Source organism: Amblyomma maculatum, chromosome 1 (genome assembly GCF_055883805.1).
Source record: "Amblyomma maculatum isolate TAMU_Amacu chromosome 1, ASM5588380v1, whole genome shotgun sequence".
NCBI classification, from domain to species: domain Eukaryota; kingdom Metazoa; phylum Arthropoda; class Arachnida; order Ixodida; family Ixodidae; genus Amblyomma; species Amblyomma maculatum.
In genome coordinates, this window is record NC_139344.1 from 154013746 (window position 1) to 154074693 (window position 60948).

Genomic DNA, 60948 nt, shown 5'->3' on the forward strand with positions numbered 1-60948 from the left:
GTTGAGGAGATTGCCAATGCTAGTGCGGCTTCCTCTGTTTCTAAGGAAGTATGGGCTTTAATCACACCATAAACTATGGGGTAAAAGTGTATTGGAAACCACACTCAAAGCATAGGCTTTATGAGTAGCATATTCTGTGGCATCCACATATACCAGTACACTGGTATCTACGTGATAGTGTTTGTGCAGCACCGCGGCACTAGCTTTTCGACCAGCTAGGTGATGCACCATTGTACGCTTTTAGGGTGTGGATGAATTTTTAAATGGGATTTAATTGCTCCCAGGGTGGAGTGCATGGTTATGAGGGAGTTTGTAGGGCTGAGGCCTAGGACGGAGAGGATATGCCTTCCCGTAGTGGTGGATGATAGGCGTTCAAGTAGTACTGTATGTGGCTTCGACAAGCTCATCAAGAGTGTTGTGAACCCCCCACAAGGAGCAGACGCGCATGCGATGTGTGCCTAGAGAGACTGAGGGCGTTTTATAGGCTTGCCTGATTAATGAATTTACTTTTTGTTTCTCCACTTTGGAAAGAAACAAGTATGGAAGGGAGTACACTACTCGACTTATTACGAACGCTTGTATAAGGCGCGCAGGTCGTGCTCCCGTATCCCCCTGTGGAGGTTAGTCTTGGTGGACTATATTGGCGAGTTTAGTAATGGTCGATATTCTTTCCGTTGTTCTAAATCGGGCACCTCATCAACCTCGAAAACTTGATTATCGAAGATGACTCGAATGTTGGGTAGTGAACCAGTGTCTGTGCGGTGGCACCTTAATAGGTGTAAGAGTAGCAGCTCTGGTTTAGTCGGTAAGCAGGAGAGGCCCACCGCCACGGTGTGCGTCGTGATGTTGTCAGCCCCAGCCTGAAGGGTTTCCTTCATTTGGCTGACATTACCAGTGGATGACCAAATTGTATTCATCCGCAGTGGGAGAGGTGGGGGATGATTGTGAGGGCTTTCCAAATGGGAATGAGTAATACTGAAACGCTATAGGGAGAGGACCGAGCCCTGAGGTGCACCTCTGTTGCCTAGTTGTAATGTTGGGGAAGAGAGTGAACCGAAAGTAAATTCGGCCGTTCGATTGCGGAGGGAGGCCGCTATGTATGAGTGTGTGCGTTCTCCTACAGAGAGATCCGACAGAACGTCCATAATGGCAGAATGATGAACGTTGTCTAAGGCATTGGTAAGATCCAAGGCCAAGATGGCCCTGGTGCGTTTAGCGTTCCTGTGGTGTAGTATCTCGTCCGATCGCTATGACTTGGGTAAAAAGATTTCTGCGGAATCCAATCATAGAGTGGGGAATAGGTTTTGTTCTTGCATGTGTTTCTGCAAGCTGGCCAGATCCACATTTTGAGAAGTTTACCGACAGGCTCAGAAAGATGGCAGCTGTCTGGCTTTTCTTCGACGTGACATCACATCTCAAGTAAGCAGTGAATCTATTTAACGAAGTTGAGGGGAGCCATGAATTATTTCGTTAAATCGAGTGAGGCCTTTCTCGATCCTATAATTTGGCACATTCAATTATAAGGTGTGGTGGCACCTAAAATGCTACCACGGCATCATACTTGCGAAGCCTTAGTGCAAAGCCAGCAAAAATGACCAGCGCTGCTAGTGCACAAGAAACAAAAATTGTTACTCATCAAGAAGAGTCCGAGAAGACTACAGATTTATTTTCCAGCAATCGACTCGGTGATCTTTGCCTGTGCGTGCTTTGTGAGCAATGACCGCACCAGTTTCGCTTAGGTCTGAAGTGCTACGTATAGCACTGTAGGCCTAACAAGCCGAACTTGAGAGAAGCATGCACTCAAAGGCACGGGGAATTATCCACAGAAGCATAATGACGAACAAACTACACGAAGCACGCCACAAAAAAAGCACCGAACAGCATCGCCGCCCCTTGGAATGCAACCCATGACTTTTTTTACCGCTGTCACCATCTGGTGAATTCAACTGAATACTACAACTCTTGCTTTGCGCCACGCAGTTTTAAAAAAAAAAAGCGGGACGAAGGTGCCCCATGCTGTTACTGTGGGCTCGCAATCAATAAATTTTGGGGGGTGCTCTCTACAAAATAGACCAAACATAGTCCTTTTCCACCTTCATTTTTTGAAAAAAGGTTTTACTTAAATCGGGACAGATCATGGGATTGATTTCATTATTTTGAGTTCAAAGCATTGAATTCTATGGGCATCTGAGGGGGAATTACAATATCTTCATTAAATCGAATTTTGACTAAATATGTAGCTCCTCTCAACCCTCCCCCGTTACCAAACCAGATGGTTGGTTCAGAAGAATCAACTGTTGACCTAGATGATACATGATAAGAGTAGATACACGGGACAAAATGAACAGGACAAAACACAAAAGCACGCGGACAAGTGCCTTGACCGTGTTCTGTGTTTCGTCCTGTTCATTTCGCGCCATATATCTACTCCAGATAGTTGGGTCCTTTTTTGCATTGCATTACATGTTTAGCTTAAGTTCATTTATTCCTCTTCAAGTAGATGAACTGAAATGGTCTTTTGAACAGAAAGAAATGGGAATAAATTGCTTGAACCAGACAATTGTGCAATGTTTTGCTACGAAGAGGATGTTAGTCTATCCTGTGATAAGATTCAATTGACTACTGAGAACTTTTGATATTTTTTAGATTTTGCAGACTGTTTATTGAATCAAATGTCAAAATCAATGTCATTATTAAGGCAAACACAAATTAATCAGACTAAAAATAAAACCATTGGCAATATGAAACATTGCAGGAAGCGGTGAGGACTAATGCAAGCAAAATCCAGGCCTTAGGCATGCAGTTGTAAGCAGATCGAATGTGACCTATGTCACCTACACCATACAGCTGTCTTAAATTCTACCACTTCTGTCATATGTGAAGTCATATTTTGCTACATTGGTGGTTTATATTTTAGCAATATGTAAGTTACAACCTGCACTGTTGCTAACAAATGTTTAATTTGACAGCAACATATCTCACATATAAAATGGGAGCGCTAGTTTGCTGGTCATTGAGTAGGCTTCCTGGTATTTCTCTTTAAGGAACAGGATTAGGAACCTTAGAAAGAGAATGCCCCTGGCTGCAGAGAAATTGATGTACAGAAGGAAAAGGATAAATAGGGATGCTGATGATAGCATGAAAACTCAATCTACCATAAGGTAGTCTTAATGTGCAAACCTTTTGGATGATTCAATGGCTTCTGTTATTCCATTCCCTCACAGCTAAAATTTCCCGTCTGATTTTCAACCTGCTTTAGTCAATAACATGTTCAGTGCATGCGACTTGTTGCATGAAGCATCGACTTCCATGCTGACACTGGCATCCTGCAGCTCTTGTTGCATCCTTGAAGACTATTCCGAGGTACATGAAAACTATTTTCACTCTGGACAACTGTAGTCTTGGCCTCAATATGCACATATTCGTTGACGTACTGCTTAATTATTATGTGTTTCTAACATTGGACAGAACATAAAACGTATGTACTGTGTTGCGCCGTGGTGTCTTTACTTTCAGGCAAAGGTTGCAAGCACATTTGACATTGATTCTATTTCTTTTTACTGACATTATAAACTTTGCAAGAAGGAACTCAAGGAAGCAACCCTTCATAGAGATCATTAAGGACCCCGCAGGTAAAAACCTCGACACCATGGACAGGAGAGCACCAGCAAACAAAAAGCCCTCAAAATTGAGAACAATTTGAATGATTTTTCTGAACTGCATCCCACTTTGAAAGTTTTCTCAAGGAGGTGAGCCTTCAAAACCTTAAGTTCTACAAGTTTTCTGTTCAAGGAAAATAAACAGTATTGTAGCTGCTTGGTTAATTTTATGGTTTAGAGCTCATTGTGTTATTCAGCTTATGTAGCCTGAGTAATCTACTGTGCACTGCAAATAATGTTTAAAAAGTCAGGATACTTGTGGATTGCTTTGCTGCTTCCCTGCACTTTTTATATTTTTATTTGTTGGACTTTGGAGAAATATTCAATTGTCACACTGTTTAATAAAGTTGCCACCTTTTCAGAACCCAGTCTTTTCAAAAGGATGTTTATGCTCAGGCTGCATGACACAGACACTCGTGGCACTCTGATACAGCTCAAAACATTCGCCCAATGTGAGTGGACAGTATGACCATTCCCTCAAGGCACTTCCTAGAGGATTAGCAGGGCGCCCCAAATAGGAATCACCCAACACTTTCACGGAAGTCGTCCGGCACACAACAAACACTAAGTGACTCAGAAATAAAAGTCATTTCGCTGTAACAATGTGCGTCCTGCTGAAACCCTGAAGGGCTGCCATCTGACCAACCTGAAGGAGGCAACGCGGCAATTTTCTACGGAGTCGCATTGACACTTTTCCAGCCAGTGTATCGTAGTTATGGTTTTTGCTTGAAAAGAGTCACTGGATACCCCTGAAAGCAGTCGCATATGTGGCAAATTTTTACCTCCCCAAAAGGCGTTCTCTGGTACCCTGTCTTTCTTAGAATGTGAGAAAAATTAGTGACCTTACTTATTGGATTGCGTGCCTCACCAAAAGTGGGTGGTGTTTGGCATGTGCTGAGGTTACCCATGTCACCAGACTGAAACCTTACCATCATCTTAACAACCGACTCGCCCGGGAGGGCTTCGTCTGCGACGGGGGAAGTGTTACGTAGATGAAGAAGAGTCAAGGAGAGACAGGAAAGAAAAGAAAGAAGAGGAAATCGAAGTGTGAGCGTTTTGTTGGTCCTGGTCTAGTGGTGACTGCGTCGCTGTCCGCTGCCTGTGTGAACCTGCCTGAATGTCTCCGTGGTCACATTACAGGTGTGACAATATCTATACACTATAGTTCTAAGCCGCAACGTGAACTGCTGTGGGTTAGCGGCTGCCTCGTTTCGTTGCCTGTCCTCTCCAGCGTACGCACATGTGCGCGAACTGGTTTATTGTAGCGTCGTGTTGTAGTGTAATGGCATCAAGAAAGTGTAAAGCCCTTTCATTGGAGAAGCTGAACATGGTTCACACTGTGGATGCAAACCCGATGCAGAGGTGGGTATGTATCGCAAAAGAACTTGGACTCGCGCCATCCACCCTGAACTTTTGTTTCAACAAGGAACGACATCAAGCAAACGCTCAATCCTTTTGCAACAAAAGCAAGCAAGCCCACGGTGCGAGGCACGCACAGCTCGATGAGGCTGTCGACAAACGATTTAAGCAAAGCAGAGCTGCAGATGTGAATTTTGACGGCACCATTTTATGCGAAAAAGTGCTGGAGATAGCCGACAAACTTGGGATTGCAGATTTCAGTGCGTCGAACGAATGGATATAGACCGTTTTGAGAGAAGACATGACATAACCTGCCGAAGCATTAATGGGGAGGCCTCAAGTGTGGACACGGCTACTGTAGGCAACTGGAAAGAGTCTATGGCGTGCATTATAAATGGCATGAGCCTAGGGGCATTTCTAGTGCCAATGAAGCAGGCCTCTTTTTTGAAGCACAGCTATCAAAGATGCTGAGCCTTAAAGGCGAGGCTTGCCACAGCGGGAAATGCAGCAAGGAACATCTCACAATGCTACTGTGCTGCAAATCGGATAGCTCCGAGATGATGAAGCCATGGGTATTTAGAAAGTTTCACAACTGAAAATATTCGGTACCACTACAAAAATAACACTAAGATGTGGATGTGCACAATTTTTGGCGAGTTTCTGTCGTACATGACCTCAAAGATGGGCTGCGAGAGGAGAAAAGTCATTTTCAGATGCACATCCTATGGATATCACATTGCTGCGGAACATCAAAGTGATGTACCTTCCAGCTGATACAACAAGCTACCTTCAACCGTTGGATGCTGACATTATCAAGAATGTGAAGCACTTCTACAGAAAATGCATTGTGAAGTGGTCCCTGGCCACTGTGAACTGCGTGCAGCAGACAACTGGAGTTACCATCCTAGATGCCATGCACTATTTGGCCACAGCACGGAGGGCTGTCACTGCCACAACAGTTAAAAACTTGCAACATAATACGGCGACACAGACTGCACAGCAGAATCTGAAACCGTAGAGGAATGATCCATGGAGGACGATGAAGACCTCAACATGGCCATGGAAGCGGCTGGCGCGAACGGGACCTGTACACCGATTACGTTTCTGTGGAAAAAGTCATTGCCACCTCCGAGGTTCATGTGATCACAGGCGAATGGTTAATGAGTGAAATTGTGGAAATAAATTCTGCTGGCTGAAAGACATTTTTGACCAGATCGTGGCCAGGGTTGCTAATGCGGACACAGATGATGAAAGAGAAATGGATGAGCCACAGTCGGAACCAACCTTTACGTTAGCTGTAGCAGCCTTAGATCTTCTCAGTTGATATGTCTGCGACGATCGCGAGAGCCATACGGCACTGCAAGCCCTGGAGAAGTGAGTTGTGCATACCGGGTGTAAGAAAATGCAGCAGACAACGCTTTACAATTTTTTTGAAGCGCTAGGACTTTAATAAACTTATGATCAGTTGCCCACTACTGTCCTTTTCCAATTTTGTTTTTTTATGGTATCGTGAAAAATGTATAAGTGAGGTTCTACACAGACAGAGTAAGGTTACACTAAAGACCTGAACAGGCGTTGATGAGGATGGTACCCACTACAACATAGCTAGCTGCTTCAGGCAATTAGCTACCCTGGCATCAGCTCTTGAGAGTGTATTGTATACAACAGCAGTGAACGGTTAATAAGCGAAACTGTGGAAACTAATTTTGCTGGCTGAAAAACACTGTTGCTCTGCCAAAAAAAATGTTCAGGCTAGTGCAGATGCTTGCAATATATTCATTATCAGCATCACATTCAAAACAGAAATATCATAACCATTTTGATAGTAAAACTAATGTTTGCGATGTGGCAGTATTGGCAAGGACAAAAGTGTACTATGTACAATGAAAAAAGTGAATTCGAATGGAAAGTGCTGTCCTCTCGTTTAAGAAAACGTTGTTCCAAGTATTTTACAACACGACTGCAATTCATAGATACTATTTACTTAAAAGAACCGGCGTCTTGCATACCTTACAAAGCGATCATGACTTTGAAATTCGTGAATACCAAACTTATGCTAAGTCATCCTTTGTGCCAAACATAACACAGTGGTGCTGAGTGTCCAGCGGTCAAATGTGCTGTAGCAATGACTTTGTTCTTTCCAAAGCTGTCAATCCTTCTGCCAACGTGCCGTGGGCAAAGCGGCCAGGGTATTTTAAGTTAATATATAATTTGCTAATAGTTCAAGTGAGCACAAGGACTTCACATCAATGGACTACCAGCAGAGTACCAGCACAGATCACGCTTATTTTCGCAAGCAGTAACCACTTTTGCATGCTACCAATGCTCTTGTTGCATCATCTCTGCTTTTCTGTTCAGCTCACATTGCACCAGGGCACTAGTGCAAAACAATATGACACAGCAGAAAACAAACCACGAAATGAAGTACAGACACTGTGGTGTTTTCTCTGTGCCACAAGTGAAACGGTAGTGCTCCTCTGACTGCAAGCGCCCTCTGTGCTTTTCCTTGCTCCAGGAAAACACCTTGCCCCATTGCACCACGGCAAAGACTGCACATTTCCTAGTTCTAGTACACTATTGCTGTGCTTTACATGCAGTCATCTTTACCAACGTCCATCCATTCGGAAGTCGGTCAAAAATCAAAAGCACATGGGCTCTCGTATACACAAGCCCAAATTCAAATGCACAGCCAAATTAGTGGGAAAAAAAAAAGGCACATAGAAGTGCCATCTGATGAGCATGCAGCAAATTACATGCAACAGCAGGAGATTTGAACCAAGAACTTCAATTATTAGTATGAATGAATTCCGCTAAAAGATGTAATAAAATACTTTTAGCCAGTTGTTGGTTGTTCACCTGGAGTGTAAAAACTGTGCAAAACCACAGCAAACAAATAAGGGGAAGATGAGATGCAGCAACTGACTAACCGTTGTGATTTTGCACTGTTTTCCACTGCTAATGCTACCTCATTGGCAATGGATAACTGTGATTGGCAATGGATAACGATGTAGAGAGACATGAACAAATACAGACAGCTTGCGACAGTAAGGGAAAACTGAAGCGAAACGAAAGCCTATTAATTGATGCCATATTGGTATCTTTCTGCTTTCTTTCTAATTTCAGCTAATGTCCCGAGGTACCTGTTTGCTTTTTCTACAAGGATTCACACCACTTCCAAGAAAGCACTGAAGTCAGTCAATGCAACACATTAAAAATTGTATAACATTTATTGACCTTAACCTATAGAAAAACAACACAACAAGAAATGTAACCATAAAGCAGCAACACACTGTAGAGTCAATAAATTACATCAACTCCTACCGATGTCTGCACTGCAACAGACATGCCCTGTTAGACAAGAATGCTCTGATGGAAAGCAAGAAATAAGCATAAAACTTGTGTTTGCAGAAGAAAAAAAAATATTCTGCTGGATGGAAACTTCACAGGTACCTTCCAAGCACCATAGTTCTTAGTAGTGGTCCAACCTGCAATGAAGAAGGAAGGCTGCGGTCTAGTGCGAACACATCCCACAGATTTATAATGCAACTAAATTGTGCACCTGTCTGTGCTATATGCACACATAAAAGAAACTCCTACACATTTGCCTTTCTCTAGGGCAAGGCTATTTGTACTATGCCTGCCCTCTTCCCAATAACTGCATTAACTCCCACAGTCACCTGGATTGCATAAGCACATGCCACAGTTTGAAAAGCACTGAAAGCACATGTACCTTATGGCTCAAGACCATAACACCCTTTGGCCAGCAGGCGAATGCTTGCATTAATCTTGTTAAAACAGACAACAGCAACACAGTTTACCCTGAAAACGTCCATGATATTGGCTATTGCTATGAAAAAAGTATCTGGCTGCCCTTGAAGGATGTTGTAGTAAACTAGTAAGTATGAATAAATAACTAAGTGGAATGCAGTGACACAAGTAAGAATAATAACCTTCACAACTTGACTAGTAATAATTTCAAGAGACTAATGAGAAGCACTAAGTATAATTAGATAATCAGCTTTGTGTTCTGAGATAACAAACATGTTATTTTTATTGAGAACAAAGTTTAGGTAAGCCAGAAAGTTATACGAGTGGCGAAAGCCTAAAAGTGATACAGTAGTCGAACGCTAGTAAAAGCACTGGCTCATATCTGACTGTGAAGAATTGACACAGGTTTCTTAAAGGGCCCATGACTTCAAATTTGGTATATAAACTGCATTGAGTGTCATTTTTTTGTTGTCTTGTTTCTTTGTTTGCAAAAGTTATGATTATGCTTTGTATCTTTGTATGGCTTTTTCGTTACTTGTAATCTATTCCATTTATTACTGACTTTATCATTCCACTGATGTAACCTCTTCGCCTTTTCTTTTTCCCCTGTGAACCGTACTTATATTAAGTTATGTGTTTTGCTGCTGTTTTGTTTTTGACTTCCTTCGAATGTACCCCACTCCTCTCTGCAATGCCCTCTGGCCCCACAGGTAATGGAACAAATAAACTGCGCATTGCATCTTATTCCTGACGCGTCAAGCTACAAAGCCTTAAAAAGTTTCAAGCTTGGCCAGTGCAGCAGATGCCTTTAAAGTGAAAAGGTTAGTCTGTCACAAACAGCTTGCTTGCCTGGCAAATTGACGCAGTCGCTGATGCCATGAACTGACTCACCCACACACTGCATCGTCTGCTGCATATTTTGTGCACAGATAGCGTTAACTGCTCTTAGTGTAACTGCATGTGGCAGGTCAAAGTGCGCTCATCAGGAATCGAGTTTGGCAACCTTAGCTGTAGTCGCTGGAAAGTGCACACCTGCACCCGAGTACGAAAAGGGGACAAGCCGCTCTGCTCCAAAAACGCATACACTGCACACTGCCTTGCAGTGCAGCAAAAGCATACTGCAGCTTTGAACTCTCTTCACAGCATCATTTAGATGACATGTTGTTAAGCGAATGCCAAAAAGGTTTGGCCCTATCCATCTCATAGAAGTATGCAACCATGCAACGCTCACAGCATCAGACGCTGCGAGCTTACCATAGCGATGCCAGCTTGCGGGCAGCAGATGATGGCACTCAGGCCATGTGGTACTCACTGCTTGTCGTTATGCACAGACTGCTTTGCATTGAAGCCACAATGTACAGTGCTATGAAAGTGATCAACGCTACAGAACATGGTCAACTTATGAAACTGCCTTACTGTCAGTCCTACTGTCTCGTAGTAAAAGAAAGATATGGTTAATTTTGGTGACACCTAGAGCCGGAGCTCGCAAACAAGAACACCGGAGGGGCCAGTGCCGCACTGGCAGCAGCTTTGATGCGGCTGCGAGCAGAAACTTGCTTGTACCACTGTTATCACTTGGTACAGATCAGCAATCCATTCATTTTTGACATTCCTCTATCTCAGGGGCTATTACAGTTATTAAGGAAACAACAAATTTTAACACTCGTTTCTGAAGTTGGCACAAGGACTCTGCCGTATCGTAGGCATGGAAAGCTTGAGGAAGGTGTGTGTGGCAGTGCTGCTAACAAACAAAGCGACCAGTCGCGCCAAACATGGATGTGGGACAGAGCTAGAGATCTCTCTGGTTTGGCTGCACCAGTACAAGGGGTTCCTAGTTTTTGCTGTGCCCCAAGCACCCTTTGTCTTCCTATTCTTGTTTTGTCAAGATGCAGGGCTCGTTCTGCATGACTTCTCGTTCATCGAGCACTCACTCCAGAGGAAGGACAGATTTTTCAGACCTGCCTAATTATTCGAACTCTGCCAATGGCATCGTCCCACGCTCTATAAGGTCCATAACACTGACCCCGTTTTAAAATTTTCTCGTTCGATTTTCCGAACTTTTTCTCTCAAATTGCTGGTCAAAACACATTAAAAATTGCCACAACACAACTTCCATTTTGTTTTTCTGTAACCTCGAACCCGCGTTGCATGCATCCTGCATACCCATTATACTCTCAATAGCAGGCACTGACACCGTGACTCCTCTTGCAGGCGCGTGGCAATGCGTACAACTGGCTCTCTTGTTCACAGCACGGCTGGACTCAAGCAGCCGCGCACGTGCCACCACTGCTAGAGTCTGGCCATGCTAGCAGCTACATGCAAGCAGTGATATATAGACACGTGATACAACCAACGCTCGCACTGACTGGCTTGTCCTCCGTGGGGCGCAGCTCTGTCAGATGCCGGCGGACAGATGCTACAGTAATCGCGGCGGCACAGTCTGCTAGCAGACGGCGATGCACGAGCATGTAGGGAAAAAAGAAAATATGTGTCTGTCTAGTGCCAATAACAATATAAGCTGGTTTTACTTCATTTTGCAATGCACCAGGTGCCCCCCTTAACACAACTTCCATGAGAGTGTTGTATTCCAACTCCATATGGTTGCTGGAGCTTGTGCGACAGTGGCGGCTTATTTTTTTTTTTTTCTGGAATCGATGCGCACAGCAGACGACTTCCACCATTCTCGCGGAGACAGCCACCAAGGCCACTTTCTTTTTTCATGCAGAAGAAAAAAAAGCGCTGCTGTGGAGTCACGTGGAAGCAGTGAGGCTTCGGCCAAACTGGTTTGCCGGTCTCCGGTGTTTCTTTGAACATTGTGCCGCTCCGGCCATCGCGCGGATTTCCCGCAGTAACGAACTAACCAGTTTTTAAAACCACTTGGTAAATAAAGTGATGTCTTTTGAGTGAATTTGTTTTTTCAGACTACCTGGTTTTCCAGATGCTTTTTCGACTCCTAGACGGTCCAAAAAATCAGTCGGCATCTGACTTTGCCTCTGATTAAGTGAAGGAAGTGAATAACCCTAGCTACACAAGCATGCAGAGCTAGACAACTCTGTGGCATCAAACTTGCTTCCTACAGAATACACTGACGCTTGTGAGGCAATGTACACTCGTATAATCATTGTCGCAGTCAATATCCCCATCACTGCAGTCGTCACTGCTTTCCACGAACAGCAGGTCTACAGAAGTATCGAAATGGGCCATAGCGGTAGAGTTATATCAAACAATACACTGCCACGCACACTGCCGGCTGCTATGTTGTAGGCCTGCACTTTCATATTCATCTCGGCAGCCATCACAGGCCAGCGCCGTGGCTCTACCAGCACTAACTGAATCGGCACTGCATGCTAACAGCAGCATCACTTGGAACTACTGCACCACTTTTCACATGCCACAATGTTATCGGCATGCAGAATCTTGACACACTACCAACGTTAATGCTGCGAACTGCGACAAAAGCATTACAGTAAGGAACACTGAGAAATGCTGCCACTTTAAAAAGAAAAGTAAACTGTCACCGACAAAAGTGGAGGTGGGTTCATTATGCAAGTAAGTGTGCTATTATACCAGTCAAGCCAACTTATACCAATACCATTTAGAATAATATATCGAATATAAGAACGGAGCACATAGAAGCACATGTTAGGCCTGTTTGGTCTCAGTTGTCGCAAAGCGCGCTCAAAGGTGAACATGAGCGAAACGCTGCAGTATGCCGCACTGCCACAGAACATCTATAGACAACCTAGAACAGCGTCAGTTTGTTTACGTCTGAACACGGCAATTCTACAGAGCGATCATTTTGATTTCCAAAAAAACTAGCTGACAGTCTGGTTAACGTAGCATAAATAATTCAATCCAGAAAATATGTTGTTACTTTGAAGTTTCTTTCTTGTTTTTCACCTTATGGTGCGTGCAGGGCTGCTCTCAATGTTTCTTGGCATTCCAATGGCCATTCGCGTACCTCAATGAGTCATTGTCAGTAGAGTTAAATGGTCATTGAAAACCGCCGTGTGGCAGTGGCCGATTCCCATCGAGATCGATCTCTGTCGCCTCAATAGGCATCGAAACTGCACGTGTGACAGGGATATTACATGCCTCGGTGGCACAGGGGAGAAGAAAAAACAAGCTTTTCGATTTACCTTCTACCACCCTATGTAAAAGCAGAGGAGAAAGAGGTAGGAAGTCTCCTTTGGTGGAGCAGTTCATTATTAACATTCCCAATATAGTGCACTGCTCGCGGAGCATGCCAGTGCAAATGCGTCATTGCAAAAACCATTTGGGCCATATGTACTGCCCACCAGTTTGTTAGGCGCATGCCCTCTGCTAGCATGGTTTTCTCTTTTTTGCCTGCCATCACCGTTACCTTGGCCCTGCAAGCCTATCGGATCTCCCGTCAAGAACTGCGTCTGAAAAGCAGGCTTCATTTCGGGGTGCCAGTGACAGGAAGATTCATGAAGGTCTCACTAATGTAATGACCAAGTTCTTTTGTAAATGGGGGAATGGCTATGACATGTTGAGACTTACAGAATTTGTACATGGTCTTGCAAGTATCCTTTCAAGCCACTTTCCTGTCAGTAAATGCTCTGTAATTAGTCACTTTTTTTTTTGAACCCAGCTACGCATAGTAATTATTATAGATTACATTTCCTTGGCGCTTGAATATTGTTTAAAGTGAGTTTGCTTGTATCCTTACCTCAGCCTGCCCAGCAGCAGTGTCATATATAGTATATCGTGCCATAAATAGTTTCACGACTATATTAAGGAAATGTGTACCATTGGAATTACCAGACATTTCATGCACAGAATAATTCTAAGTCAATCAGGTACTAACCTCATTTACATCCTTTAGGGCTTCAACGAGCATTTTTTCAATATTCCGCATGATGGCCATCTTTTGGTGGCCAACCAGGGGATAAATGACCTTGTCCGCTGGTGCAGTCTATAAAAATGCATAAAATAATGAGGCAGATTTCAGGACAGGAACTTAGGTGATATTTAATTAGCTTCTGGCAAACTCAAGAATGACAATTTTTTTTTTTCTGCTGGTGTAGTTTTCAGACAGTTGCATAAAAACAAATGAAGTGGAAATGGAAGTAAAGAGAACAATGAAAAGGAAATCGGCATGAATTAGAAGCATTGGTAACATGAGCGACCTCCTAGCCTGTTTGTGTTAAGTTCACTCTTTTCAGGTTAACAGCAAAGCAGATACTCTGCTGCTGCTTGTACAAACATGAGTAACTCCATGAAGAAAAACTCCACTCATTCAATGATACTCAGTGGCAATGTTTACATAATTATAAATGTTTGAAGCTTAAGAAAATAAATATTCACTGCTTAGCAATCAATCTATAGCACAAAGGATGGGTATGCTGCAATATTAGCAGAAAAAAAAAAAAGCCTGGAGCAAACCAAAGCAGCCTATTTTCAGTCTCAGCAACTGCTCAGATAACTAACCACCTTAGCATATAAAACAAAAGGTTAATGGTACAAATAGCAATATGCATGCCATTAAAAGCAAGAAAAGGAACACTAAGACTGCAATTTATTAGAACAAAACTTTATGAATGGCTAGAAGTTCTGGCTCCCTTCAAGTTACTTTGGAAGCTAGAAACAGAATGAATAAAACAAAAAGTGGACCAATGTAGAAAAAAAAAGAAAGAGGATGATGAAAATATCCTGTTTACTGCAAAAGTTTACAGAATGTGAACTCCACGAAGTGGCATACCAAGACTTGCATAGGAAAACCAGCATTAGCTAAAAGGTAGCAAATTTGGACAACCCTGCAGCGGCCACAGGACTGGAGGAGGTCAGTTTACCGTAAAAACCCGCGTATAATACGAACCCGAATATAATACGAGGTGAAATTTTGGAGACGCGAAATGGAAAAAAAAAAAGTTTTTACCGCATATAATACGAGAGAGAAAAAACAACATTTATTGAAATCGGACCTCACACTTCAATCACTTTCATCTTCAGCAGCGCTTTCCTCGGAAATTTCTTTGTCAGACAAATCATCCCACAGGTACTCATCTTCTGTGCCATCGAGGGCGTTTGAGATGCCACACTTCTTAAACGAACGGCGCACAAGCTCCTCTGGGATGCTTGCCCACACGTCCACAATCCATTTGCACAGCGTGGCTGGCGATGCTCGCTTCAGCCACCCGGCCGGCGTCACTGCAGGCTCACCTGACCGCATCCATTCCGCGTAGCATCGCTTGACTGCGCCCTTGAAGGGTTTGTTGACACAAACGTCGAGAGGCTGCAGTTGTGAGGTCATCTCAGCCGGAATCACAACAAGTTCAGTGCGGCAGTCGCGTAGCAGCCTCTTCACTGAGTCGGCTAAATGGCAACGAAACGCGTCCAGCACGAGGATGGATGGAAAGGACAACAGTGCACCGGGCCGTTTGCACCACACTGACTTCACCCAGTCGAGGACAAGATCCTCGTTCATCCAACCTTTTTCATGGCATCTCACGATGACATTTTTCGGCAGCTCCTCACCTTTCGGCATTGTCTTGCGCTTGAAGATGACATAGGGCGGGAGCTTGCGGCTGTCTGCCGTGCACGATAGCATGACTGTAACCTGCGTCTTCTCGTTTCCAGCAGACTGGATACAAACTTGTTTAGAGCCCTTCTCATGGACGGTGAGGGGCGATGGCATGTCCAGGTAAACTGGCGTCTTGTCAGCATTGCCTTTTTGCCCCAGCTGAAAGTTCTTAGTCTTTCGCAAAGAAATCACGTGGCGCTGAGAAGCCACAAGCAGCTCTTCGAAGGATTCGGGCAGCTTTTGTGAAATAGAGGTTCGCCGGCGTATCGAGAATCCAGCACGGCACATGTAGCGACGTATCCAGTGCTTGCTTGCTTTGAAGGCGGAGCTCGGAATTCCCTTTTCCCTTGCAAGCTCCCTAGCTTTTGCCTGCATAAGCTCTACGCTCACAGCTAGATGCGCTGCTCGCTGTTCTCGTATGAACTCCGTCAGAGCGAGTTCAATTTCCGGGAATGCGCCAGTCTTTGGCCCACGAAAGCGGCCTGAGTCGCCCTTGCGCCATTAAAATCCATCATCATCATCATTCTTCGCATTCGCCTGCACGCGAAAAGGGCTTCTTTCTGTCGTCGCCATCCGCGAATGCTTCCCTCGGTGATGCCAAATTGCCTCCCGGCCGCACTGTTGCCGATGTTTTCAGCAACTAAAATTACCTTCCTCTTGAAAGCAGCCAAGTACTGTTTCCGAGACCCTGGCATCTTGCTCGTTCACTTAAAGGAAAAAACATGCACTTTTTCGCGAAGCGTGGTTTGCACGAGAGCACATGCGCTGTTGATGTGCGCACTCGACGACTCAACAACGAAGAGACGACACCTCGACGTCGTGGCCACTGCGGGGTGCGGCCACGTCGCCAAGCCGTAGCCGCGAAGCCAAGCCGTAGCCGCGCATCGATAACAAAGCCAAGCTGTAGCCACATGGCAACAACGAAACCAAAACTTCTCGCAAAACTTTGACATTTTGGTTGGGATCCGCAAATAATACGAGGCGGAAATTTGGAACGCTGAAAGTTGGAAAAAAACCTCGTATTATACGCGGGTTTTTACGGTACATCCCCATTCCAAAGAAAGGCGGTGCCAAAGATAGTTTCCAACTACCGCATGATCGCGCTTATTTTGCATGCTAGCAAGGTGATGTTGAAAATCCTCCAAGGTAGGCTGCAGCAGTATGTGGTTTGGAAGCTTCCAAACGTGCAAGCTGGGTTTCGCAAGGGCAGAGGAACTAGAGACCAGATTGCCAACCTTCGCTGGATCATGGAAAAAGCAAAAGAGTTCCAGAAACCCATCTACTTCTGCTTTATTAATTATGCAAAAGCGTTTGACTGCATAGATCACAGCAGATTGTGGCAAGCTCTCCAAGAGATGGGAGTTCCAATTCACCTCATCTGTCTCTTGAGGAACCTGTATGAAGGGCAAGAGGTCACAGTCAGAACTGGTCATGGTCTTACTGATTGGTTTCCAATTGAGAAAGGAGTGAGACAAGGCTGCATACTGTCGCCCTGCCTATTTAACCTATATGCTGAGTGTGTCATGAGGAAGGCCGGTCTGGACGAGTCTTCAGCTGGAGTGAAGATTGCTGAGAAACGTATCAACAACCTTAGGTATGCAGATGATACCACTTTAGTGGCAGAAAGTGAAGTGGAACTCAAGAGACTTCTGATGCACGTACAAGAAGAGAGTGAGAAGTTTTGGCTTAAACTGAACATTAAAAAGACAAAGATCATGGCGTCTTGCCCTATCAAGTCCTGGAGCATCAAGGGACAAGAAGTGGAAGCTGTGACAGATTTTATCTTCTCGGGCTCCAAGATTACCCTGGAAGGAGACTGCAGCCATAAAATTAGGAGACGCTTGCTTCTGGGAAAGAGAGCCATGGCTAGCCTTGACCGCCTAGTAAAGAGCAGAGACATTACACTGCTAACCAAGATCCGTACTCGTGCTATGGTCTTTCCAGTTGTGATGTATGGATGCGAGAGTTGGACTGTGAAGAAGGCTGACCGCCGAAGAATTGAGGCGTTTGAATTGTGGTGCTGGCGGAGACTCTTGAGAGTTCCTTGGACGGCCAGAAGATCAAATCAGTCGATATTGTCAACCATAAACCCTGACTGCTCATTGGAGGGTCAAATTCTAAAGTTAAAGCTCAGCTCGAGGTGCTGCAGATGAAGTTATGTGATGTTAGGAAGATAATGAGAGACCAAAAGCGTGGCATGATATGGTCCATAGGGTCACGAAGAGTCGGACACGACTGAACGACTGAACTGAATATATTAGTGTTTCATCCTGAACAAAAACTCACTGGCATTGCGAAGATATGAGGGTTGCTGGATCTAGGGCGCACCAGTTGGAAAAATAAGAAAACACTACGGCAGAATAAGGCAGGGCACGGGTAGGATGAATGCACATACTGTTGGTGACTGCCTTGCTAATACAGGCACTTTATTTTTGGTCGCGCATTTTACTTTTGTAGCAATGCACAAGACATTGTTACATCCGTGTAACCATATGCAATTTGCCAACAACTGCTAACTCTATAATTGAATTTCTTTCTTGCCTGTTTTGATTTCGGTTTCAACTACCAAGCAATAGCTACGATGTCAAAGTTAAGTCCAGGTCATGTGTGTGATAAAAACTACAGTGCAATCACTCCTTCGTTGTTCTAATAGAACTGCAATGCAAAGCCAACTGACCTAATGAACAGGGATTATGAGTGGAGAGGAAAATATTATATCACTAGTCTTTTTTCACTTGTGCTCATGTGCTGCACATGACGCTAGCATGGTGACTGTGACTCGGAAGTGAAAGTTTCTTTCTTTAAAAGACAAGACAGAATTAATTGGCAAGACATCCAGCAGCAGGAAAAAAGGTGTTGCAGTGGACTTCTGCATCTCACAGAGCAAACACACAATCCTAATATCGAAAGACACAATATCCAAAGCTCTTCAGGGGAGTCCGAGGAACAGAAGAAGCTAACGACGACGTTGTGATACAGTCACTCAGAGCCGAGTATGCGAATTGCACCATTGTGCTCATGGCCAAAAAGAAAAAAGAAGCAAGATCAGCTGGCCTGACCTCCTTGTAAATAAATTATGTTTTTGGACTGTAGGCAAATCTTACAGTATTTATGGGCTGATTTCCCCTCAAAGACATTTTTCACACATCCCATCACTTTCGTTGTTGCGAGGTTCAACTGTATGGCTGCGCACTAGACACAAGAAGAGATACATTTGTTCCCTCCTGCTCAACTCTAAATCGTGCAAGCTTCTCCTCCAAAGTCCCCCCCCCCCCCCCCTTGACCCTTTCCCCTCAACACTGCCCCTTGCCTTACTGTCATATAATTAGGTCAGATGAAAAAAACTGCCACAGTAGCAGCTTTTATAGTCTAAAAACAAAAGACCGAGCCAGGAATATGAAATTATCAATGCTAATCACGTTCGTCTAGAAGAGAGGGAAGAAACTTTATTTCTTCAATTGAATAAGGGAGGTTTAACATCCAAGGCCAGGATCCCTTGGGACCTGGTGGCTACATGTGCTTGATTGACAACTTCTTTTTGCTTATCTGGGTCTGAGCTGAGCATCAGAGCAGCCCAAGTTTACTCATTTCAATGGATCCTGAATCGCACATGTCCACATCATGTAAGTCGTGCCTGCCTACCTCATGCAAAGTTTGCATTTTTCGTGATATTGCCCAAGTACCATTTGCTTAATATGCTAGGACTTGTGTGTGCATGTCTGTAACAATGTTTAGATTCCTTCCACCTTTTCGCTGAGCTTGACATCAGCTTCTGGATACAGCTTTCAGTTTAGTCTATAGACCTTTGAAACAAGGGCTCCCTGGACGCCGCCACAATGCTCTCTGGGTTGTTGTGCGCACTTTTCACTAGCATGCAGCAGCGGAACCGGTTTGCAACAGCCCAGAGAGGAGGTGTTTCAATATCATCCTTGCTCGATGCAAAGGTCTATAGTGCTGAACAATATTCTAATATCCTATCAGCCTGTCTCTTTCCGAGCTGTGTGTTTGTGAGGGGGAATGGGAGCCTTTATTTTTGGGTGGAAAGCAGCGCAAAAGCATGAAAGACAGAGGAACCAACAAGCACACAGACGAGCATGCGTCTGCGTACTTGGTTTTTCTTGCATTCATCTTACTGCGCTATTTTTTCCAAAAAATTGAATTACTACCAACTCGCCCAACTGACATGCACTACTACAGGATATTTCTAGTGCACAAGGCGCTTTTATGTGTTTTAACCTAGACCTGGCTACCCCAGCGTACATCACTGCACTTTATGCAGGGCCAGAGTTACCGCATGGCACTTCAAGCACACCCTGTGCCCCTCACATCTCCAGCTCAAGAGCAGGCCCTTACATCCAGCACCAGGACGTTCAAGGTGAATTCATCCCTTTCCTCGTTTGCAGCTGTGGCAACAGGCAAGATACCTAAAGGAATACTTATGGGTGGCCTGCAGGCAATGTGACGATGTGGAGCCGAGCAAAATCGGCTCTTGTTTGTGTGTATCTTGGTTCCTCTGTCCTTCGTCCTTTTTTGCCGTGTTTTGAACCCAAAAATTAATTACTACCAACTTGTTGATCTGACCATTCCACTACAATGGGAGCCGGCTCAGAAAGTGAGACTTGGAGCCAGTTCGCATGGCTTTTCCTTCCCTATCAAAGCGTGGTGCTCGAGGGCCCAGATAAGAAAATTTGGGCTTCGACTTGGCTTTTCACTAGTTTTTTTTTCTGCCTCCACGGAGGTGCGATTACTGTTATGATTGTAATTGAGCTCTTTGAGTCTCAAATAAATAAAAAATTACCTATTTTATTTTTAGGTAAAAATGTGACATGGTATTTTTAGTGTGCTCTAATATGGGAATGACAAAGTATGTGCTGTTCGTTTGTCATAGTTGACACACCTCGGCATAAAAAAATCATTTAGTGAACATCTAGTGACATCTGAGACATTGAAACCAAGACGCTAACGTAGCCTAGAGATATGTATCTCTAGGTAACTGACTAGGAATGGCTTTAAATTTAAAATAAAGGAACTTGACTATTCACTAACCAGAAGATAAATCTAACTAGGTTATTTTAACACTAATGGCAGCACACAATATGCTGTTAGTATGTAGCCATTGGAACAGTCTTAGCCTTATGTGGACAAAATGTAATCCAGTAGCTTGGTTTTAGTCTGAAATGAACTAAGTTGGCATTGTAAGTATTTCTCCAATATACCACTCAGTAGTAAATAAGGAATCAATCAAGTGAGAGAAATGTTGCACAACTAGAGTAGATGCAAGGTTCAATTATTAAATGAATGGGGTGGCGCAATGGTTACAGCGTTCGACTACTGTTCCCAAGGATGCGGGATTGAATCCCGACCTCGGCGACCGCTTTTCGATGGGGGCGAAAAGCAATGCGTCCGTGCACTGTGCGATGTCAGTGCACGCTAAAGAACCCCAGGTGGTCGAAATTTCCGGAGTTCTCACCTACGGTGTCTCTCATAGCCTGAGTCACTTTGGATGTTAACCCCACAAACCAAACCAAACCAATTATTATATTAATGAATATTCTTTTCAAAATGCACAAATGAAGAGCAGGCAAGCTTTAATTAGTAAACAAATGATATAGGCAATATTCTGTTCAGTATTAGAGACCTGATGATGAAACTTCATGTTACAGTGCAAACAAACTCCTAAAAATGAGCAATGAGTGCTAGCAGCAATTAGGTAAGAACAGTGACGAAACCAAGCAAAATGATTTTTGGGGCAAAATGAATTACATAAGAATTGACCTTTCAGAGTTGTTCTGGTTTCGGCATTAAGTGCCTTTCATGTCATGCTTGCTCATGCCCCTGGCTGTAAAAAGTAATCCTTAGTCTGGTTTATGCTAAGACTCGATCCGAGCATAACAATGGACAAAACTTCCTGATGTAGTTACCTTGTACCAGAAGTTGATGGAGACAGTGTAGCCACAGTGAGGTGCTGATTCAACTTGGTGCCACCAATACATGGGTAGATAGAGTACATCACCTGGTCCTAAAATGGCCTCCCATCCATGTAGTTGAGCAGCCAAAGGAAAACGGTCTAGGTCTCGATTGGCAAGGTCAACCTGTGAGCATGTGACGAGTCCAAAGTGAGTTTGCTGACTAAATGCTGTAGCTGTTCACCAACAGGCAACGGCAGAAATGCCCTTTTAGTCATAGTTCAAAGGAATTATAAATAAATGCATCGCTTTTACAATTTTATGTATACTATGACGCACAAACAACAGTCTTAGATGAGTGAAAACCCAAAAATGTAGACAGACACCACTCAGAAAGAAGTAAATTAGTTTTTCACCTAATGATAAATAACCACACCCACCCAGGAAGAAACAATAAATTGGAAACAAAGTAGACCAAGCTAAAACTGCACTTTTCACACTTGCATAACAACCTCAAGCATACATATTATCATGGCTAATATGAAATTTCAACATAATACTGCAACTGTGAGCAATGGTTAGAATTTTGAATGCTCCTAATGCACTCCAGTGCTGCTACGAATGATATGAATATGGAAGGTGTCACTGCACTCATGACTTCAAGTGCTCGCACAGTAAGCACTGTGAGCTGTGTGGCGGAGCAAGGACCCTACCGTAAACTTTTGAGCATACCCCCTTTCACGCAAGTCAAAATTGCCGCGTAAAATGGGGGGAGGGAATGGTGCTTCCAGGAACACGTGATTCCGTTCTCTGGTAGAGTCCTCTGAGCAGCGTCAAATAGCGACAAATAGTGAAAATATTGTCACAACGAATAAGACCACATTTAAAGCCCTCCATTCCCATTACTTCTGCGGCAGCATGGATTAATACTGTGCATCCCAGCACTCAAAACATGAGTTCAAATCCTCTTAGAGTAATAATTTTCTGATCTTTTTTTGCAATTAACAACATTAAAATGAATTTCGAACATCTTTCCTGGGGTGTGTTCCCCTTTAGGTTGCATTATGTGATGTTTTTTATTCTTAAAAGCCGCAAAACCAGGCGTGAACACAGCCAGGAGGTGACGGTAAGGCACCGGTTACACTCTTCAAATACCTTCATCGTAATCATTTTCTGCATTCAGCGAGTGTATGTTACCGTTACGTTGTGTTCAGAGACACCTGTCAGCAACAATCGCCGTTTAACTCGCTAAAAGACAATCAGTGATAAGAAAAAAGTTGTGGGACCCTACCAATTGAACGGGTAAAACTGCGCAAAAAAGACCGGACGAAAGAAGCACACAGGCACAAACAAGGGTGTTTCTTTCGTCCCATCTTTTTCGCGCAGTTCTACCCATTCAATTAGTATGAACCAACTAGCCCTTCAGAGTGTATTACTTCGGGACCCTACCGTTGAAAGGAAGGAATTATGCTCCCGGAACGGCATCTAACTTCAAAATGGCAAGAACAATATTGCCCCTCCCACAAAAAAAAATCGATGCACATGGATTAAAATTTCAGTTTAACTCTGATTGGGCTTAGGATGTTCGCCAAAATGTCGCGCCGCCGCTGAGTGCGCTCACTATGCCGTCAATGCAAACTGATCAGCACCCGTTTCTCTCAGCGCGTCATTTAATATGTTAGCAATTGGTTTACATTTTACTTTGGCGCTAGCTCCCCCCCAGACAGCGGCCATCTGCTTTTTGTGCATGCACATTGGATGACTCGCTTGTGGTGGTCAATCGATATTCTCCATCAGTCATAAGGCTTCAGGCATGCATACATCCGAGAAAGCCGGCACTATCAGGTTGCCGTTTTTGTTTGTGGTATTTCTGAGTTGAGATTCGATTCTTGGACTGGATAAGGCTGGCCAGTGCTGCCTGGGTGTGGTGCGTGATAAGAGCGAAATGGGGGGGGAGGGATACTTTCCCAGAGCGAAGCGGGAATGTGAAATTGGCAGTGAAGTTAAAAGGGGTGGGGCAGCAGTTTCATGGGCACCAGCTTGGAATTTTAAGGTGTATTGCTGAAGCGGTGATTGTTAGTCGTGTGCACCACATGCACCACAAACACAGAGTGATGGCATGCGGTCTGCACCATAGCAGCAACAGTAGTGCATGCCCGTAAATAAATCCTATCAGCCATAAAGAGATCTGTTTAAATGCACTTCCCGTGCTCTGTTCATGGATTTACTAGTTTTTGGATGATACAAATATTTTTTGTGACCCTATTAGATCCATATAACACGGTTTTTCGGCAAGAGCACTTCCATTTAAGGTGGTTCCAGTAGCTGCCAAGTGAAATCATTACAAAATAGATTCCAGTACAGGGTCTGCCATAAAAGTAATGCCACTAGTTGTAGCGTTGTGCGTGATTGAGAAACGGCTTCGGGGGTGGTGGGAGACCCTTCAGCTTCACAATGTGATGAGTTCAGCTGGCTGCGAACAGGCGAAGCGAGTGGACGGGCTTGAGCATGTACCTGTTTCTTAGCTGCATAGTGGAAACTGGAGCGACCACCTCCCGTCTCGGCTGCGGGAGGTGGTCGGTTCGAAACCCACCGCCGGACACCCACCGGTAAAAATGGGTACAAGCGTCCCCCGGCCTGGCGCTCGGCTTTTCCAGGGGTGTGCGTTTGGGAGAAGCTCCGTAAACCCCGCTGCGCGCCCCTCCTCCGCAGTGGGCCCAAACCCAGTTTCGAACCTCGCAGCCTGCAAAGGTGGTTCTGTTTGTCTTTCAAAGGTACTTCCTTTGACCCCTCACCTGAAGTGCTCCCTTAGAGCCTCAGCTGCAGCAGTCCTAAAAAAAAAAAAACCGAAACGGTGGCCTTGTGGTAGAGCATCCGCCTCGCATTCGGGAGGTACCGGGTTCGATCCCTGGTGCCGCCGGTTACCCACCGGTTTTTAATTGGGTACAAGCTTTCCCCCGGCCTGGTGCTCGGCTCTTCTGGGGTGAAATGCTTGGAAAAAGGTGCCACGGCCCAAATAGTTGCGCCGATGTGGCAGTGATTCGTTCCGCCATCGGACAACAATAAGTCCGCCTTGCGCGGCAACAGCCCATTATGTGGCCCTTTTTTCCAGAACTGCAGGCGACGGTGTGCGCGCCTCGCGAAGGTGTCACATCGCGGAGGCACCGTGGCGCTGGGAGGGAGGGGGAGTCGATCTGCACCCAGGATTCGCACAGGACAGGGTGCGTGGGGCATTTCGCTTCCTCACTGAGGAGATGCCGTTGCGTTAGGAGCATTGAGGGCATCGCGGCATTTAGCCGAGGGTAACCACCTTTAGCAGGCTGCGACATTCGAAACTGGGGTTGTGGCCCGCGAGGACACAGCGGGGTTTACGGAGCTTCCCCCAAGCGCAGTCCCCCAGAGGAGCCGGGCGCCAGGCCGGGGAACGCTTGTACCCGATTTTAACCGGTGGGTGTCCGGCGGTGGGTTTCGAACTAACCACCTCCCGCAGCCGAGACCGGCGCCCTAACCACTAGGCCACGGCTGCGGTTTTGAAAAAAGTTTTGAAGTTTTGAAAAAAACTGGGGAAGTCACCTTCCTAAGCACTCGTTATGATCAGGGTAATGACGCAATGTGCTGACTGCAGCTGTTCGAAAGGCACAAAACGTTTACAGATGACCGTAAAGAAGTCCAACCCAACAACAGTCCTGGCACCAGTCTAAGATGGCTATAGACACTGATAATGCTCGTAAGCATGTTGAAAAATGACTGCAGAAATGTTAGGGGATTCTATCCTGTAATCACTATCTTGTGTGTTTCTGCACACTGTAGACACCCCAGAAATACAGCTGCCCATAAACAGGACCAAGCACTCGTCAACTCAGAAGCAGATGGTCTACCTTCCTTTTGCTTTGCACGGGAATTGCTACCCACCTATCATGAAATTAAATTACTTTACACTACCACAATTCCTGCCTGAGATAACCTCCACTTTACAGATCCCTGCCACAGGCTGAGCACGTCATTTGGCACAAACTACAAACAAGAGCATTGTAGTCCCATTCTTTAATTTCCCTAGTTTGTCCAGGTCACACCTCACTCCATTGATGTCTCTGCTAGAGTCTGCGAGTACTCTCCCCTTTGAGGGGCCGAAGCACAATGACTTTCGGCCCTAAACCCAATCCCCCCATGACATGACCCAGTTCTTGGAGTTAATAAAGCTTTTCCTCCTTCTTCTCTAGTACTCCATCTTAAAACCTCAACTTCACATTCTTTGCTACATGAAGACCTATCCAGAATCACGTACACACACTGGTTATGCCTGAAGCCAGCCTCCTTTTGTGAAAACCAGAAACAACAACGGTGACAGGCAGGTTGATGAAATGCCTGTTGTGCAGCACTCATACAGTTTGTTCGCAATTCTTGATGTGCTGGCAAATGGTAATCAAAAAAGAACATGCAATGCTTCTTTGCATACAACCTTAAAAAACAAATATGTCACTTGATCATCAAGATAAATTGATTTCAGAATTTATTCCAGATGAAATCATGAAAAAAACCGTACAGCATTAGAGTAATGCTAATGCATGCACCCATTAACAGGTTCTGAATCAATGCTATGCAATTGCAAGTTGTGCCAAGTACAGTAGCAAGGGACTGTCAGGGCAGAACCAGGAAGAGTAGAACAGTATTTAATAAAGAATTCTTATATTTCTATTTTTGGAGCATACAAACAAGTTACAGCCACATAAATGTGAGAATATGCAACGTCTAAGCATGTATTAAGTACAGTGGCCTAAATGTAAAATAAAGACTGAAAAATATTATTTCTCTCACACACACAAAAGAAAAAAAAGTCTGTCCTACCCCCATTCCTACTGAGAGGAGTGAAATTGCTAAAAGAGAAATTGGACTTTGGCCAAAGAACTTTGAAACAGGGGTGCAACAGCTGAAATAGGATTTGTAGAAATTTTAGGAGCAGCAAAATCTTATGTTGAATTCCAATGGCAGATCCAGGTCAAGTTTTTCTGCTTTGTTTGGGGCAGTTGTATTCCAATGGCAGAATGGGAGCGAGAGCTGTCTGTTACAATGGCAGACTGATGAGGTATGGACCCCGGATTGCTCCGTGGAGCAACTATATTTGCTCCGCCGAAATCGGGGGATTTGACCGGAAGCGCATATGCCACGTCTCGTGTTTCCTCTTCTGCTGCCTGCCACAACCAGCTCATCCTCGCTTCCTCATCGCTGCATAGCAGTCTGAGCAGCTGTGGATGACATGAAAGCTGCGCCTGCTTACCGACCTCTAAGGCTTTCAGTGCTAGTCCTCACCGTAAAAAATCTTGTGCGGCTGGCTGCATCGAAATCGAGCAAGGAGCAGAAGCCACCGGCAAGCACCACAATCAGGTGTATCGCAGTGGGCAGCCGTCGCAACGACGCTGTATAGACGATCAGTAGCTACCGGTTGTAAAAGAAGCTGCTACAGCATAAGACGGTATAACTTATCAGTCGTAAGCTTTTCTTTTATGTTAATCTTACAAAGCATGTCATTTGAGCTAAATGCACAATTCTCAACATTGTTCCTGCAGACTTGGGGGCAGCAAGACGATGAAACCCTGCAGCCAGTCATGACGTCAACATTCGAAGCATATGTTTTTTCACATTCGGATCTCGTAAATGGTTCCGCATCCCAACCAACACAAGAACAATGTTTCTAAGAATATTCTCTACGTTTTTTTGTATTATAACGTGCGAGCCCTTGAATTACTGCAGGTAGGAAAAACTTGGTCCCATCGCTTGAGATGCCGTAGAACTGCGCTCGCCGTCTGTAGCTTTTTCAAACGGGCCCTCTGCCGCTTCAAAGACATATGCTAGCTTCGATTCAAGATTTGATTATGCTTTATCAGAAACGTAAAAATTCATGCTTTTAGATACGCTTGTTTAGCCAACAGCTGCAAAGATGTGCTCGCAACACCCCAGAAATACAGCTGCCCATAAACAGGACCAAGCACTCGTCAACTCAGAAGCAGATGGTCTACCGAAGGTGGCGGCAGCCATTGCAGTGGGCGGAGCCACGAGAACCAATGTGCGTGCCGATTGGCTTACGCCAACAAGCGAGCATGCTCTCGCGGGAGCGAACACATTCTAATGGCAAATATGAAGGAAGGGATCTTCGCCAGTGCAATGCGCTCTATTTGTGATCTGGCAAAGCGCCCGCGATCTGCCATTGGAATTCAACATTAGTTTTGGAACAGTAAAATCCATATTTGGAGCAGCTCACAGAAAAAAAACAAAAAACAAAAAACGCACTTTGCAGCTCGAACTTAAATTATGGAGCCATTAATCAGGGAAGAAACCTTATTTTCAACACACACACACACAAAACAAATGTGAATATGTGATCTAAAGCAAATCTAGGAAGTTCCACCTATCACCAGTGCTTAGTTATTTCCTTTAGGAATGTGGTGCGTACATATGGTGCGTACATATTTTTATAAATAAGCATTTCTTACTGCGAGGCATGCTATCACATACACAAAAAAAGATAAGAAACTGAGCCATAAAACCAAGGAGATTAATTTTTCAAACTTCGGGGACCAAATTAAAAAGAAAGCTAGAGAATATGCTTTTCTTTTTTTGCATCTAGCGTGGTTTGAAAATCTTAATCCTGAGATCTTATCTTGCTCACAAGACTCATACAACAATGTTTTACTGTCTTCGAAATCTACAGCTTGTATCACGTGAGGGCAGCTTCAGAAGAGCTCAATTCGAAGCCGTGACTGCAATCAGTCCATGTCCAAAAGTAAGCGCAGTACAAAAGCAAAACAAACAAAAAAATGCTGATTCAAAAGCACACAGAGAAAAAAGAAAGACAAAAAGAAAAACAGCAACCAAAAGGAGTAAGGGCACATGCCAAAAGCAGATAAGAAAGCAAGTCATAAGCAAAGAAAACTGATGAGCGAGTGCTTCTTCGGCCTGTGATTCACTTTCTAGGGGCTGGTGATGGCTCAGAGGTTGTGACTCTATATTTTGATTTAGGGAAGTGGGCAATGACTCAGTACATTACATATACATTTCACGCAGAGAGCAGGCCTTATAGTATATTGATGTTCAACTAAAAAAAATGTTAATTTTTTGCAGTCTTGGGCTCTACTGCGGGTTTTAGAATTTAAAATCTAAGGCTGCTGCCCCGCCGGGGTGGTGCAGTGGTAAGACGCCCGACTACTGTGCCGGAGTTCCCGGGTTCGAACCCGACCTCGGCGGCTGCGTTTCGATGGAGGCGAAACGAAGTGGCGTCCGTGTGCTGTGCGATGTCAGCGCACGTTAAAGATCCCCAGGTGGTCGAAATTACTCCGTAGCCCTCCACTACGACTCCCCTTTCTCTCTTTCCACTTTCACTCCCACCTTCCTCCCTTCCCTTACGGCGTGGTTCAGGTGTCCACAGAGCAAGTGTGACAGATACTGCGCCTTTCCCTTCCTGTGAACCAACCAATCAACCAAGGCTGCTGCACATTTCCCAACCTGCTGGCGCCCAAAATAAATTTCACATGCACCACCTCAAGCTACATTAGCAAAAACACGGCGGCCATAACTGATGCACTTTGTACACTATCTGATTATCTGATGATGGGAAAGTCAGTCTATCGACGAGATAGTATAAAAGCAACCTTACTATACATGAATGGACCAACAAAATACCAAAAAACTTCCAAGAGCTGAATAAAAAAAACTACAGGTACATCCAATAAAAGCATACGGTGCTTAAAACACAACGTATTGCTCCAATATCACAAGTACCACCACAACATTTTTCTCAATGCGACGCAGTATCAGTGGTGTCTCATTACAAATGGCCCCTTTGTGTTATGGGGATACTTCAACACACAGACTGTGTGACCCGTGCTGTAAAGAGTCCTCAAACCGTACCGATTCAGCGTACTCAAAGAGCGAAGAAGCACATGTATGCAAGAGAGAAAAATATGAGTAGGCATTAGAGCGGTATGCAGTCATCTCAAAATAAAACTAAAAGGCCAGTGACGCGAGCTGCAGTGTCTAATATGCATGACTAGCAATATCACGGTTGTCCCCGAGTATGGAAAACATTTGCGACGAGCCGGGCCACTTAATTTGGAGCAGTGTGGCATAAATTTAACAAATTTCCCATTTATGACGCAGCATGACGCAGAAATATGCAGCTGTATCAAAATGGTGCAATTTGGCACAGCTGTTGCGCTCCTGTTAATATGTTCTGATAATTCACATTGAAAGAACTTTAAAATGTTCTGATAATTCACCCCATAAAGAAATCAACATTAAGACCTTCCCGCCCGCGAGATTTTATAGGAGTGGTTTTTGGGTGGCGTCATTAATATTTTTTTTTCGTTAACAAAACCTGCTTGGTACAGGAGTGTCTAGTAGTACCAAATTGTAGAGGAGGAATTCCTCTTCACATCAGTATTAGTGACAATCAACATATTTATTGAGTAAGTGATGAAAAAAAAAAACTATATACGTGAAAAATTATAGTTAAAAAACCAAACACACAAAAGCATAAAAGTTTCTTGACACAAATAAAGCATAAAAAAATTTCAAAATGTACATTTTTTACAACAGGGACCAATGCAACAGTGCAGCAAATTCTAGCTTTCTGTGTACGGTATTCACTGAGTTAGGAAAGAAAACAGTAGTCGAGGTCGACCAACCCTCGGCTATCCTCTAGCTGAAAACACTATTCCCTGCACTGCCGGCGGCAAGTAATACTGCCCAAAAGACGTTGTCACCCTGCAGATAACAGTTGTGACCTTTAGAACAGTGATCTCTTTCGATCAGCATGCAGCAAAAGCGAAACTTATCGGGACATGGCTGTCGACGTTCCGAATCGGTCTGACGTAGTTTTGCTGTCAATGCTAAAGTCTGAAGAGCTGAATTTGTCTTCCAAATCATCACTGCTGCTGTTTGCATCCAAAAAGGAGCTCTCCGATGCATCAACTTCCGTGGAAACGCGCTGTTTCTGCGCGGCAGTAGCACGCAACGTCGACACCATGATGTAAAGAAGCAGCGCGATCACGTGACTCTGGAGGCCATCTGGAGGGGTGCGCACGGCAGAAAAAATAAAACCAAAAGCAAAACTGAAAGAATGGTTCCTCTACTTCCCATTGGATGATGCCACTTGTCAAGGAGCACTTTGAAAGTGGGAAAATTCGAATCGTAAAACCATCGATAGCGGGCTATTAATAGGCGTGGACAGGAAAGTGTTAAACAGTGAAGCCTGTCTTCAATGTTTTTGTTCCCCATTTTTCTGGTGGCCTCCCAAATTGTATGGGGTACTGATTCCTTCCTGAGGAAGAACGTAGGCGTTGCTGCAATACATGGGTTGCACATGATGTCACGGGCGCCATGATGGAGCCCAAGACAATGCTTTCACACTGCAGGCAGGGTGGCCACTATGACGTCGGTACAACCCATGCATACTCGCTGGTGCCAATAGATAGCAAATAGACCTCCTCACAAAACTAAAATATTTAGGTTACACAATTCTGATTAGAGGTGCACATGCTTAGTTCCCTTTAATGTAAGGCAATCTAATGCAATATGGAGGGACTAATACTGAGCAGCATGCACTTAGCAGGACTCTATGGTAGTCTACTGCAAAGCTACACCAAAGGTAAACAAATAGTACTGTTGTGGAAGTAACTACACTGTCGAGATGATCATATTTAGTGCTGCCACTGTTGACGTCTTTCTCTCAACTGTTTTCCTGCATGGCAAGCTGCTTCAACAAAAAATTCTGGTCCGAACAAGTGCTAAGTAAGAAAATATGTCAGGCATCATTAAAGTGCTAAGATGTACCCTAACCATTCATCTGGTGCTTATGCACAAGACCATGGGACTGAACGGCAGTGTCTATTTCCTCCACCCAATTTATCATCCCACATCGCCTAAATTGTGTCATATGCCATTACCCACCAGCACATTTGCAGCTAAGCATGAAACAGCAGTGCCCTAAGACAGTGATAAAGCCACATCTGGCGCTACTGAACTGCGAACTTTTGTTGGCTGAGTTTGACTTGAGCACCAAGCAAAAGCAAATGGTGGATACTTACTTTTTGCGCTGAAATCACAACTTTTTTTCCAGAAAATGTTTCGCGCACCAGTCATGTAGGCCATTTGAAACAGGGATGTGGTATCTTAGTGTCATCCATTTGGCTGTTTGTCAACTTGTTGAGGTTACTCATGGACGAATGAATTTGACTGTCCCACTCCACCCGCTGTCCCATATCTCCCGGTTTTCCCCTACTTGGCACAACTGCAAAGATCAGGACCTATGAATACTCTTGCAACCAACCTGCTCCTAGAGCGGTATTCACACAAGTGATCAATCCCTCGACTTCGCAAAAGTCCCGCCTTCAAGAGGCCATTTTCCACCGGCAAGAACAATCCCAAAATCCTTGTGATTAGGTATTTTTTTTTATTAGGCAGAGCCTGAGCAGCACTTATCTCATACTTGGCAAATTTTTATCACGTATTCTGTGGGGTACATGCAAAGGCACTTTCTGCTTAAGCCAGTAGTTTGCAAGATAGATTTGATGTTTTCATTGGCTGTCTGCATAAATGCAGTGCAGGGGAGCAAGTGTTGCCGGTAGGTGACATTTGGTGCACTTCTGCGCACCCCTCTATGCCAGAGTCCCCTGTGTGAATACCACTTAACATACAGACGGGAGAAATGCACAAAATGTGAACAGTCCACAATAACAATGCACAGTCTATAGAGTCCCATGTAACTTGAGGTAATGGTTTAAGAAATGTGTTGTATTTTGTAGGATCAAAATACTGTTGATGGTTGCCTAGCTAAAAAAGGAGTATTGCAACGTAGACTTGCAGTCTAGAGCGTGCATGACGTTTTCATAGCAACACTCTTGCATGCGCACTACAGAGCTCACTAGCAATGCTCATTCTGAATAAAACCACCCATGTTTCCAAATGTATGTGCTGTATTTATGACCACAAACAGTGTGCACTGAATACATGGCTACGTTGGTAGAAGGCTATCCATGCTAATCAGGTCAGGTTAAAAGAACAAGTAGATGATGAGGCAGATGTAATAGACAAAGAAATAGCCTCAATAGAATACCTCGACATCTATGGCACTGCTCGTAAAACAATATGCATTAAGGGCCACCTACATGGAGCGAACTTTCTCTGTGAACTTCATGCGGCGTGGCGGAACGCCGACACAGCGTCGCCGTACCGAACCACATGCAGCAAAAAACTGGCGGCTGGCAGCGTCGGCGTCCGAGTGAGAAAACGCACAAGCTGGTCATTTGAAACAACGCACTTTTCACACTAAATGACATTTCAAGAGCAACACATAAAATAGGCAGCGTCTAAAATGGCACCCGACAGCGCTTGTATATAGCCTCCGAGTATGTCCGACGCCGCAGCAACACGCAATGTACTGCAGGTGCGTCTCTCTGAAGCAGGGTTTGAGCGAGGATTGTTGAGTGGAACGTCGAAAAAGATCCCGCTTCAGCTGCATTATCAGACTAGACGAAATCACAACACTTGCAGCACCTTATGGCGCGACTTTACCAAAGCGGTGCCGTCCGCTAGCATGGCGAACGACAGTGCTTAGCCGTGCTCTGCTCCCTTGTTGTCGCTAGGCCTATTTTGTGTCGTATCGGTGGTACATGATACGGCGCTATGAAATTCCTTCATGCTATAGTAAATAGTCTGCTCATAGAACTGCCTAACTCTCAATCCCATTCTCTAATCATAAAAGAAAAATATGGTTAATTTCGGCTGCACTTTTTAGCGGAGGTGGCATGCAAGCGGACCGGAGTAGCCGCGCCGCAAAGGCGGCAGCTGGCTGTGAGCAGAAACATGCTTGCATCGCAGCTGTCACTTCTATACCAGCCGCCCGGTATGGCTCAGCGATCCTCGAGAAGGATTCAGTATTGACATTCGGCTTATTATTTACGGGAGCAACAAAATTTAACACACTTTTCTGATGTTTTTCGCATTGTCGGCGTGCACGACTCAAGAGCTGCAGCCGGCGCGGAGCGGCAGCAAGTGCTGCCATCACACGGTGGTCGCGCCCAGTAGCGGCCGTTCACCCGGCCGCCAGTGAAAATATCTGGCGGGCGGCGAACGGCCGCCGGGCGACAGTTCCCAAGGTTTGCTGCGAGAAAATCGCTCCATGTGGGTTGGCCTTTAAGGTACAACTGGTAGCAATTTATCTTGACACTGCGTGAGCAACCTTACAAGGTTAGTCTTCATTTAACCCTCATGAGGATTGGAAACAGTGCCCATGATAAGCTTAGAGAGCCAACTCAAAAGTGCAACTTTTACAATGGACGCCTTATTGTGACAAAATCTTTATGTTCCGAAAAAAGTATATGAAATCACAAAAAGTAACTGCAGAGAGCTTGTCTTAAGCATTCCACACTTGGTGCTCCTTTGAAGGCTGCTGGAATGGTACACTAAAACTGCTGAAGCTACAATGCGTATACCGTATATACTCGTGTAAGGGCCGCCCCATGTAAGGGCCGCACCCCTAACTTCGGGGCCGAAATTTAAAAAAAAAAAAAAAAAACATTACTTTCGCAGCCAAACGCGGAAGTTCATGCACTAGCACAGATTAGCCTTCATGAGTCCTCACTGATAGCACTAGCTGCTTTTTAGCCCCTATCATCATCAGTACTGTGAGATTACATGGCCACGCGGTCTTCACTGCACACCGCATTTCGGCCTCTGTTTTTGCTACAGCGCCATTTCTTCTTTGTGTGGTGCTGTGGTGGTAGTGTGGTTTTTGCGTGCAGCGTTATTCAGTGGATCGTGCCCTGTGTTCACCGCTCAGTGACTATGGCAAAGATTTGGCTTCGTACAACGCCGCCTTCAAGCTGAAAGTCATAGCTTATGCCGAAGAACACGGCAAGCGGGCGGTGGGACGCAAGAAGAGTGCGTCGGTGGTGCAAGCAAAACGAACAGCTCGCTGGTACGAACCGCAACCGTTTAAGCATTCTGCAGGAAGCAGTGCAAGTTTCCGGAACTTGAAAATGAATTTGTTGAGTATGTTACGAAGACCAGAAAGTACGGCTATGCAGTATGAACGGAGATGATCCACAAGAAAGCTGTTGCCATCACTCGCCACATGGACATTATGCTTGCAAGTTTCAAAGCAAGTAGGGGATGGCTTCAGCAGTTCATGAACCAGAACGCTCTCTCCATTCGACGCAGAACAACAGTGTGTCAAAAGCTGCCCAATGAACATGAGAACGAACTGTTAAGTTTCACTGTTTTGTGAGCAGGCTTCGAAGGGAGCACGGCTATGACCTTTCACAAATAAGGAATGCGGACCAGACGCCTGTCTGATTTGATACGCCAAAAAATATAGTACGGTTGACTTTAAAGGTGCGAAAAGTATCGCTGTGTGCACAACTGGTGCCCAACGTCAATGGTGATGCCGTGCATCACTGCCAGTGGCAGAAAGCTGCCACCATACGTGGTCTTTAAAAGAAAGACGTTGCCCAAAGAGAAGTTTCGTGACGGAATTGTCATTCATGTCCATGAGAAAGGTTGGATGTGTGATGAACTCGTTTTGGATTGGGTCATTGCTGTGCGCACAACTGGTGCCCAACGTCAAAGGTGCATGGTGATGCCGTGCATCACTGCCAATAGCAGAAAGCTGCCACCGTACGTGGTCTTTAAAAGAAAGACGTTGCCCAAAGAGAAGTTTCGTGACGGAATTGTCGTTCATGTCCATGAGAAAGGTTGGATGAGTGATGAACTCGTTTTGGATTGAGTCACACCTCTGGGAAGGCACTAATGACACGAGCTCATCAGATAGCTGCCAAAGCCATAGCGACGAAGTTCCTTGAATAAAACGTTGTCACTTAGCAGTGTTTACATTATTATTTAGGACAGAACCAGCAACGGTAAGACTTTCATGCAGATAAAAATAGGCCTGATTCGTGTAAGAGCCGCACCCCGATAAAATCGCGAAACAAAAGTGCGGCCCTTACACGAGTATATACGGTACCACATTTACTCGCGCAATGAACGCACTTTTCTTCCCAAAAAACCGAAACAGAATTGGGAGGTACGTTCATTATGCAGGGTAAATTTTACAAGAACTTTTTCAGGATGAGCAAAAAATGTGGTAATGGAAAAAAAATGTATTAGAGAGCTTACCTTTCGCAGTTAATAATGCGTGCACTATATGCAAACAGCTTTTTTTTTTTATTATTACACTTCGCTCATCTTCGTTTCTTATGCTTCACTCTTCGTCAAAATCGCTAGACTCATCATCCGGATCGCTGGCCACTTCCACATCTTGCTCCCACAACTGGTCATCCTCACTGCCATCCAGCGCATTTGTGATTCCAAATCTTTTTGAAGCTCTTTGAGATCAGGTCAGCTAGCAGGGAGCGCCATGCATCCAATATCCAGGAGCATTCCAGTTCAACGGATGGCCTCTTAATCTTGCCGGTCGGCGCCAGGGTGTGCCCTCCCTGGGCCATTCAATCTGTGTACAAGTGGCGCACACTGTCTTTAAACGGCTTATTCATACAAACATCAAAGGGCTGCAGCACCGAAATGAGTCCACCGGAATGATGGGCCTCCGTGCGCAACTTCTTTAGCTCCCAGCGTGCGTTCTCTCCCAGATGGCCGCGAAAACTGTCGAGCACAAGGAGAGACAGGAGAAGCAGGACACCAGGTCGCCGTCCTCAGACAGTCTGGACCCAATCAGCCATTAGGTCGGCTGACATGCATCCTTTCTCGTGGGCTTGTACGTGTATGCCGGCTGGGAAGTTGGCCTTCAGCAGTTTTCCTTTTAAATATAACACAGAGTGGCAACTTCCTAACATCTGCCTTGATAGTCAGCATTACTGTGAAATGCTGCTTCTCGGCACCTGTTGTTTTGACGAGCAGGCTGAGGGCTCCTCTTTCACTGGCCGTCCAGCTAATCAGCAAGTTGATGGGTGTCTGATTGGCGTTGCCAATTTGTAAGACGAAAAATTCTTGGTTCCGCTGCAGGTCTATCACAAACTTGTGAAAGTCCACTATCTTTTTTTCTTAGCAAGGAGGCACTCGCTGACAAAGTAATGTGCGCCTCCACAAGCATAGTCCGTTGCACCACATGAAGCATGCCGTCTGCCCATTACTCACTTTGAAAGTGGCGGTCGCAAAGCTGTGCTTCCTGGCTGTAGCTTACGCGTGCACCCAAATCATTTCATGCGCAACGACACAGCCTTTTTTTCAAAGTTCCCGGACATATTCTAGTACCTCTTCTTCCACACCAAGAAACTTTCCCGTGTTCGGCACCTTAAAGGCAGGCTGCTCCCGATTCATAACGCGCAGCTTGTCGTACTGCTTCCGCCAGTAACGCACGCGGACTTCGTCTATTCCGAAATGCCTATCGGCTGCACGATTCCTGTGCTCAATTGCATACTCCACAGCCTGTAACGTGAAGCCGACCGTGTAACTGACATTGCAGCCCACCGCCCATGGCAAAACGCACAAACGCAAAAGGCACAAAAAAAACGAGCAAGCCCGAGCAATGACATCGTTGTCGCAGAGAAGTAATGGCTTTTAGAAAATAGTAGGGCTAGGACTACGCCACTGTTTTGGCTGTCTCTGCATGCCCCCGTTGCCAGGTGCCGCTAGCTCCAAGTTTCGCATTGATGGGAAGCGGCCAAGAGGCCAGCAGCGGAACCCTATGGCCAGTCACAATACCATTATCGATATGGCGCCGGAAGATGAGCCCCCCCAGGTTGAAAGGCGTCCCACATGTTACTGGGGATGAACAAAGGGCGATTCCTAGTAGCTCCAGGACGAATGAAGCGGCTGGGCTAAAGCCAAAAGGACGCTCAGTTGTGGATGTGTCGGGAAGCGACCGGAAAGTCCGATGTTGCAAGGAGATATATCACATAGCAACATGGAATGTAAGATCTATGACGCAAGGTAAACTGGATATCGTCAAGCGAGAAATGGACAGATTGAACATTGATATCTTGGGTATCAGCGAGCTCAAGTGGACCGGAATGGGAGAATTTAACTCCGGCGACCATTATGTCTTTTATTGTGGGCACGAATCTAAGAGAAGGAATGGGGTCGCTCTCATAGTAAACAGAAGAATGGGCAAAGCAGTGCTAGGGTACAACCCCAAAAACGACCGAATGATTTCACTTCGGATCCAAGGTCACCCTTTCAACATAACAGTTATCCAAGTCTATGCACCGACCACTGCTGCTGAAGAAGCTGACGTTGAGAGATTTTATGCAGACCTACAATGCCTTTTAGACCGCACCCCATCTTCAGACGTCGTTTTTCTCATAGGAGACTGGAATGCTAAGGTCGGGAGTGAAGAAATATCCGGAATTACAGGCAAGTTCGGTCTTGGTGAGCCAAATGAAGCTGGGCAGAGGCTAGTAGAGTTCTGTCAAGAAAACAACCTGACCATAGCGAATACTCATTTTCAACAGCACAAGAGGCGCCTGTACACATGGATTTCACCGGACGGTCTGTACAGGAATCAGATCGATTATATTATTTGCCGGCAGAGATGGAGAAGCGCTATACAAGCAGTAAAAACAAGGCCTGGGGCCGATTGTGGCACCGATCATCAGCTTCTTGTTGCCAAAATTAAGCTTCGATTGAGGAAAACGCAGAAAACTAGAAGGCCTTTCAGGTATGATCTGGATCAGATTCCATTAGAATATGCTGTGGAAGTGAGGAATCGATTTCAAGAATTAGATCTAGAAGACAAAGAGCCCGAAGAGATGTGGAATGATGTTCGTGATATAATACAAGCAGTTGCTACTAAGGTAGTTCCAAAGCAAAAGAAATGCAAAAAAGCAAACTGGTTATCTGAAGAGGCTTTGCAAATAGCTGAAGAAAGGAGGATGGCAAAAGGTATGGGGGAAAGAGAAAGATACAAGGTTCTCAATGCGGATTTTCAGAAAATAGCAAGGAGAGATAAGAATGCCTTCCTGAACATACAGTGTCAAGCAGTTGAGGACAACAGCCAATTAAGGAACACAAGAGCTCTGTATAAGGCAATCAAAGATATCAAAGGAAGCTTCTGTGCTAAGCTGGGCGTGATAAAGGACAAACGAGGCAAGGACCTCACTGAAGCCTCAGAGATAAAGAAGAGGTGGCAGGAATACACAGAACTGTACAAGAAGGACCCGGATGTGCAAACCCAACATAGGACGGTTGTGATTACTGATCTCGAGCCGGGCATCCTGAAGAATGAAGTTGAATGGGCCTTAGCCAGCCTTGCTAAGAACAAAGCTAGCGGAATTGATGGTATTCCAGCTGAGTTGCTTCAAAACCTCAACCACGACGCTGTTAACACACTGCATACATTATGTCAAAAGATTTGGACAACCCTGCAGTGGCCACAGGATTGGAGGAGGTCAGTTTACATCCCCATTCCAAAGAAAGGCAGTGCCAAAGATTGTTCCAACTACCGCACGATCACGCTTATTTCGCATGCTAGCAAGGTGATGTTAAAAATTCTGCAAGGTAGGCTGCAGCAGTATGTGGATCGGGAGCTTCCGGACGTGCAAGCTGGGTTTCGCAAGGGCAGAGGAACTAGAGACCAAATTGCCAACCTTCGTTGGATCATGGAAAAAGCAATAGAGTTCCAGAAACCCATTTACTTCTGCTTTATTGATTATGCGAAAGCGTTTGACTGCGTAGATCACAGCAGATTGTGGCAAGCTCTCCAAGAGATGGGAGTTCCAATTCACCTCATCTGTCTCCTCAGGAACCTTTATGAAGGGCAAGAGGCCACAGTCAGAACTGGGCATGGCCTTACTGATTGGTTTCCGATTGAGAAAGGGGTGAGGCAAGGCTGCATACTGTCGCCCTGCCTATTTAACCTATATGCAGAGTGCATCATGAGGAAGGTCGGTCTGGACGAGTCTTCAGCTGGAGTGAAGATTGCTGGAAAACGTATCAACAACCTTAGATATGCGGATGATACCACTTTAATGGCAGAAAGTGAAGTGGAACTCAAGAGACTTCTGATGCGCGTACAAGAAGAGAGTGAGAAGTTTGGGCTTAAACTGAACATTAAAAAGACGAAGATCATGGCATCTTGCCCTATCAAGTCCTGGAGCATCAATGGACAAGAAGTGGAAGCTGTGACAGATTTTCTGTTCTTGGGCGCCAAGATTACCTCGGAAGGAGACTGCAGCCATGAAATTAGGAGACGCCTGCTTCTGGGAAAGAGAGCAATGGTTAGCCTTGACCGCCTAGTAAAGAGCAGAGACATTAGTCTACCAACCAAGATCCGTATAACTCGTGCTATGGTCTTTCCAGTTGTGATGTATGGATGCGAGAGTTGGACTGTAAAAAAGGCTGACCGCCGAAGAATTGACGCGTTTGAATTGTGGTGCTGGCGAAGACTCTTAAGAGTTCCTTGGACTGCCAGAAGATCAAATCAGTCGATATTGTCGACCATAAACCCTGACTGCTCATTGGAGGGTAAAATTCTAAAGTTAAAGCTCAGCTACTATGGTCATCTGATGAGAAGAGAGGAGTCGCTGGAGAAAGATTTGATGTTGGGAAAGGTTGAGGGTCGCCGGAGAAGGGGTAGGCAGCAAACGCGATGGTTAGATGGCAGTCTCGAGGCATTGCAGATGAAGCTATGTGATGTTAAGAAGGTAGTGAGAGACCGGAAAGCGTGGCGTGACATGGTCCATAGGGTCACGAAGAGTCGGACACGACTGAACGCCTGAACTGGACTGGCCAAGAGGCAAAGGGGGGGGGGGGGGGGGGGGGGGGGGGGGCATTATAGGAAAAAGAGCACCAGGGCGAGGAGGCACCGTGCGGCTGCTGCCTCTGTTGCCATGACAACAGGCGGATCGAGTGAAATGGGAAAGCTATAGCGCAGCCGTTCGCGGAACTGCAAGGAACAAAAGTTGGGGGTGCGTTTATTATGCGGGAGAAAAATAAAATGCAAATTTTGACGAATCAAGTTGGGGGTGCGTTCATTACGCGAGTAAATACGGTAAGTGGCGCAACCTCAAGTTCATGTAATGTTTTGCACAAATTGTACAGAATACATTAACACTGAAGCTATTTTTGCAGAAAATGTGCATTTTTAGATATTTGTAGAATATGTATAACTTCTCCACTTGAACTTTTCACACAACTCCAGTACCTTTAAGACTACCTACTTGGATAAATACAGAGTAAATAATGCTTGAGTTTTCTCCAAGTGACTATCAACAAGACTGCTCCAGTTCAATTTCAGCGGAGAGCATATTTTTCCCTTAAAGCCATTGGATCATGTTACATTCAACTGAGAGCATGATTATTAATAAGCATCTGCCTAAGCACACCCATATGGTTCCCTCAAGGAATTCCCCTGAACATGATTTTACATTGGACATGAGTGTACCAGAGTTGCCTGCGCAAAACGTTTTTAACACAGCAAGCTTGAGCAACACATGCAGTTGAAAAATGCAAATCTTCAAGTAGCCTCACCTGGCTCTGTCGGTCGTGTGGATGCCACACTGGGTGGGGATAGAGGCATTTGTACTGGTCGGGGGAGAAAAGCAGAAACCGTTTATGGCCTCTCAACTGGGCAAAGAAGTTCTGTTGTTCGTCATAATGCGTAGGGGTAATGTTGCCTACAGAATAAATACAAGTCACATAATTAGTAGGCAAGGATACATCTTCTAACATTAGAAACTGCACTCAACCACTCGAAAGCAAAGATAGCACACACATCTCAAAGGGATAGCTTGAGCAATTTAATGAAAACCAGTTTGGTTTGATTTTTTGGGTTTAATGACACAACGCAACTCAGGTAATGAGGTATGCCATAGTGGAGGGCTCCGGATAATTCTGACCACCCATGGTTTTCTAATGTACACTGATAGCACACAGTACACGGGCGCTTAAGAATTTCGCCTCCACTGAAATATGCCTGGGATCGAACCCAGGTCTTTTAGCTCCACAGTTGAGCGCCCTAACTAGTGAGCCACCGTGGCAGGGATAATGAAAATTGCCTTTTGGAATTACGGCCTCCATGTAACCTACCCAGCAGTATTATTTATTACATTATTATTATGACCAAAATTTCTCAATAAAGCTGCAGTCTGCAGCATGATATGCTGGTCTTTATTTCAAATTATGAACACAAATGTGGCTGGCATGGCAAGAGGAGTAACATTTCATGAGCAGCAAGCAATGCTCAAGCATTCAAATTTAAGGCAAAATACATTCAGTGGCAGAAGTGACCATAAAGTTAACAAAATTATGACTATAATTCACAAGCATGCACAAGAAATGCAAAAACAATGTCTTCTGCCCATTAACCTGGATAATTCAGGAATAGGCAATTTCCATTGCATGGTCATTGTTTATATTTCTAAAACCAGCGGATATCAATGTAATATTAAGCATATATTCTGTATGCATAACAATACATAAGAATGAACTATTTCCTATTGCACAGTCAAATCAGCACATAGAAAGCAAACTAGCAGCAAATGAACTTACAGCAAACAAAGTGCTCAACGTTACTGTGAAAGGTCAATTAGGGTATGCATCTAGTGTGGTCTTTTATGGGGACTGAAAAAGGATGATGGTGATAATGGGTGTCTTGCCACAAGGGCATCTATCTCTGCACAAGGAACAGAAAAAACTGAGCCACCATGGCACAGTGAGTATGGCAAACAAGACTCACAGAAGTAGTAAGCAGAAATACAAATACAGCGTCAAAAGTATGCTTGCATATGTACCTAATGTGCGATAATTTTGCAGAGGTTTATTTTCTGTAGTCATGCAATTTTTTACATGCATGCAGAGCTTACAAACTGAAGCTACTTCCCTAAACTTGTCAGGATAATCTGACATTAGTTTGGGCTGTATAAAATAAATTGCCCTGGCCACACCATCTTGTGACATAGGATAATCTGACAGAAAGAAGACTGTGTTAAGGCTGTATGACATGCAAGCAAAAATGCTTGCAATGTCTGCCGCAATAGTGCAAAAGCCTGTTTCAAGCACGCAATGTTACAAAGTTCCAGAATTTTTTTCGCCACGTCACAAAAACTTTCAGCCTTCACTCAATCGCTTGAACGATAACCAGCCTTTAAGTTGTTCACAGTTGCTCTGCAGTTTGACAGAAAATATTCAGAAAAGAGAATATCAGAGTAAGCCATAGTTCTAGCTAACCTGAACAACTGGCTTTATCGCTACTGTGCGCAAGCTTTATGACATGTAAATGTTTTCACAGCCAAATGATGAGGTGTACTGGACACAAACAAATAGCCAATGTACTGTAGGACTAGATAGCTGAACACATTGTCATGCATTGCTAGCAGAGGTAAATACTTGCAAATATACTCCACAATAACTTTCAACCATTTCTTTCTGGTCTTTGTGAACAGCAACCTAAGCACAATATGTAGAAAAACACGTTATCAAGGGTAGGTACTAGTTTCCCTTTGTTCAACTTTAATGCAAGGCTGACCTTCAGTAGCAACAAGAAGAAGGTTTGATGTCAAGGGGCCCCAGCCATTTTGCTTTTGCTGCCGATTGGCCCACTCCCAGTTGAAGCCGAGGAAGTCCAACACGATGTTAGGCCCTACAGTTTCATTCATCGCCTGCTGCAGATAGTACCTAAATGATGAAATAAATAAAACTGTGTCATTAAAAAATGCAGGGTGCACTACATCACAGTCCTTCAAATCATAATAACATGGACACAGAAATGAAGAAAATGCAGAGCTTAGTGCATTAGTCTGCAAAAGCTGCTGTAGCTTTGGCTTAGCCATTTTAGCCGTATACATTTCTCAGACATTCCTTTCTTCCAAAGTACAAGACGAATGCTTAGCGAGCGCTGAAGTGAGCTGAATTCACAATGCGCACTTCTCTGCTTTCCTCCCATTTTTTCTCATCGTCATTGTGAAGTACTTCAACCTTCCATAGTAGCCACCTTCCAGGGTGTCTCCCTGGCAACCACCCTCAGGTTGCGCATTCCTCTGTCCATGACAGCCAACCTCTGGATTCTTCCCATTAGTGGAAACCACCTTCCAGCTTCTTTCTCCTCTTTCCTATAAGTAAAGAGGGTGACTGTTCTGTCCACTTTGCCACCTCCCAACCATGGCAGGTGTTTTATACTTAATTCAAATTCTAGTACAAATTATTGAATTGAACTCGTCACTTTGTAATTTTGGCCCTACAACTAACACTAGACTCCAGGGTAAAATGTTAAGACCATGTGGCTACACATATCCTATTACAGCCTTTAATATAAAATTGGTGTGTCCTGCACAAGGTTGTCCACTCCTGGCACAAACATGGGAGCACATTATAGCTCTCTTTGGGATGCCGTCGAGTCTAACTCAACTGTGCATCAAAGTGAAGTGATAGGTCATGTGAAACACTACATTCATGTCCTTCTGTGCTTGCGTCACTTTGCTTCGCTATTTGGCCACAAGGAACACATTGGTGCAAGAGCGACCATCTGCTCACATGTTCACCATAAGTGGCTGACTCTGTACATACTGGCATAAAATATAAAAAGCAGTTTTACTTGAAAACATAAGGAAGCGGAGGACTAAAAGCTATGAGCTAAAATTGTCATACACAATTTTTACACAGCCAAATCATGAGGACACTGCGAGAAATGGCAGAACATTAGCAGAAACGACAGCATTTGTAATGCCACCACTAGACATAGCAAAACTAAACAGAGCCATAAAACCTGCACAGTGTTTATGACAGCAAGTCTTAAAGAATGAACATAAAATCTGTACTAAGGGGCCCCAAACACATAGCAGCAGGTTTCTTTTATTACCTACTGATTAAGATTAATAAATAAATTTTATGAAAAGCTTCAATTAGGCAGTCATAGGTTGTTGCTATAAAGACCTAGCAGCAATATTTCTGTGATGGCAGCTTTACTAAGAGCACAGTGAGGAAGAGAAATGTTTGCTGGATGAGCATACAATAGCCAACCCTGACTACATTGCTGCATCTACTAACTGCTGCCAGTTTGCTCATATAGGAAGAGTTCGGTTGCTATCACAGTGTACACGCAACAGCCATTTCTTTGGTGGCCCCACCGGGGTAGCGCAGTAGTTACAGTGCTCGACAACTGTGTCCAAGGGCGCGGGATCAAATCCTGGCCTCGGCAGCCACTTTTCGATGGAGAGGAAAAGCAAGGCGCCCGTGTGCTGTGCGACATCAGTGCAGGTAAAAGATCCCCAGGTGGTCAAAATTTCCGGATTATTCCACTACGGTGTCTCTCATAACCTGAGTCGATTTGCGACATTTTGACCATAAGCACCCTTCCCAAAATTGACCGCATTGATATATTTCATGTTCATTGCTTTCTAGCTAACCCTTTTTGCATACTTCGAAGGTCTAAATTGTAGGGTTTAATGTCTCGAAACAACACAAGCTGTGAGGGGGCTGTAATGGAGGGCTCCGGGTTAATTTTGATTGCCTGCAATCCTTTAACGTGCACTAATGCTGTACACCACATGGGCATTTTTGTGTTTTGCCTTGATCAAAATTTGAATAGATCAAAACTTGTGACCTTGGTATAAGCAGCTAAAATTCAAGACCACTGAGCCATTTCAGCAGGGCCGGCTTGCAGGATAAAGGCCGAGCTAAGTCCAGACTTAAACGGTGTCTTTAGTAAGACTAGACTTCTTTAAGACGGCTCGGGTTCCGAACGCTTCGGTTCGGCTTGTGTTCACCAGAATGGCTTCCCTAAATGTCCTCAAGAACCAATTGGGGCATTTTACCTCGTAACACAATATTAAGCCACAAAAAGAAATGACACGGATTTTACGCAGCGCAAGACTGACGGAATGTTTACATCTTACAGCGGTGACAGGGCCAGCGCATCACTGTATTTCCCTAATTTCTCTACTGAGGTATACCTGGCGTCCTCGTGTCTTAACTAAGACGGCACTAGAGTCGTAATCGTGCAAGCGACTTATTTAAGCCAGGACTGAAGCCCCGTCTCGACTCCAGTCTTAAGTGGCCATGCTAGCGGCCTATCCTTTAGACTAAGTTATAGGGCTTCAGACTGCACTTAGCTAAGACAGTTTTAAGATCATTTCGTGCAAGCGGGCCCAGGTCTCTTTAGAGGTCTGTACTTACTAAAACTTACAGATGTAATGAAGACATCAGACATATATCAAGCCTCTAAGTCAGAAAGAAAGCACGATTATTAGGCATGGCTGTACTGGCCTTCACTTCACACAGCCCAAAAATTTACGTTTTTGGAAACGAACTACAACAGTATCAGAAAAATAGAATAGAATCTTAGTTAACACATGACACAAGATTAATCTTTCCTGGTGAAGCGTTTGAGCACTTAAGAACAGTGAGGTTGCTGGAGAGATGCAAATGATGCTGCAGTAGGATGAAAGTGCCCAGCCACTTGCTGGACACTATTTCCCACCGACTGACTGAGATGGCAATCCACTGCTCACCATGAGTTACTGCTGCAATGAAATCGCTCATGACACTTAGCTTGACACAATGAATATCGCTCACTTGGTTTGGCCAGCATTCTTCAATCGCTCCACAAACTGCCCCATTTTCATCTCCCGTCGACGAGTTGGAGGTGAAATGTTTTTGAGGCGATGCTCCTTCACCTTAGCATCATCATAATATTTGAAGGTAACAGAATCCGATTCATATACAGTACAGTCACCCACTCCAAAGTGCTTAGAGAGGTAGTCCAGGTCCCATTTAAGTGCTGTTGTAGCCAAGTTGGTGTCAGTCAGGATAACGGGCATCTAAAGGATTGCAATAATTAGTCCATATTAGACATTGAAAATTTGCATACACTATATCATTGATCATTCTACACAGAAATGGTGTAAACAAGATGCAGCAACACAGGGAACAAAGGAAACGGAACACACGGTATTCCTCTGTTCCCTCATGAGCAACATCTTGTTTCTAAACATCCACAGCAAACCAACTGCTCAGATTTCGCTCGAGTTAAATATCACATGCACTAGCAGAATTTTAGTGCCACATTGCAAGTTCAATGCATAGGGCTGAGTACAACGCAATGTTACTCACAATAAGCAACCGCTGTGCTACACTAAAGGTCTATTCACACTTGCGACTATATGAGGTCGCGCGTCTACCAGTCGCGCGACCAGAGGAGAGGAGCTCGCCACTACCGATGTTCACACTTGCGACTGTCGCCTTCTCGTTCGTCAGGCACAGTTGGGGCGAACGTCGGTAGCGGCCGCTTGCCAGACACTTCAGCTTTTTCAGGCGAGCCCGTGCGCATGCCGCGCTCTCGTGTTTCCAGGAGAACGCCAACGACGAATAGACTGTGTCAATCACCGTGGTGTCAATAAAAAATGTTGTGCCTGCGTGAAAAACCCATTTCTCAAACGTTCATGGTACCTACCGGTTAGTCCGAATATCTTTCCAATCTCCTCCAAGGCCATATCTTCCCTGCCTTTGAATTCCGGGTGCAGTTTGTTGAAAAGGTAGGGGTATTCTTTAATTGCATTGAGAAGGTGCCCGATCGAGTACTCCGGGACCTCGCTGATTGGTGAAATGGTTTGCGACTAGTAGTCGCGCGACTGAAAATTCGAGCAGTGCCCGATCGGCCCGCGGCAGTCGCTTTTCGACCGATGCGACCATTTGCGACTGTCGCTTTTCGACCAAAACGGTCGCGCGACCGCTGCTAGTCGCAAGTGTGAACGGGCCTTAAGTGTTTTGATACCCACTGGCTGCCTACTTCAGCTAGTTTTGCACATAGACACACACCCGAATATTGCTGAGGGCTTCTCCGATAAACCTCCGAGGGTTTTTGCTTTTGCAACGATGGCGTTGGCCAGTGTCCGCACAACCTAATGAGAGGGCTGGAGGGGTGCTTCGTGCATGACTGCCATGGTCCGATGTGAGCAATGTGCGTGGCCAGGACCAATTGCAAAAAGTAACACGTCTTTACTGTCGTTCGCACGTTAAGACTGTAGGCATCTATATAGGATCTAAAAACCGAAGCCTATAGAACGTGGGTTTCGTTTCGTAGTGCGCGTAGATCCCATGCGAATTTGTAAACAATAACGAACACGTGTCTGGAATTCGAAACAGTCAGAACAAGCTGACGCAGTTGCATCTAGAGTTGGCGGTTGGTCCCTTAGAGTGAGAAAAGTAATGCTACCCCAGGCGAAAATCCAACTGCCTTTTCCCCGGCGACTGTAAACAATAATGTCACGTGCGTCGCAGGTCCAAGGAAACAAGCCATATCGTCGACAATGAACGCGGAAAAATTGACGAACAAATGCAGCAATTCACAGCCACACAAAACTACACGTAGACTTGCACTTACTTCTCACACAACCACCAGCGTGCTGGTCAGCTAAATGTTGCTGAATGCCGGAGGGATTAGTGTATATACTCCGTTCTTCACGATGACTCAAAGCATTTAAAACATTTGTAAGTGAGGTAGAAATCGTTCACTCAAAATAATTACGTTTCAAATTGCATTATAGCTCACCATGCTTGTTATTAGCCTGTTTGCTTCTGGGTCGGTGCAGCTCAACCGCGGTACGATTTCTAAAGGTATTCCATAATCATCAAAATCTGCTTGAACATTATCCACTGATTGATGTTCCTCCGTGAGCTGCGCCATTTTCCTTGTGTAGTCTACATGGTTGCTAGACGGTGAATTCCGTATTGGCCTTTGGGCGCCAGATTTTTCTCCTCTAATAATAATAATAATAATTATAATAATAATAATAATAAGAAGAAGAAAAAGAAGAAGAAGAAGAACAACAACAACAACAACTTAGCCGCTTAGCTTAGCCATTAGCTTGGTTATGCGAAAGCAATACCAATACCCATGGCTACGGCCAGGTTCAGCTAATGTTCGGCTGGTGGTGGTGCTTATGGATATGCTTGTTATGGTTAGACTGTGGTGGTTATACAATGATTCACTCTGGATACGAAGTCCTCACGACGCTCTTCAGTAACGTATCGGTTTGGGTAAGGCCAGCCTTGGCGAGAGACTTTTCCCGTCTCTTCTTTAAACGTTGTTCTCGCTGTTCTGGTGTTTCTTCGGCGCGTCTCTTCCTTTGGCGTTCATTTTCCTTAATCCGCGACGGACGTTCCTTCTCAAGCCGCTCCTGTCGTTGTTCCTGGGTTTCCTGGGCACGTCGCAGCCGTTTCGTCAAGTTCCAACGTTCACCAGTGCTGAGACTACACCTGGCTTCTGCATCACTGTCCATGGCATTGAGCGAATCAGTAAAATATCCATCACATCTTCCACTGTTTCCACTGAAGAGGTTGCACGTCCACGCAAAGCTGCAGACCACGCCTCTTAGAAGTCTTCTCTCGCGCTGTTCCTCCGTCTCTGTAGCTTGCTCTGTCTCTTACGCTCATTGCGACGAGCTTCCCTTTCCTTAATTGTCAAATGGAGGGGAGGGTGCAGCTGGGTGCAGCCCTCCTGTGAGGGTACAAACCTCAACCAACAACCATCATCATCCTACGGCAACCCCGGGCAAGGCCCCCCACACCACAGGGGTGGGGAGGTTTTTGTTTCGGGGAGCGGGCGTTATCCCAGCCAAGGGGCTCATGCAATCTGGATTCGCTCCGCCGGGACGGGTTCGCAGTGCCAATGCACCGCCCACGCGTCGCCCCGGCGGATAAGACTCCTAATAGGAAACCTCTATTCTTCGATTCTCTTCTCTGAATATAATCATTGGGTGTCCCCATTCTTCATAAAATTTCTTTGCGCCAATTGTACCGTATTTCTCGCTGAAGGTGGAACCAAAGCTCCTTTCTGATCTTATTATTCACTTCGAGGAGACACGGCGTCTTGGGGCTGAAGGCATCGCGGCATCTCGCTACCCATATTTGGTAGTTGATTTCTGCGAGTGCCAAGACGAATTGTTTCCGTGCTTCACTGGGTAGCGGATTGAGGTACCTCACCGTGCAGTACGGGATGCCTGGGAGCTTGAACAAATCTCTCAGTCGACCGAGGAGCGCGAGGTGGCATCGTCGAAGCAAATGTTAAACCGCCGGCGGAGGCACCGCCACTAATCGCAGACGGCGCGAGATGGTCGCCCAGCTCTTCGGCGTGACGTCACAACACCTGTTGCGCTCCTGGCGGACAGCGCGGGAGTTAGGCCGCCGATGGTGGCACCGCCACTACTCGCAGACGGCGCGAGATGGTCGCCCAGCTCTTCGGCGTGTCGTCACACAGAGGTCACGCGAAAGGTCAATGGTGGCACCGCCGCGGTACGGCAAAGGCTTGAAAGTGCAAGTAGTATTGCTTTCGCAATAATAATAATAACAATAATAATAATAATAATAATAATAATAATAATAATAATAATAACAGGTTCACAAGAAAGGAAAGGCGCAGTATCTGTCACACTTGTTCTGTGGACACCAGCCCCGCTACTAGAACAAACTCAGTTTCACACATGGAGGAAGGAAACAACTTAGGAGAGGCCCTTGCCATTCCCAATGCATTGGAGAAAGTGTGGCGGAAGTGACGTCAAAATTTAGGGTTAGCCAAGTCGGGCCATTAGCAACGGCGACGCTGTTGCTATGAAAACTCGGGCCACTAGCAACAGCGTTGCTAAGAGCCCTAAGTACGTGAGCGTCGCGGCAAAATGGTAAAGGAGAAGAGACGTTGCAGCGTCCAGTCGCGGCGCGGCCGCGCCGGCTTCAAAAAAATGACGTCAGGGCCTCTCCTAAGCTTTCCTTCCTCCATGGTTTCACAGCTCCCCATAGCGCCATTTGAATTAATGCTGTGAAACAAGTGTGAGCGCCGTCGGCTTGCTCATAAGCACTGTTTCTTGCGTTACTCCCTGGCCTGTGTTTTGTAGTATGTTCTTTCAAGGCATCGATTCTGTCATGCAAACAAATGTCAACTTTTCAGTGCATAGGAGCACTCTAACCTTAAAAGGTAACGCAGACGGTATCACGTTTACTAGTGCGCTGCGCAGATTGCCTCAATTACACGCAGAAATCTGCTAGCTTGGGTAGCCTGTTCATGCAGTGCATGAAGTCTGGCTGCTAGCGTCAAACGATATAGTGAACACAGATTACGCATAAACGGCCTCCGTCATCGCCTAATTAGAAGCGATTTCCTTAATGTCTAACTTTCGAGGTATGGCGTGGACCATAGCTCCAGATCGGCACTCTCGCACTCCTGTATATATAGCAATGTAAAAAAAAAAAAAATATATATATATATATATATATATATATATATATATATATATATATATATATATATATATATATATATATATATATATATATTCCTTTGTCATCTAAAACAACGTCAGATGTGAAGAGCTTTTGAATGAGTTCACTAAGTGAGGATTCAGTGAGAATAGGCGTGTGCACTGCGAAAGGAAAATACTAAACAAGCACATTCAAAAAACTTGTATTACGAGTAATCAAGTCGCACCCTTGAGAGATTCCTCTCGCCCTTTAGACACACACAGAAAAAAAAACGACAATTTTACTGCTTGTAGGGGAAGTTATTGTAATTTCAAACTAGCTATAGCACAAGATTGCAGTTTTAGAACACGATATTCAAGGTATCTACAACGCCGGAAAGGGCATTAGAAGTGAATTGCATGAACCTAATTGTTATTTATTAGCGCAAGAAAAATTGAGAAGAAATGCAATATTGTCAACACTAATGCAAAATGCTAATGAAATGCAGCAAACAATCTGAACTTGACTTCATTAACATAGAAAAACATTGCAAGGTTACACGCAACTAAGAGGAGCTTTTGGGAAATATTTGAGTAAGCAGCAGAATCCTTTGTGTGTGTGTGTGTGCGCGCGTGCGTGCGCGCGTGCGTGTGTGTGTGTGTGTGTGTGTGTGTGTGTGTGCGTGTGTGTGTGCGTGCGTGCGTATGTGTGTGTGCGCGTGTGTGTGTGTCTAATGGGAAATGAGCGTTAGCGTTCCTAAATTCCTCTGACCATCGTTTTTTTAACATGTGCTTTTGTATTGCTTCAACAGCAGAAACCATATTTGCAGCGAATTCACTTCAATGCATGCATTAAGGAGCTCATATGCTTGGTTGGTAGCATATCCTGAGCTCATTCAAGCTTATAAGCTTTCGTGCTTGCTCGCCTCACAAAAATGCAGTTACAAAGCCGTTCGACATATCATACCTCAGTCCAGGCAGGAGCTTGACGTACCAGCCATTGCAAGTCTGGAAGGCCTAGCTTGTAGATGCCGATCTAGATCATCTTCTGAGTTTTTAGATGTTTATCTTTTAACAACGAGAAACAGATTGAAGAACCGTGAAGAAGCGATAAGCTACACTCCCATCCCTCCTAACTCCCTAATTACCCCAACAGTGGCCGAGAGTCATCCCTTCAATCAAATAATTAAAGGCTTAATTCATTCATTATCTCCTTTCTTTTTCTTGTCAGCTGCCGCAGCTCGCTGCGTTTTCTACGTCGCATGCTCAGTTATTTTGAAGATGTTTTAATTTTTGTGATCATTCGGCTTGTCGAATTGCTCTGCAGTTCTAATATGTCTTCTCTCTTCGCATTAGCTCTGAGTTGGAAGCCCCGTGCTCAATTTTGCTTCATTGACATGCTTCAGAAGAGAATCAACGCTCAATTCACATGATATGAGAACTTTATGCGCAACATATTATTGCCGTGACAATTAACCGCTCAATGACAGAAGTCTGCTCAACAAGCAAAATTTCTCGCCCTGATGGCTCGTCTATTTCCTCGTCGCGAAAATACTCAAATTTTCTACGCATTTCGGGTACTGCGACGAACTCAAAATGATCCAAATCAAAATCCATTTGTGCAGCTCAGCTTTCCGATTGGCGCTATGTACTCTGATAGGCTCTTGGAATTTTGCATATTCTCTACTGGCATTGGTGTCGAAACACATGGGGCAGCGCGATTATTAGGGGGCTTTATCTTCGGTATTATAATGCCTTTTGTGTTCGAAATATGTGCCAGCAAGAAAATAAAGAGCCTTGCTACACGAACTATCACGGGAGTACTTGAATATAGTTCCTTTTCTAAATGCAGATCAGAAATTGTTCACTTCGAAGTAAGTTATATCTCTTATGTGCAGAGGTTATGCCCACATTTTATTCTCCAGGAAGTCTATTATAGTGACACGAACAAATGACGGACTTCCAGTTCGTTTCAATAGGCTTCGTTGCCCACGATGCAAAGCATGCAGGCCAGCATGAAGAGGCCTTATGCTAAAAAAAAAAATAGAAAGCTTCGTCTTAAGAGAGGGCTCGATAGCGCCTTTAACGACGTCTCTTCATTCCGCCAATTTTAGGCATCTAATGACTGGCACGTAGCTGGCAAAGCGTACGTCTATTTATTTTTGATTTTAGGGTAAAGACACAGCATCTTGTCGGCGCACGCCCTACATTTACAGTGAACGGCATAAAATTGGAGGCACACATGTCGGCAGCTTGGCTCCCTGTCACAAATTGAACTGAAACTGGAAAAGAAGGTGGATGCTAAATAAGAAGAAAAAATGACAGCACGCTTAACGCTGCGCAATGAGCGGCTACGTCATATTTTTTACGAAATGACTTGCGCCTCACGTAATCGCGTAATAAAAGGAAATGAAACCGAAGAGCAGAACGTTAGGTTCGTTCTGGCGAGCAAGTCGACAACGCTGTCACAGTTGTTTCACGGGATTAAATTTCGCATCACACAAAAGCTATCACTGAGGTAATGTTTGCCTTCGAAGCCAAAACTGTCATAATGTAGTCATAATTGCAATGCAGCCGAGTAGAGTGCAACGGCAGCATGTAAAAGCTACGTGTATGCCGGGCGCTCCATGCTTCCGCGCCACGTGTAGCAGACGACGCGCCCGGCAAGGCCAACTGCAGGCAAGAGGTAACTGCCAACGGCAAGAGTCAACTGCAGCGCCGCTAGTTCACGCGACCGCCACCGGGACACCACTCCGGGCGGAGCTGTGAAACAGTTTGTTCTAGTAACGTTGATAGTGATTGCGCCGTAAGGGAAGGGAGGAAGGTGGGAGGGAAACTGGAAAGAGAGAAAAAGGAGCCGTTGTGGAGGGCTACAGAGTAATTTCGACCACCTGGGGATCGATTCCGAGACGCCCACTGCCCTGCCGCCCTCTGACTCACCTCCTAAGATTAACTGGTTCAACTTCTCTGGTTCACCTCCGGGCCATGCTAACACCTCGCCCTCTACCACGGAACAACAGCCTTCTCACTCTGACCATCCGGCTCCTAATCACAATCTGGATACCGATGGTTGGGCTACCGTCACGCGTCGAACCAAGCGCCCCAAGGTGACTCGTGTGTCCACGGTCCTCTTCACCCCTCGAGAGAAGAACACTTCTCTCAGGGAGGCCAATAAAGAACACATTAGTGCCTTCCTATAAGGCCAGCCAGGTGTCATCGAGGTCCGGCTTAATCAGAAACGTAACATCATTTCTGCAGACGTTTCTTCGCAGGAAGCCCGATATTACCTCCTGTCCTTCAAATCCCTTCTCTCCATTCCCGTTTGGGCGTTCGAGGCCTCCCTCATGGACTTTCATGTGGGTACCATCTTCGGCGTCGATCGGGAAGTTCGGGAACAAGAAATCGCAGAGGGCATTCAGGCGGACGTCGATATACTCGGAGTTCGCCGATGAGGTCATCCAGTCTCCGTCCGCTTTGCTGCCCCCCCCCCCCATCTGACCACGTCTTCATCAACGGGATGAAGTTATTTGTTCACCCACTCAAAGCACGTCCCCTCCAGTGCACCCACCCGTTACGGAGCCTTCAACCATATATATGTCGCCTCCGCTTGCACCAGGCCTGAACGCTGCACCACCTGCGGCGGATCCCACCTCATTCGAGAATGCACTTCTCGCACTCCCAAGTGCTTCCATTGCGGAGGTTGCCACCGAGCTGCTGATCCCTCGTGTCCCAAGTGGAGACACCAACAGTAGCTGACCACGGCACTCCGCAAGACTACAACCCCAGAAGACCGGCGGCAAGTGCTCAATGAGCTCCGCCCACTTCAGCCCACTGGTACCCAGTTCGACTCCTACTCAAAGGCCCTCCAGTCACGGAGCGCCAAGCCTCCCAGCCAACCAGCTCGGGAGACCCCTCAGCAACTGGTGGCAGTGGACTTCTGCACCACACTCACGTCTGTAACTGAAGCGCTGCGACTTGCTGTCCAAGCGCTCATGACTCAGCTTCCACCCAACTCTGGCACTCGTCGATTGGGGGAAGCTGCTGCTCTCATTTCTGGGAGCCCTACTACTCGCCATCATGGCCAGATGTAGGAACAGAAGTAACCCTGCTCCCAGGAGTCCGCGTGTCTTGCAGTGGAATACCAATTCCCTGCGATTACGACACACGGACCTCAAAGATCTAATCCTCCAGAACACACTGGAGTTTTATATTTTTGCCTTACATGAGACCCGAGTCCCAGCGGAGAACCTCCGTCTACCAGGATTCACCGGGTACTCTGGCCACTCATGCTGTTTCAACCAGGACTGCAGGGATGCCCCCTGCCTGGACCCTTCCCATCCACAACACAGGTCCCGCACAGCCATCTATGGGAAGAGTGACATACCCCCCACACTGATGGATGTCGCCCAACCTCACCTAGGACAACTGGAGATCTGTGCCGTGCGCGTCCGAATGGGTGACACGGACACTATCGTCGCTTCAGTATATGTCCCTCCAGGAGTTCCCTGGGACCCCTCCTGCCTCATTGCCCTCCATTCCCGTCTCGGTAAGAATGTTCTTATCTGCGGTGATTTCAATTCCCACCACAGGGCATGGGGCAACCAGTCCAGCACCATCCGAGGCAAAAAGCTCCTGGACGCAATCAACGCTGCTGGCCTGTGCTTCCTACAGCTCACCTCCCCTACCTTCATTCGGCCAGGACGGTCTTCTTTCATCGACCTGGCTCTTCTCTCTGATGCCTGCCACTATTCGTGGGCTAGAGAACCTGACTCTCTGGGCTCTGATCATTTTCCCGTTTTCCTTAACCCCTCTTTGAGGGCTCGGAGGAGGGAGAAGCTCTACCCCATTACTAAATGGGCCGAGTTCAGAGAACGAGTTAAAGAAATTCCACTTGCAGGTGATTTCCTGGACCTCCTCGGACGTTGTGCCAAGAGCTCCACAATCATCTGTGCAGTCCCACTCCATGCACAAGCCCCGGACCTAAGTCTACTCGGACTTAGGGCCTCCAGACGACGGGTCGAGCGAGTGGCCGAACGCACTCACCAACCGGAACATTGGAAGGCCTACCGCGGGACTGATGCTTGCTGCCGTCGTCAGGCCAATCGTCGTTCCCAGCAGAGCTGGGCCAGCATTTGCCGGTCCATACAGTCAGCCAGACAGTCCTCTGCTGCCTGGCGCATCCTCAAATCCCTTTCGCATGTGGCCTCTAATCATCAACCTGTCATGAAAGCAGCAATCGCAAGAGGCATCTCCTTTCAAGACTTGGCGGAGCAACTTGCCGATTTCCTTAACAAATCAGTCACCCCCTCTCCGTCAGCTGGACTTCCAGTGGCAAATCTCCCTTCACCCCTCCATGCTACCCCTTCCTCACCAGCAGCTTTGGCACAGAACATCTCTGCCCTCTGCAATGATCCCATTGCCCCTCGTGAACTTCAGCGTGCCCTCAACGGCTCGAAGAAGAAATTAGCTCCTGGCGCTGATGGACTTACACTCCAGATGCTTCGTAATCTGGACGACCCAGAGAAGACACGACTCCTCGTTGTCTTCAATGACGCATGGGACAGCGGCATACTACCGGACACCTGTAGGAATACCATCGTTGTCCTCATCCTTAAGCCCCGTAAGCCGGCTAAACAATTATCTTCCTACCACCCTGTATCTCTCACCTCTGCAGCCTGCAAGACCATGGAGTTCATTGCCCTGGAATGACTAACATGGATCGCCAAAGCAACCAACTTGCTTCCGGAGATGCAGACAGGATTTCGGAAGCACCGCTGTACTGCAGTCTCTATTGCAGACGTAGTCTCCACCCTTGAGAAAGCCAAATATGCGGGAAATGTCCTCCTAGTCCTCCTGGATGTCCAGTCCGCTTTCGACAACCTGCCTCATACCATCATTGAGCAGGCTCTGGATGTCCTTAGAGTGACTGGGAAACTGCGTCGCTTTGTCACGGCATTCCTTTCAAATCGCTCCTTCCAAGTTCGAGTTGGGCAAACACTTAGCTCTCCTTGTTCTGTTACCTCTGGGGTTCCCCAGGGATCAGTCCTCAGCCCATGACTGTTCAACCTCGTCCTTGCTGGCCTGCCGAACTTTGTTCAGCAGGTCAGAATCCACAATGTCTCCTGCTCCATCTATGCAGATGACACAGCCCTTTGGATCCGAACTCCAAAGAGACGTATTGTCTCAGCTAGGAAGGCCTTGCAACGGGCACTGGACAGCGTCCAGTACTTCCTAGCATCCAAGGTATTGACCCTCTCATCTACCAAGTCTGAAAGCCTAGTCTACCATCCCAGAGGAGCAAGGAGTTCCCGCTGACTTGCAACTTTGCATATCGGAGGAACCCCCTTCCTTGGAGACGCCAGGTGAAATACCTAGTAATAGAAGAGACATCTGGGCGAGTTGGTACGGTGACATGATGAATAAACAGCGCTACAGACTAGGACAGACAGCGCCCGTCCTGTTTGTTCTTGACCTCCGCCCTAGTCTGTAGCGCTGCTTATTCATCAAATACCTAGGTCTCACAATTGATGACTGTCTCACCTGGATCCCTGCGGACAAAGTCCTCATTCCCCATCTGGACTGTGTAGGAAGATCATTCCAGTGTCTCCTCGCAAATGGCAATGGTTGCTCGACCACTTGGGCAATCAAGCTCTTTGAGGCAGCGGCGACATCGGTCACCTTTTACACCCTGCCCTTCGTCTCCTTTCGGTCGGCTCGAGACATCCGTCTCGACACGATTGAAGACGCTGGATTAAACGATTCCTTGGAGTCTCTCAGTCTTCACAGATTCCTGCTACCCTCGCGGAAGCCGGTATCTTCCCTCTGGACCTTCTCCTCGCCCAGATGGGACTGACCCACATCGACCGTCTCAGCCATGCTCCAGATGGTGCCCCACTCTTAGTACGGCTGCATAGCAATTCCCATTCTCGTATGGATAAGCTGTCAGCAGTGTGCAGGGAACTCATTAGTCCCATTCCAGGTTTCTCAGTCCTACCCCCTCCGCCCAATCAACCCCCAGTTCCTATCTTTTTGGGTATGGACGGCCACACCCAGCGTCACACCCCTACAGCTGCCTTCCAGCAGACAACTGCAGCTCTCCTTGAAGAGTGTAGAGGATCTACACTCCTCTTTACGGATGGCTAGGTTCGTCCCGCTACCTCCCAAGCAGCTGCTGCCATTACAGCACCGCAGCTAGACCAGTGTAGGTCCTGCCGCCTGTCATTCCCTGCCAGTTCAACAGCTGATGAGCTTGCCGGTCTTCACTTAGCTTCACAGTTCATCGCTTCCTGCGTCTCAGGGTATCAACTGGCCCTTCATTGGGTTCCAGGACATACTGGAGTCTTGGGAAATGAGAAGGCGGATGCCCTGGCCAAAGCGACGCACGACAACGACGCCTCAGTCACTGAGGATGTCACACCTTTCGAGTTTTAAAGACCCCTCTTGAGAAGGTCAGTAAGGTCGTTCCATACAGACCGTCATATTGCCACTGGAGAACATCTCCAACGGCTCTCTGACAAACTTCCACGCAGGGACAAATCCATCTTCCTACGACTGCATATAGGCTGCACATGGACGCCGTCACGCATGTACGCCTGCGGCCGAGCTCCCAGCCAAGCCTGTCCCTCTTGTGGCAACACTGGCACACTGGGGCACTTGCTCCTTGTCTGTCCAGCCTCCGCTGGCCATCGCCAGAAACTTCTGGCTGGCTACCGGAATCTCGGTCTCCCTGCTGATACGGAAGGGCAATTGCTCTTCCCGGCTCGGAACCAACTTTCTGCTCACCGGCTCCTCCTGATTTATCTGGAGGAGACTGGCCTCAGCTCTATTCTGTAGACCTGCATGGGTCTATAGTGCTTCGTGCTGCAATGGCGGCATCAGCTACCTTCCCTCCCTTACCTCCCCCTAACTCCACAAAGTTGGCCAACATAAGACGCGACCACTATCCCCCCCCCCCAAAAAAAAAAATACACCATAGTAACCACCACCACCATCACCTAGGGATCTTTAACGTGCGCTGACATCGTACAGCACACGATGCCTCTCGGAGGTGTGCACGGGCCGCAATTTTGAGCCAGACCTCGGACAAAGCCCTATGCTCCAGGTTCAAACCTAGCTCGGCCCGAAACTGAAGGGGCCCAGCCCGGCCCTACAGAAAGAATAATTTCAGAATGATGAGTTAAGATATCGTGAAATGTTGAGTTATCATAAGTTTAAGATGAGAGGCACATATCACGTACATAGAATTATTGTTGCAAGCTTATCGTGCAAAAACAAGTTATGCATTGTTGAAGGCTTTAGGTACATGAGGCATTTTCGGCGCTCCTGTATCATGAATCCGGCAGTGGTGAAGTTTATTTCGCTGCTCTAACTTATTTGGCTGGAATGACTAATACGTTATTCGCAAGAATTAGTACAAGCTTTGTGTACGATGTTCCCTTAATTGATTCTCCAAATGTGCACTGAGCGAGGAGATGATGCTTCATGTCGGTAAACTCGTCACGTCTACCGTTTGCCTTACACGGCGCGGGGCAAGGCGCCGCCACTGCATTTCCTGCTCAGAGAAACAAGGAAGCTCGAAACGCTGATTTTTTTACTAGGTGCACTCTTAGCAAGCAACTAAGCCGAACCCAAAAAGGATCATCATCATCATCAGCCTGATTATACCCACTGCAGGGCGAAGGCCTCTCCCATATTTCTCCACTTAACCCGGTTCTGTGCTAGCTGCATCCACTTGACCCCTGCGAACTTCTTAATCTCATCCACCCACCTAACTTTCTACCGCCCCCTGCTACGCTTTCCTTCCCTTGGAATCCAGTTTGTTACCCTCAGCGACCATCGGTTATCCTCTCTTCGCACTACATGTCCTGCCCATGTCCATTTCTTCTTCTTAATTTCTACTAGAATGTCGGAATGTCGGATGGGGCATACCATCCCAAAAAGGATGGTATGCCCCAGTTCCAGTATAACATTTTTCAAACATTTCCGGACCGAGGCAGCCGGACATAAAAGCAATAAAAATTGCTCCCAGAAAGGAAAAACCGAGACCAATTATTAGTTTTCAACTGAAATATTGTTACGATACGGCAAGCCGATGAAAACAGGAGAACAGAGGACAGAGAGATGGTCGATGACAGTGAGATGACGTTTAAGGAAAATGTTGCCGGGCCTAGCGCGAGCGCTCCTGTCCGTGCCACTGCCCGCTTTTTCTTCCTTGATGTCGTCCGTAACATGACCCGGGGCCACCGAGCGATCGTCCCGATCGTGGACGAGGAAATGCACGATGTTGATGATTCCATGGCATGATGATGGGCGTGTCTAAATGCTTGAAAAAGAAGAGGCAGAATAGAATGGCTTGTCGGCACAATGATTCGCGATGAACCTTGGCAGGACACTCTCGGGCCACACGTTGCCACGACTCGATGACGGAGGCCAAGGCACGCACCGCATGGCATAGGCAGGGGAGAATGTCTTGACGTGTAGTGGTGTCTTGGGTCGTAGGGTCCTTGGTCGGCACATCAGGTCAGTGGGGTCACATTAGGTCATTCGGGTCTCTCCTTGTGTCTTGTGGTCATGTGTGGCGTCTCGGGTCAGTCTCTCCTTCGTCGTGTCTTGTGGTCGGGGCGGGGGGGGACGGGGCGGAGGAACGGCAAGGTCTTGCTGGGTCCGGCAGGCTGGAGAACAGCCATGCAGTGCCTCCTAACCTTTCGCCGACGGCGCAAGAAGTCGCAGGGCGCTGATGCTCTGGACCAGGATGGGGGGGTGATGATGAAGTACCAGCACCTCCTACCAAATGTTACGATATGGCAAGCCGATGAAAACAGGAGAACAGAGGACAGAGAGATGGTCGATGACAGTGAGATGACGTTTAATGAAAATGTTGCCGGGCCTAGCGCGAGCGCTCCTGTCCGTGCCGCTGCCCGCTTTTTCTTCCTTGATGTCGTCCGTAACAATATAAACAAATACAGTTCGCGCTACAGGCCGTGGGGAGAGGATGGCTTTGCTTGCACTTGTTAAGTTTAAATTGTTCGAACAGCTGAAGGGAATGGTTGGCATATCGCATTTGTCTCGATGCGCGGCGCCTCGCTTAGATTGTCTCCATTGCTGGAGATAGGCCCAGACTACACACATACGCCCCAGGGACATCCCAAGCATTCCGATTATGGGAGATTCGGATGTCCTAGGGAAGTCCGGAGAAGTCCCAGAAAAATCCCCAAGACATCCCAAATGAAACAAGAATCGACTTCCTCAGGACGTCCCAAACAATACCGAGGTGGGTCATGTTTGGGGTATTTTAGGAGCTTATTGGGGCATTGTTTAGGAGATTTTCCTCTGCTTGTTATTCTAGGTCCTGTCTTACAAAGGCCTCGTAAGAAGCATGCAAACGTCTTCCAAAAATTGTTTGTTTCCAGTTCTCAAAATAAATCTCAGCTCATGTTGGTCTGATGAGCAGACTCAAGTTGCCATCTTTAATTTGTATTGGGACAATTAGGACAGGGATGATTTGGGAAAAATTTGAGGCAGAGTTGAATTTGAATGGG

General features: G+C 46.0%; 1 protein-coding gene across 2 annotated transcripts; it reads right to left on the reverse strand.

The window, feature by feature from the left end:
* Positions 1-8226: 8226 nt before the first annotated feature.
* On the reverse strand, positions 8227-47879 carry LOC146204665 (hypoxia-inducible factor 1-alpha inhibitor-like). Of its 2 annotated transcripts, none has more exons than XM_084589370.1 (7): positions 47731-47879; positions 45756-46000; positions 42712-42860; positions 40716-40861; positions 21255-21425; positions 13618-13725; positions 8227-8503 (listed from the first exon to the last, which is right to left on the reverse strand). In XM_084589370.1, the coding sequence occupies exons 1-7, from the start codon at positions 47863-47865 to the stop codon at positions 8459-8461; spliced, it is 999 nt and encodes a 332-aa protein (XP_084445496.1). In that variant the 5' UTR covers positions 47866-47879; the 3' UTR covers positions 8227-8458. The 2 variants fall into 2 exon arrangements, with proteins under 2 accessions (XP_084445496.1, XP_084445497.1); XM_084589371.1 differs by lacking the exon at positions 47731-47879 and adding an exon at positions 47563-47713.
* Positions 47880-60948: the final 13069 nt, after the last annotated feature.

Bases quoted from the DNA above. Each gene is read 5' to 3' on its own strand.
- LOC146204665 (XM_084589370.1), bottom strand. From the start codon at position 47,865: ATGGCGCAGCTCACGGAGGAACATCAATCAGTGGATAATGTTCAAGCA. The intron at 40,862-42,711 runs GTCAGCCTTGCA...TTTATTCTGTAG, and splicing joins TCTTCTTGTTGCTACTGAAG to GCAACATTACCCCTACGCAT. The intron at 13,726-21,254 runs GTAACTACATCA...GCATTTTTATAG, and splicing joins CCATCAACTTCTGGTACAAG to ACTGCACCAGCGGACAAGGT.